Consider the following 72,089-nt stretch of genomic DNA (forward strand, 5'->3'; position numbering starts at 1 on the left):
CGCTATGCGCTCATATATTTCGCAAAAGAAATAACGATGAGTTTATTTGCAGAAACTCAACACATCGCCATATAGATCTGATTCAGCAACTTCAGAACTCCTCTGAGATCACTCAAACATCGGCATGCTTGGAGCACAATAAAATTTCTGTTGGCCCTCCTTAAGGGTTGTTTTATATGAAGGGTGACCAAAAAGACCGTCTCATTTCGTTTCCATTTGAGCGCATATGGAATGTAGTGGGACACCCTATGCACGTCTTAAGCCTAACCTCTGGGTAGTGTTTAGATTTTACGTTTCCTTAGTCGACTTCACCATCACTGTATTATTAATTTTCCTGTTTACAGTTCTTAAAAGTTTTTTCTCTTCAGAAACAAATTTGTGGTTTCCTTTATAAATATCTGTGTCCTTATGAATAATTTTATTCATATTTCTGCTAAGACAATCTACCAAGTGCAAATTATTTCTACTAAGACAGTCGAAGTCTTAGTGTGCATGATGAGGTTTAGTTGGTTACTAATCCTGAATATGGGTCTTAGATTTTGCTTCAGCCATTTTCCAAGTAATACATGTCCTATTTGATTAAAAGATTTCGTTAAACATTATTATTTTAGTAATTTTTCAGAAATATAATAAATTTAGTTCTTTACATGTGTCAAATTATTTTATAATGTTAAAACATAAGAAGAAACTTCATATCCAGTAGTCTTGTGTTTATTACATTTGTGAAATGGGTTGAAGTGTACCAACAAGAGAGCGCCTTGAGCAATGTGATGTGAAGTTGCGACATGAATTAATCAAAATATTTGACACTGAAGTATTTAGAACGTTCTCGCGGGTCGTTTTGCAAGTCTTTCACTGTTTTCATCCATTTTGCGTTGTTCGATCCACAAATTTCGGAGTTTAACACTTAACATCCTCACAACAGGAACATACACTTGGCGAACTTCGCTCAAGGGCCACCGCAAATAATATGTTAAGTGATGTCCACCAACATAACGGACTATCAGGAGCCTAAATTTATCTTGTGACTTAATAAAATACGATATTTTCTGTGAATCAATTGCTCATTCTTTGAGACGTATTTGTACATCGGTGAATCGTATGAAATAAATGACAAATCGTTATATAATTACGTATATAAAAGTATTAAATTTGAATAATATGAAGGGCTTCAGTAACGACTGGAAAAGAATAATTTTTAGGATTATTGAGATACCACTGAACATAAAGAAAAAGCAGAAAGTATAGTAGATGAAATATTTCGTTAAGTTATAGTAGAGTATTTAAAACTGATTGTAATTTACTTTCTAATAAAGCAATATGTAATGTTGATAACAATGTAACGCGTCATATTTAGAAGAAATGAAAGAAGTCTCTGGATGAGGAATAGATGTGGAAACACAGGAGGGATAGAGTAATGGTAACACATACACTTTAGGAAACCAGATTTAAATCGTGAATCATATCCATGGGCAGATGCCGACCATGACCACAGTTTATTGGTTGTGAACAGCAGTTTAACACTGAACAAGAAACTGAAGAAATATACGATACTAACGATATGGTACCTGAATCAGTTGAAAGAAGCAGAGGTTGCTGAGAAGTTCAAGAAGAGCATCAGGTAACGATTGACTGAAGGAGCGGCCAAGAATGCAACAAAAGACCTGTGAGTAGCCTTAGGACTCGAAGTAATCAATTTATAAAATAAGCAAATACGCTGAAAGACAAACTCAGTATAAAACCGTGTATTAAATCGAATTGGCGAAACGAGAAAATATAAAACTAGAACCAATAAACAAGCAAATGGATGGAGAGATGTGTAACAAAATGCGTTTGGTAGAAAGTGCTAAATGTAGAAGAATGAATGTCGTGAACACTACTGCATGGATATAGGAGCATGTATTTTCTATGGAGAGAAAATTGAGATTAAACATAGGCAGCGCAACGTTATCTATAAGTTGTACAGAAGTAAGCCCACAGTCGAAGGGCATGAAAGGGAAATAGTGACTGAATACGAAACTAGTCGGTTTTGTAGCCTATCCCCACACGCTATTAAGTCTGTAAGCTGATTAGCCAATAAAGGAAAACTAGGAGAAATTGGGAAAAGGAATTTAGATTCAGTGAGAAGAAATAGTTTTGCAGATGATATTTTACTTCTGTCAGAGACAGTTACGAACATAGAAGAGCACTGAATTGAATGAATTGCGTCTTGGAAAGAGGTTCGACAAGAAAAAGTTTTAATAATGTGTGGTCGGCGATAGTTGATTTAAATCATGTGAGTCTGATGCAATAAGAAGGCAAATGAGACACTGAAGGGAACAGATGTGTTTTGCTATTACAGAAGCTAAATAATTGATTGTGACTGCAGTAATGAGCATTTGATGTGTAGACTGGCGATAGCATGATAAGCAGTTCTGAAACTGATAAATCTGTTCACATGTAATCTAGATTTAACAATTAGGAAATCTGTTGTGAATCTATCTGTCTAGGGGAATGAATGGATAAAAATATACAGAAAAAATAATAGGGATACCCATATAAATAAACCAGTATAAGTTCCAATACATCTTTCATGTCCAGGCTCCAGCCAACTGATGAGTTATGATATTACACCTTCTTTCTCACATGTGAACTGAGGCCTAAATATTCTCATTGGCAGCATACCATACGTCCTTGTAGAGATACAAGGGGTACCAAATTTGTTACAAAAGTCAGTAAATTACTCAACGGACAGTATTTCTCAGTACAGGTATTTCGTTCATTCCATGTCAGTATAGATTCGTAACGTCATCATCTAAACACGTGTTGACTAATCTGAATCCGTTTTAGCAAACTAATAGTATCTTTCAGGTGATGAAATTTTATTGGTTATGAAATACAAGTTCTTGAACTTTATTCAGGATGGGAAATGTTTATTGGTACTTGCAGGCCATTATTTATCTGTTTAATATAAAGGTGTTTTGAATTTGGTGTGCACGAAAAAGAATGAGTTTATGTGTGGCTTTTACTCTGAGACGAGTTATCACTTCGAGTGCTAGAAGTGTGCGTTTACAATTCGCTGACCTGTGCGGTGAATTTTATTTTCTGTGATTTTGACCCGAATGGAGACAAATGCAGTTTCATTTAGACTTCACGTGAGATAGACGCATCACATTATTACAAAAGAGTCCTTTAGCCCATTAGGGAAAACTGAAACCTGCGCGCTTGATTTGAAATACGTTACACGCTAGTGGGTGATCACGGTGTCCAGTGAATCTCGTTTAACAGTTGAAAACGCGCTTGGACTTAAAGCACGAATTGGAAATTAATTTTGAGACAATTGCTGATTTTGACAAAAATGAACCGAAAGTTCATTCAAAATATCGAGGTTCTGTTTTAATTGAGACACACATCACATTATTGATGACGTTGCTTAGCAACACTGTAATGCAGATTAATTAATTCATTAGAACGATTTGCGACGTAATAAGCCCCATTACACATACAAACTGTTACACGAAATTTGCTGACCGCATGATAGTATGAGTGTGACGGTTTTTCGTCATTTCTGGAAATAAAAGCAGTTTCAAAAGTTAAATTACTAACTGTTGTGTAACTTCATTGATTGTCCCACGCCACTACTGAACGTGTTGTATCACGTCTCTTCACAAGAGGTCTCAAGAAGCCGGGATAAACAATAAGAAGAATCAAGAAGAAGAGTTTGAAAGTGAGGGGGTGACGGGAGTGAAAGTGGATATAATCCTCATGAGGAAGTAACTCAGCAACCAATTATGGACCAGCAATCGCATAATTTGAGTGAAGGAAATCTTGGTGAAAGTGTCCAAAATGTAATAAATGTAGGACAGCAATCACATAATTGAACTTATAGTAATATCGTTGAAGTGGAGGTGACAGTAGAAGCACACCCGAGTACAAGTAGAAATAGTAGTAGTAATATACAGGAGTCTATAAATACCAAAGTTACACAGGGAAGTGCGAATCTTACATAAAATGTTACAGAGCTTAAAGATGATACTATTATTAAATTCATGGCGAGTATGCAACGTCAGTTAACTGAGAATATATGACGTTTAGTTGAGAAGTTTGATACTAAATTTGATTCCCAACCTGAAAAAGTCAACACTCAAATGGAAAATATGTGTTCACTAAATGAAAAATTTGACAAGTTCGAGTCACTCGCAAATCAAATCATGTCACTTAAAGATGATAATAGACTATTAAATGAGAAATTCAATAACTTAAAAGTAGAGTGAACACAACGATTAAATACTACATTTAGTGAATCAGAAATAACAGTTTCCATCGATATGACTAACCTACACACCGAATTTTAAGGGTGAAAGTAATGAGATGGAGAATAAATATGAAACTACTTCAAAGGGACATATTGATTTGTCAGATAAAATCTGTAACTGTGAAAGAGGTTACTTGAAGACTAATGTGCAAATTGAGGATCTGTCTCAAAAGATGTCAGAATTTGAAATAAATACTTGCAAGTATATAGATAAATATTTAAAGGACCAAACTAAGAAATTAGATAATGATCTTTCTGAGTGGATAGAAGTTAAAAAAAGAAAATTGAAGGGAAAGTCAATACCACTCTCGAATTGAAACAAGCTGAGGTGGTTATGGAAAACCGATGGGAAATGATGAACTTATCAAGTTATTTACTAGTGAGTTTCAGGCAATTAAAGATAAAGTACTTGAAGAATTACCTAAGTGGAAAAGTGATACATATTGTAAATTGTCAGTATTAGAACAAAAATCTTCACGAAATGTACTCACTATAGGCAGCTATTCCGAAGACAGGCTTAGGAATAATAAACCATGTAGTGAAGTAAAATGTAGCTGTTGTGGGAATACATCCGATAAATTTAGTGATTGTTATGGAAATGAAAATGATACTTTTGTCCAAAGAGGGTGCTTGTCGTCTTTAAAGTTTGAGACAAGCATATTCAAAACCAGACATTTTTCCACCTTTTCGACTAAAAAGGATAACATACACCCAAAAATTTTCATCTACAATTTTAAGTGTAATTTTCCTCACAGTTGGTTTGAACATGATAGGCTTCAATATATTGTGTCCAGGATCACACGTGAAGCAGCACTGTAGGCTGCAGAAGCGAGTGAGAATTGTAAACATGCGCGGAGTTTGAACAACTTTTCTTAGCAAAATACTGGTCGAGTAGCAAACAAGAGAGGCTACGGAAGGCAGTGTATCAACCGGATATAATACTAGTAAACGACGTTCATTAAGACATTATTTCCAGAAATACATTAATAAAACGAGGTACTGGAGTAATCACATTTCGCATAGAAAAGTGATAACGTATTTTGAAAGGAAGATTACTTATTCATATACGTGAGAAACTTATAAATGTCCCTGACTATGACGTGGAACCGTTTCCTGTCTGTAGTCGATTCGATCGATATGATACTAGAGGATGCCCGAATATGAAATAATAATACATCACAACATAATAATAATAGTAATAATAATAACAATAATGACAACCGAGATAGAATTACTAAACCTATAATAACGAAGGAGGACATGCGACATCTTATGGCTATAGTAAAGGCAATAATAATAATAATAATCAATATAAACGTAACACCTATTATACTAAAGAAACCTATGGAAATAATTAATCATGTGAATCAGATTTGCACAGGAAAGCCAAATCGAACAATCAGTGTAGTAATTCACGCAGACGTGATATATACACAGAAGACAATTCTGATAGTACACAATCTTGGAAACACCCCTCGACACCTGAAGTTCGATGGGTAGGTACAAATGTAACTCAACAAGCACAATAACCACAAGGACCGATACCACTCGGTAACAGAGCAATAAAATCGCAAAGAGAACAACTACCAAATTCCGACCATTCTTTACATATCGTTGAAGTACATGGACCACCAAATATGACATCTACCAAGAGATTAAACTAGAACCGGTCACTGAAAGCCTTCCTAGGATGACTGGAGAGAATGGATGAGGAGGGCAGGCATCATTGTAACTAAGTGTACTGAGGTATTATGATGATTTGGAACTAAGGGGAGGGACTGATTGAAGAAACACCTTACATTTCGAATAAGTGTGGACGAATCTTGCAGGCAGCCTTTCAAGCAGTAATAAATAATATTGATGTTGAAACTTTGATTGATACTGGAGAAACCATTAGCGTAATGACGCAGATTTGTTTTAAACAATGCTTAAATTTCCTGTAACTGGATGTACTGCATCTGGAGCATTTAGTACAAAATTACAAAAGGTGTCAAAGCAGGCACGAATCGACATTATGATGCCGGGCGGATGGGGGGGGGGGGGGGGCGCTTAAATTGAAAGTACCTTCTTATTTGTTTCAAGAATGACTGTACCGTGTGTTTGGGGTCTAGATTTTTTTGTGTGATGCTGGAGCAGTCATCAATTTAAAAGAAGTAACATGTGCCTTGAACTCTGAAGGCGACGTTTTGACAGTCTCTATGATAAAAGGCAAAATAATCCCGGATCAGTATTGCATGAATTTAATGGTTAGCTATACTGGTATTGATTATAATTTAGTTGATGATATTTTCTATATTGAATATACTGGAGAACAAATATGTCACGCAGTGGCTAACACACTGGACTCGCATTCGGGAGGACGACGGTTCAATCCCGCGTCCGGCCATCCTGATTTAGGTTTTCCGTGATTTCCCTAAATCGCTCCAGGCAAATGCCGGGATGGTTCCTTTGAAAGGGCACGGCCGATTTCCTTCCTCGTCCTACCCTAATCCAATGAGACCAATGACCTCGCTATCTGGTCTCCTCCCCCAAAACAACCCAACCCCAACCCAAATAAGTTAAGTTACACTTCACGAGAAAATCTCCGAACCCGAATACCTATCTGCAAGTCAATGAGAAGATCTGTGTTGCTTGTTAAGTAATTATCTGTTCGTATTTAGCAAAGATCCCGGAATAATCAAAAGTTTTGAATACGGCATTAGGGCGTATCCACACGAATCTTTTTGTCACTCTTCCTACTCTGTCCCTTGGTCAAAGAGAGAGGCAGTCAAGAAAGAAATTATAATTCCCCACTCTAACATTTTGTTAGAGCCCTCTCGTTCTGAATACTGTAGCCCTCTTTTGGCGGCCCTCAAAGCGAATGGTGACGTCAGATTCGTAGACGCCAGAGAGATAAACAAGATAATCATACCTGTACAGACATGACCTGAGAATTTGATGAGTTTATTCAGAAATTTTGTGGTGCCCGCTTCCTGACATCCCCTGATAAGTTCATACTGGGAAACGAAAATCTCTGTTGAATGTCGAAAGTATACTGCTTTTATTTTTCTGGGCAGAAGTTATCAATTAACTGTTATGCAATTTGGACTAAATATCAGTGGAGATGTATTTATATCGGCCCTAGACACTGTACTTGGACGAGATTTGCTCGACAGAGTTACCTTGTATGTGGACGACCAATTGATCGCTATTGAAACACGAGAGGAGCATCTAGATCTGCCTGAAAAAGTATTTGCGAAATTCTTAGTGTATGGAGTAACAGTAAATTGAATGAAATCTAGATTCGCCAGAATTCAACATTAGTTCCCAGGACATATAATTACGCCGGACGGAATTATGCCGAATCCTAAGACAATGAGTGCTATCAAAGAGTGTCTCTGTCTTAAAAATAGAAAGTAATTAACATCTTTCATAGGATTAGCCTCAATTTTTCCGCTGACTTTTGCTTCATCAATTAATCAGCCAAGAACGTTTATTACAGTTTTTACGGAAGAACATCATGTGAAATACACCCCTGAGTGTAGTCAAGCGTTTGACAAAATCCGAGACGCTTTAGTTAACGGCCAGTTGTTACATCATCCGAAACGTGAACAGTATTTTCACACTGCCACTGATGCTTCCAAAAGAGGCCTAGGCACTACGTTTTCCAAATGGATGATCCGCGAGATATGAAAACCATTAAGATTATAGGATTTGCAAGCAGAACGCTCTCTGAATGTGAAAGGGCATACTGTACCACAGAGTTAGAGGTATTAGCTGTGGCGTTGGCGCTTAAAACGTTTAGATATTTTGTCTATGGAAAAATAATAACCATATTTTGCGACTATAAAGCTTTGTCTTATGCTTTAACGGGGAGAATGTTTCACTCAAGGTTAACCAGACAAGCCTTGTTACTTCAAGAATATAACATTTCAGTGCAATATTTTAAAAGGAAAGACAACATAGTATCTGATGCTCTATCTCGTTTCCTAGAAGACAGGATAATGAAGAATTTGAAGAACAGATTTTAGATTTCAAAGTAATGAATGTGTCTATTGTATTTTCTAAGAAACAAATTTCATAGTCGCAAGAACAAGATCCTGATTGGTAACCTATTCGAGATGTAATCGGCCAAGGAGCTACGAGTTATTTGGGTAGTCTATATACTTTACAATCGAATATATTATTTCGAAGAAAAACTCAGGCCGAACCATGGAAAGTATGTGTTCCAAACGAACTTCTGGAATTTTTACTGTGATATGCACATCTGAAGTGGGGACACTTTGGATCTTTAAAATGCAAAGCCAATTTAGCCCAATTACCATCCGAATTTAGAACGCTTGGCTAGTAACATTCTAAGGAAATGTAAGATTTGCCAGGAAACTAAACCTATCAACAAATGCCGAAACATTGAATTACATCCAATCATACCACACCAACCTTTAACACTGATATCTTGTGATGTGTGTGCACCATGTGCCTTACTACTCTTGGAAGATTTAAGTATATTCTGGCATCCTTCGACATTTTCTCGAAGTATGTGAAATTGTATCCTTTGAGGAATCTACATGTGCATCTTACGTTAAAGAAATTCGTCAATGATATCATGCCGGCCGCTATGGTTGAGTGGCGCTTCAGTCCAGAACCACATTGCTGCTATGGTCGCAGGTTCGAATCCTGCCTCGATCATGGATGTGTGTGATGTCCTTAGGTTAGTAGGTTTAAGTAATTCTAAGTCTAAGGAACTGGTGACTTCAGATGTTAAGTCCCATAGTGCTTGGAGCCTTTTGAATTTGAATGATTTCATAACAGAGTTTGGAAAACTGAAGATGATATTGACAGACATTGCTGCCTACTACACCATCAGAGTTTGGAGAGTGACCATGAAGGAATACAATATGAAACATTTTATATATACACACACACACACATTTTTATATCTGTGGGAATTCAATCGCAAAATTGTTCCACGACTTAAATCGGTACCACACATCAACATTACAAATGGATCGAGTGGTTATCAGAATTTGAAAGGATTTATAACGACTTGCCTCATACTTCTACAGGATATTCGCCCAACCAAGTGATGTATGGCAAGGATGATTCTCAAGACTGGCTAAAGGGATGGCCACAAATTGAAAAAGACAATCTCACTAAGAAGGACATCTCGACGAAAATTTACTTAGATCTACAACATGAAGCTCATTTACGAAAGGAAAAATTCAATAAAAGTGTGAAGAAGGTAATAATCTATGCTGTTGGAGAAGAAATATTGTTGAGAAACCATCCACAGGCCTCGAGAAAGAAAAAGTTAAATAAGAAATGGCAGTATTTATATACTGGACCATACAGAATAATACAAATTCCCCATGAAGGTAGTTATATACTTGCAGATTGTGATTCTTATATGATATAGGGTTTATATTATAAATGAGAAGATATGTACCATTTATGAAGAGAAAATAAAGGAAGAGAGAACGAGAAGAGTATTCACATACAGGACACCGATATTAGACCTGAGCCACAGGATGAGCTACAAGAGATATTATTTTGTTCATTATATATATATATATATATATATATATATATATATATATATATATATATATATGATTATACTATTCAATTATTATTAAATATAATGTATGTGTTATGGCAAACACACCACGATAATATAATTTAAGAGAAGTAAAATGAAAAAATTCTCAGAAAAGACAATTTCTGCAAAGAGAAAGCAGCAGTTAATAGATTGAAGAACACAAGAAAGCAAGATTAACTGACTTCAAGACGGTTAGTTAAGTTTAAAAGAATGCTACCCTAGAGGCATAAATATTTTATGTTTATGAATTGCTGAAGGAATTTTGTATGTATTAGTGGCAGAAAGTATACTTCATGTATGTGTAATGGGCACGATCATAGCTAAAGGAAATATGAGAAAGGAATGAAAAGGAAGCTGATGTAACTGTCTAATCGACGTTATAATCTGGAAAACATAGTAGGAAGAAAACCTTGTGTTGAAGACAATGAAAGCATGATACAAGTTATACGAAAATAATTATTTGAATTTCATAAGCCGATAACCATTATGGTAATGGAAATGAATACAAATCTCATGAAGATGCAGTGGTAAGTGTGGTGTCACCGCCAGACACCACACTTGCTGGGTGGTAGCCTTTAAATAGGCCGCGGTCCGGTAGTATACGTCGGACCCGCGTGTCGCCGCTGTCAGTGATTGCAGACCGAGCGCCGCCACGCGGCAGGTCTAGAGAGACTTCCTACCACTCGCCCCAGTTGTACAGCCGACTTCGCTAGCGATGGTTCACTGACAAATTACGCTCTCATTTGCCGAGACGATAGTTAGCATAGCCTTCAGCTACGTCATTTGCTACGACCTAGCAAGGCGCCATTATCAATTGCTATTTATCTTGTGATGCATGTACCGTCAGACCGATGTTCACCAATTATGGATTAAAGTTAAGTATTCCAGAAGCTACGTACTTTTTTTACTAGACTCAACTCCTTTAACTGTTCCAGACCTCACGCCCGCCTGTGTGAGCTTAATTAAACGCGTGCCTTTCGGCTTCCTGTCCTAGTGGCTTGGCTCTCTTGCCAAGTCACAACAGTAAGAAAATGGAAAGGCTATTGTCTAATATAAACCGAGGACAATTATGTAAGGGAAGGGAACAAACTTCAATATTGAATGATGACGTGTACAACTGGAAAAAAATGCACCAAAACAAGCACAAGTGAACAATACTCACAGTATTTATGTTGAAGACGCAAATCTACAAAAGAAGGGGAAAATGTGCTATTGCTACAAGCGCTTATCTTAGTCGCATTTTTATTTACATCTTTTCATTGTTCTTGGCTTTACAAAAAATGTTGAATATTCGAAGGGTATGTGCTGTTTTGTTTAAGCGACAGAAAACGGCGTGGAAAACGGAAAAATACCTGACGTGGAAACTTTGTTTATTTTACAGCTTATCATGATATGTTGTGCCTTGACTGAGTTTATCGCGCATAGTAACCTACTGGTTCCGTGGTAGCAACGTAATCAAGCCAGTTATACAACGATTTTTCATCTGTAAAGAAATTTGCTTAAGGGTTGTTGAAGAAGAATTGAGAAAGCTGAAGGTTAGAAAGCAAACCATTTACGTTGCTTTCTTTAAATCGGTTGAGGTAAAAGCTCGGGTATTTCTTCTGAAACCAAAAAGCCAACTTGATTGCCGATCCATCTCAGTCTGATCAGTAACCAATTACTTTGACATGTTCCGTGGTTCTGCTGGAAAAGATAAGTTCAGGAAATGGAAGTAAGTTTCACTGAAAAGTGAAGGTGAATAATGTGAGAGGTTTTCTTTTTTTTTTTTTTTTACAAAATACGTCTGTAGAAATGTGTTTATTTAAGAATATACGTGAGCAGTTGCATCCATATGCACATGTGAATAATTACTTCACTTTCAGCACCCCAGAAATGCAAATACAAAAAGCACTATCGAATGTATTGAAGTTATGGCCAATGTATGGCTACTGAAAGAACTAATAAAATGTAAATTACTGAGAACAGAGTTAACCTCAACGTAAATTTATCTTAAACACTTTACCCTCGAAAAAACTGCCTTTAAAGGATAGCAGTTCAAAGAGTTGCATACACAAGTTGTTAGATAGCCCTCAATAGAGAAAATCTCGTGAGTGAATGTAATGGAGAGAGATCCCACTGTGATTTCAACAATACTAAGGTATACGTAGTTCGGTGCCAAAGAAAAGGGAATGAAATTTACGCTATTACTGTTTTTACCCATTGTATTAAGTTATTTCTTGCATGGAGTGACATTTTCTTGTTTAATATTGGTATCAGTATTACATGAAAAAAATTATACTACGTGATGCACTAAGTTCCCAAGAGCGCCAACTGCAATATAAATTTCTTATTGTTTGTGACATAAGAAAGGAGTGAACTGCCCCGGTTTCCAGTGTGGAATATAAAGCTACGAGCTCCAGTAAGTTAATTATTGATGAAGGTATTTGTTAGTCAAAAACTGAGACAAGCGTTAGTACTTCGTGTGAATATCATTCCACACGTTTTCTTGCGTAGTACAGGGGGAGTTGACACTTTAAAGTTGGAAATTTAAACGTGAAGGTGTGATACTTGTAGTAAGGTAAAATCAATTTATTTCAGCAAAAGAGTGACTAGTTACACTTTCAGGAAGATGTTGGAAATTTCATGATGATTGTTAAACGGTTTCATGGTAAAAATATGGAAATTATACTTCCCTGTGTAAGGAAGGAAAAGGAGTCTGTAGGATCCCTGACAGAAAATACTGTTTTACGGATATCCGGGAGAATTTTTAAGATGTGTTAGGGAACACCAGCGAGTTCATTTCTGATGATTGTAATCTCCTTCTGGAGTTGCGCATGATGAAACAACTGTACAGGTTACGATAGCAAATGGATAGGGAAGTGGATGGAGGAACTCCAATTGCTGAGTTGGTAAAACTCCCTTTCGCCCCCTCTCTCTTATCACATTCCATCCGAAGGAAGAGAAACATCTGGTGAGCATGTTGCCCTCCAAAATCGTCCATAATTCATCTACCACCGACTTCTTTGATTGCAGAATTGCGGAAAAATTATGCCACCCGACCAAAGAGCTTTCAAAAATTAAGGAACATTTCTAGAAGCTGTATCGCTACAAGAAAAGAATTAACAACTACAAAGGATGCGAATAATACTAAAAAAAATAAAAAGTAAAACGGCCATTTGCTGCGTGTCCCGTGCTAAATTACCTATGTATAACGACAGTTTGTCCACTCAGGGAATAGAGGATATCGATGATTTTCGGCTGTTATCCACGCTTATACCGGCACGATATCGGTTCCAGGGATCCCAAGGTTTTTAAGATTGTTTTAAGTGTGAAGTCAGACATCAAATGAAAAAGATTTGTTTTTTTTAATATAATTTAAATACAAGTTAACAATATTCTGACTTTTTTCCTTTAACTGAACAGAAAAATGTTTCTTCTAGTCAAATTTCACGATTCTACGTGGTAGGGAATTACCCCATAAGTTTTAATGAGTGATTTTGCAAGTATCGAAATGTGTAACATAAATGGCCGTAACTTCTTACTGCATTGACCAAGTAGCTTAAAATGTTTGCACCGCAAAATGACTATAGACCTCAGTACGTGTGACAAATTTAAACCTGATACATCAAACCACTCCACAGAAAAATAGGATTTGACCGACGGACGGACAGTTAACAAATAACTTTTTTTTCGTGTGATGAGTTAGAAATGAACAGTTTCCGCGTTGTTTCTATGGTTATAGCGTGAGACCCCGCTTCTTCGAAAAAAGCGTGATTATTGGTCAACAAGAAGTACCATGAAGGCTGTGATGCGTTAGTTTCCGAGTATCAAAATATATCGCAAAAGCGTCCGTGTTTTTCGATTGCATTGACTTTAGTTGCTTGACGGTTTTACATCCCCAAGGGAACGTAGATCTTAATATGTGACATCTATTTCGACATCATACATGTACACGTTCCAGAGAAAAAGCGTTTTGATCAGTCAGATCAACAGACAGGAAGGCAGCACACGGACAACAGAGTGGTGCTATGAGGTTTCCGTTTTTACCGTCAGAAGTAGGGAACACTAAAATCAACCCTGATTAATCGATGCTCCTGTTCGTCCTTATTACGAGCTTACTTGGAGGTCAGTGATGATTAGACCTACGTTTATGTGACTCTCGTTGACGAAAAGCATTTCTTCAATACATTCAAAATAGTAAAAAGCTTGATTCTTATAGTTGAGGCACAGATACCCATATTTCACGAGATACAACGTTCGGAAGACAATAACTGAATTTCGGAAACAAGACTTTACTGTCTAGTTTTCATTTTAAGGCTTGCAGGATGTTTGCTTAACCAGCAGAACGCTGGTTTTCTTATTGTTGTTTGTTTTACACTAATGGCCTCAGGAAATTATGTGTTTCAGTTCATGATTCAATCATCACAATAGGTATGTCTCTTCAGATAAATGTCGTAGAATATTTTTACGGAACACCGCAAATTTTCAAAAAGAAGTGGTAACCTGACAACCTAAAAGCGTTTCGAAAATGGTAGCAAATTTGTACGGGAGCGAAAATCGATTGTGGAAGAGGAAATCGGGCAGTTAGAACCGGATTTCCAGAATCACATTGATGTATTTACACAGTCAACCAGAAGCGGTATCGGAAATCTGGTGTACGAAATCCGGTTTTGAATGCCTCACGCCAACGTTGTGCCTGCTACACTCAGCTGACTAACACACAAGCAACAGCAGGTGCAGTGTCGGTGACCAGACTCCTGCTGGGACGACCGACAATCCTCACCTTAGCTGAGGACCGCTGACGTGACTAGACCCACCAACTGGCTGCCGCATCGTGAGCGTGTGTAGGAGGAGGGAGGGCAGCAGGTGGCGTGCTGCTCCCCCAGCTGCGCTGGTCCTCCCTTCCACAGACAGGCGGCGACCGTCGTTGGACGCTGCCGCTGCCCTGAAACATTGAGAGAACACCATCACCAGGTGTCCTTCCTCAGCCATGACGACTTGGGATTGTCAGTCCATATAGACAGCCGCTTTGACTACCTTTATTTCAGATGGTGACGAAAAACTTGTCAAAATTAACTAACTGCTGTTATTACTTGTATTGCCACTCATCAGTTGAAACTAAGAGCGATCCACTGGCTGGGAGGTAACTTTCCCAGTGACGCAAGTACACACTTTTCTTAAACTAAACAGACATAGTTACATAAGAGAAAAGTTCAACTACGATATTACACTCTGCAAGGAGATCCATCCTTGTCAGCTGTTAGCCACAACTCCCCAACTAGTAACATTTCCGGCTCTTGGGGCCATAGAGTTCAAAGCCAAGTTTCACTTCGTAAACGAGAAAGACATTGGTAGCTGATATGTGACGTATAAGGCGGAGCGAGGTGGGCACATATTTTCATTTAGTTACAATTATGGAGTATAAAACTCAGACTTGACCCCTTAGTGCTGCAGAAGAATACGAAGATAATTAAAGCAAATACCTGCGATTGTCAAAAACTAGTACTTCTTATTCCATTTCATTATATTTAGATAGTAAATTTGTAGTTTTTGAGTCGTTCGTGCCAGACAGCGACAGACCACGCTACCATACTCTGGGGGTAGTAGAACTACATTCGTAATAGCAGCGGCTGCTGCGTGACGTAATGTGCCTAGTAATTAGACAACATGCCATTTCAGAGTAGCTTGTGAATTATATATGTATTCTGTATGGTGAAACGAGTCTGTCGATATCTGACTCGTTGAGTACTTAATTATTGTCTTCCCTGCGTAATATCCGCTCAGAACAGGCCATGTGTAATACAAAAATATTAACCACTATAGAAGCTCTACGGGTGTTAGGTCCTGGCAATGAAAAGTCAAAGGGCACCCAATGATCCAGCCAGGTGCCAACATATTGGGTGACCAAGTATACTGATAACAAATGGGCCAAATGGCTCTGAGCACTATGGGACTTAACATCTGAGGATGTCAGTCCCCTAGAACTTAGAACTACTTAAACCTAACTAACCTAAGGACATCACACACATCCATGCCCGAAGCAGGATTCGAACATGCGCCCGTAGCGGTCACGCGGTTCCAGACTGAAGCGCCTAGAGCCGCTTGGCCACTGCGGCCGGCATACTGATAACACTATACGCTATCAACATGGTGCATTCAGTACAAATATCGACAATTATAGTAAATTCAGCATTTCCGGGCGAGGGAAAGGGAGAGAGAGGGACGAAAGGGGTAAAGAGAGAGTGGGTAGGGAAACTGATACATCATGAAAAACCAATGGTAGGCCTAAGAAGTAAAGTTTCACCACACAGTCAGAGACACCTCTCCCTCCCTCCACCCATCCCCTAGAAACATACTGTAGATCAGGGAAAAATGGCACTCAATAAGGTGACGAAAAAGAAAGTCTAACAAACCTCGGAAGCAGGGCGATCCGAGCAGTGAGTCAGGGAAGTCAGAGAGACAGAAGCATGGGAGTAGCCAGGCACGGCTAGGCAGAAATAGCTGCAGTAGCATCAGCGCTTTTAATGAAATCATAAGAGAATAGCTGGGAAAGTCCGTGTGCCTTGTACTGAGTGTGGGCTCAGTTAATACGACTGTGTCTTCTCAGTCGGAAAGAATAGTGTTAGCCAGTAACTCTCGTTGTACTAAGACTTGGAAAATTTGTGGGTATAGCTCCTCCAAACAAGTAGAGCAAGAATATAAACTGTTTTCTGGATGAATTTAGAAGTCATAAACACTTGTAATTGACAAACAATCCTGTCGGAGGAACATCCGCAACTGAGCATTATAGCAGCGTTCGAAAATACCTCCTTAGTCGTAAGGTTCTTCTAATTTCAAATAAAAGTAACTTTAAAACTAAAGCTGTATTTTCAACCTGTGCTACTTCTTTTTGAGGTTATTTAAAGTCAGTTTCCAGCGCTTACCTTTTGTAATCAGAGGTTTACCATTTTAGCGAAATCAAGAATTCCTCCCACATCGGCCAGCTCATAGTTGGGACGCGACACCTGTTCTAAAATATATCTTAAAGCAGGCCGAAGTGCCACCAGAAGGAGTGCGGCGTCGGCTGAAGTCTTGCAGTAAAAGGCGGTTAGGTGACTTTTGCAGGTCGCTGTGTCACTGAGCCCGCAGCCCCTTACACCGCCCCAGCTGAACACAAATCAATGTGTTATTAGTTGTGCCTGAAAGTACACTAGCCAACGTTACATAAACTATCCTTTTATGCAGACGATGACGATGAAACTTGCCATTGCTGCAGAGACTGATAACTGTCACACCGCCCTACAAAAATTATACAATATTTTGCAGTTCAACACACCACACCTAACTTCCTCAGTCTTGCAGTCCCCTATGAGGGGCACAACACATATCATTATTTGAAATTTTTTCCCCGAGCTCGTATCATATTGTCACATTGAAAAGTATTTTTAAACGAAGTTCAGACGTGGCAGAACCTCATGCAAGGGAAATCGATCTTTGCTGTGTTGAATGACATTATTGCCAGGCTGAAAATGGCTGTCTGAAGAAATCGTGTTTTCAGAGGTGAGGCTCTTTGTAAGTTTTTTATTAATATTTTATTCTGTTTCAAACAATATAATTTGTATGGGATTATGTAAATGAATAGTCAGAGAATAATTATTTAAAATTGTAATTTTAATAATTGTACGATTGTCTTAGCAAAATGTATTGAAATTGGAGTGTGCCCTGTAGGGAACATCAGGAGTTAGTGCAATGTATAACATGATTTGTCAACAAAATACATTTCGTCTTTTTTTTACAATAATAATATTTTAATTGTTCATTTTATATTTGTGATAAATATCAGATTAATATTAATTACGTTTCAGGAAACTGTAATTTACAGGTGAACGATATTACAATTTTTAGGTCTAATTTCGAATTTTTTTTTCTGATTCAAAGGTATTTGAAGATTTTGTAAATGAATTATTTGATGGAGATGTTAGTGAATTGGAGCTCTCTAATAATGGCGATGATGCTGATGATGAAGATGATATCAGTACAGATCCATATAACCATGTCAGTGATGAACAGGAATTAAATATAGCTAATGGTGATGAAGATGTTACGACAGCAACGATTCCGCTCTACTCAATCTACCATCGACAGGACATTTTGGAAGAAGACCTTGGACTTTTTCCCTTTAGCACCTACACCTGAACATGAGGAACAAGTGGCTGTCGGATTGAAATTACCACCTCATGACTATGTGAGTAAATATCTGTCAGAAAATATTTTTAGCATCCTTTCCAAATATTCAAACTGAAGGTATCATAAAAATACTGAGAGAGAGCTGAAATGTACTGTAGATGAAATGAAAATGCTTATCTCTGCAACAGTGATGATGTCATACATGTGCTATCCTAGGATTAGGTTGTATTTGAACAAAAAGACTAGGGTAATAGGTATTGCTAAAAAAATTTGCTGTGATAGATAGTTTACAATTAGAAGATGATGATGAAGATGATGATGAAGTGCCACTCGAAGTAAAACCAAATAATCAGTTTTGAAAATGCGACCTATTCTATAAAGTGAGCAGAGTGGTAGCAGGTTGAACCCCAGGCCCACAAACGTTTTTGTTGATTAACAGATGATTTCATTTTGCGGTCACAGTCCTACAAGACAAGTCATAAAATCGAAACCTAACCCTTGACTAAAGAATTTTGTACTGGCTGCGACTGATGGCGTTCCTTTCGATTTCTTCTTTTTTCAAGGGAAAGGTGATCCTATAGTGATTGATACTCAATATGAAAATTTGGATGTAGGCGGAAACGCTGTTATAAATCGGACAACCACTTTTCCTCAAGGAGTGACCATACACAAGAACCGTATTTTCATATTGGAATCGCTTTTAGACAAATTACACACTGAAGCTGAGTGTCGATCCACTGGAATACGACAGAACTCTATATTTCAAAGGCTTCCAACTGTCACTGGACAAGGATATGAAAAAAATGGTAGGAGATCCACTGATCAGTCCCTGAGTAATGATGGCCAAGATTGTGTAGTGCATTGGTTTGACAGTCGCCCTGTTATCTCCACGTCCTGTAGAGAAGGAGTAATTCCAGTTGATGAATGTCACCACTGGTGCAGGAAAGAAAAAAGCTACATTCAAGTGGACCATCCCACAATTCTAAGCACCAAAAATTCAAATATGGGAGGTGTTGACTTTCTCGACAGGTTGATCAGGTATTATAGAATAAGTGCCAGAATTAAGAAATATACTCTAAAAGTGATTATGCACTTCATTGATTTCACTATTTGTGCTTCATGGCTAGAATATAGACGTGATCAATCTATCTTGAGTACATTGAAGAATGAAGTTCCAGACTGCCTCCAGTTCAGAGAAAAGTATGAGGAGTATCTGTAGCAGCGCCACCATTTAAGACAGGAAAGTTAGACTTGGTGCAATATTTCTGAGCACACAAGTTACAGTAAGGCGCAGGCCTGTTGACAGTAGGTTACAAAGTTGTGAAGTAGAATGAAGGTGCTGAAAAGAGTAAACAGAGAGGTTTGCATGGCGTAAGTTACTGGTAGAAGGCGCCCACTGGCGCAACCTAGGTGTTATGAGTACCTCACTCGGAGTGGTATGGTAGCAAAACAGAGGTGCACACCTGCGTATAAATAGGTGCCGGTTTCCTGACGAGGGGATTCAAGGGTGACAGCTCTCCTGGACGGCGGGGCGAGTCAAACCACCGGCTACACGCAGCAGCAGATGGATAGCCAGTGTTCCAGTTGACGGCGGGTCACTGGTTCGAACTTCTGAAGCCACTGCAAGGTCTGTAGCCAGCCAGCGATGGGCCACTCCACGGCTCGCTACCACAGGCAGTCTTCTGGGCTCCCAACACACGCCGGTGACATCCCGAGACGAGGGCCGCAAATGTGGATGTCGGATGGCAGGCGCTTGTTGTCGTCGTGATCTTAACCACGACGGCGAAGAAGCACACAGCGGACCGCCCTGCAGCTCCTAGCGAGTGGCGCTGAGGCAAGAGGAATGAAGGCCGCTGAGTCGGCTACTGGCGCATCCTGATGTCATCAAAACACCGCAGCTGTACACGGCCGGCACACCGCAGTATGTTGCACGGGTTGCTGAGGTAGCCCTTCCATGCAAAGCTGTTTTGCAGACAGCGAAGTGGCGTCTGCGGCATCACAGGACCATGGGACATAGACAGAGAGGAACGCGACATTGTAGATGGGAATAATAAAACACATGAGGGTCATGGCCGAGTTTTAATATGGCGCATCCTGACAGTTTCCATCCGTGTCCAACATCCCTTGACCCCATGCCAACATCTTCATTTAGCAGTGACTGTAGGCAGCAGAGGATCAAGTAGGTAAAAAGACGAGGGCTAGTAGAAATCCTTGGGTAACAGAAGAAAAATTGAATTTCATTGGTGAAAAGATAAAATGCAAAAATGCAGTAAATGTAACAGGCAAAAAGGAATACAAACGTCTCAAAAATGAGAACGACAGGAAGTGCAAAATGGCTGAGCAGGAATGGCTAGAGGACAAACGTTAGGACGTAGAGGCTTATCTAACTGGGGGTAAGATAGATACTGCCTACAGGAAAATTAAAGAGACCTTTGGAGAAAGGAGAAACACTTGCATGAATATCAAGAGCTCAGATGGAAACCCAGTTCTAAGCAAAGATGAGAAAGCAGAAAGCTGGAAGGAGTATACCGAGGGTTTATGCAAGGGAGATGTCCTTGAGGACAATATTATGGAAATGGAAGAGGATGCAGATCAAGATGAAATGAGAGATATGACACTGCGTGAAGAGTTTGCCAGAGCACTGAAAGACCTGACTCAAAACAAGGCCCCAGGAGTGGACAACATTCCATTAGAATTACTGACAGCCTTGGGAGAGCCAGCCCTGACGAAACTCTTACCATCTGGTGAGCAAAATGTATGAGACAGACGAAATACCCTCAGACTTCAAGAAGACTAAAATAATTCTAATCCCAAAGAAAGCAGGTGTTGACAGATGTGAAAATTACAGAACTATCACTTTAATAAGTCACAGCTGCAAAATACTAACGCCAATTTTTTACAGACGAATGGAAAAACTGGTAGAAGCCGACCTCGGAGAAGATCAGTTTGGATTCCATTGAAATACTGGAATATTTGAGGGAATACTGACCCTACGACTTATCTTAGAGAATAGATTAAATGAAGGCAAACCTACTTTTCTAGCATTTGTAGACTTAGAGAAAGCTTTTGACAATGTTGACTGGAATACTATCTTTCAAATTGTGAAGGTGGCAGTGGTAAAATATAGGGAGCGAAAGGCTGTTTACAATTTGTACAAAAATCAGATGGCAGTTATAAGAGTCGAGGGGCATGAAAGGGAAGCAGTGGTTGGGAAGGGAGTGAGACAGGATTGTAGCCTCTCCCTGATGTTAATCAATTTGTATATTGAGCAAGCAGTAAGGAAAACAAAAGAAAAATTCGTAGTAGGTATTAAAATCCATGAAGAAGAAATAAAAGCTTTGAGGTTCGCCGATGACCATGTAATTCTGTCAGAGACAGCGAAGGACTTGGAATAGCAGATGAACGGAATGGATAGTGTCTTGAAAGGAGGATATAAGATGAACATCAACAAAAACAAAACGAGGATAATGGTATGAGTCGAATTAAGTCGGGTGATGCTGAGGGAATTAGATTAGGAAATGAGACACTTAAAGTAGTAAAGGAATTTTGCTATTTGTGGAGCAAAATAACTGATGATGGTGGAAGTAGAGAGAATATAAAATGTGGACTGGCAATGTCAAGGAAAGCGTTTCTGAAGAAGAAAAATTTGTTAACAGCGAGTGTAGATTTAAATGTCAGGAAGTCGTTTCTGAAAGTATTTATATGGAGTGTAGCCATGTATGGAAGTGAAACATGGACGATAAATAGTTTGGACAAGAAGAGAATAGAAGTTTTCAAAATGTGGTGCTACAGAAGAATGCTGAAGATTACATGGCTAGATCACATAACTAATGAGGAGGTATTGAATAGGATTCGGGAGAAGAGAAGTTTGTGGCAAAACTTGACTAGCAGAATGGATCGGTTGGTAGGACATGTTCTGAGGCGTCAAGGGATCACCAATTTAGTATTGGAGGGCAGTGTCGAGGGAGACCAAGAGGGAGACCAAGAGATGAATACACTAAACAGATTCAGTAGGATGTCGGTTGCAGTAGATACTGGGAGATGAAGAAGCTTGCACGGGATAGAGCAGCATGGAGAGCTGCATCAAACCAGTCTCAGGACTGAAGACCACAACAACAACAGTTACATTTGGTGTCTGAATAGCAGGCGTCATCTGTACAGTATGACGTTCGAGCCCACCACCTGCATTACAGTCACAAAATGGGGTGAGAGTTGACCAATTTTTTTTTTTTTTTTTTTTTTTTTTTGAATGTTGGGCGTTTTACTTCCTTTCGTTGTCAGAGTAAGTGTTAGTGTGTTTGGGGCAGTAAGATTTTTTTCTTTCGTGAATTTAATTACTTTTTTATTGGGTGAGTATGATGTTTTATTTATCACCTCCTACAACCTCATGGCATACAACGTAAGTTGAGGTATTGAGCTGTAGGAAGACAGTTTGTTTTTGTAGTTAAATGTTTGTTTGTGTGAGAATTTATGGGTTGCTTTGGGACTAACTGGGAACGAATTTTAGAACAGTGGAGTGCTGTGCGTCTCTATCTAGATTCTAAATGCCTAGAAGAGAGTCTGGTTGCGGCAGAAGAAATTCGCCGATCCCTCAATGACAATATTTTAATACTATTTTATTTAGTTTTGGCCTATATTATAACGAAATTCACAGATTTAAAAATGAATTTCCAGAGTGTTAAAGTTATTATTATTGACTTTCATAAAATGATGGTAGAAGGTTCACAAGGATATGTTGTTTTCCTACGTGGACCAATAGTACGTCATAACCAATAAACTTATTGACATTGACCCTGACAACAGCTCAATGTCCCTTTCTGACAGTAAAAAGTATTTACGAGTTGAAGATCTGAACGCAATTCAGAAACCAGATATATATAATGAACTGGATGCCATGAAAGATTTGTACTGCAGATGTAGGGATTTCATGCAGAGGAGATGTTCAGAAATGGAAAAAAGATATAACTTTGATGATAATTTATTCCCGTTGCTTCCAGTTTTAAATTCAGTCAATAAGTACGTGAAATATGAAAATAGAAATTTTTGTCGACCTGGAAGCCATCAGACAGGTCATCTGCAACAAAAACTCCAGGACAGACCATCAAACACGGATTTTATAATACAGACTGTCGATACATACTATCTCTTAACGAAATGAACGATAATTTCGACGCAGTTGTATGATCCAGTAACGCTGAAATGCTGGCAACGCTGGTGGGCAGGATTTCGACTCCTTGGTGGGGACTTCGCAAAATTTCGTCAGGAGTAGCACGATCTCCCCTTCCCCCCACCCCACCTCCCACCCCACCTCGCCTATTATCAGTGGATTAAACTGAGTATAATGGGTTATAATTGGTTATAATCGAATTGTGGCTAGGACTCACACTGACAACCTACCATGACCTACTCACTCTAAACCCCCTTACTTCTGGCTTCCTGCTTTGGTGGGAAGACCCATTCCTTATACTGACTGCGGCATACAAATTTCCGTACATCATATTTTAATGCTATACATTTTTACAGTTGGATGAGAGATGAGTGGTAGACTTATGTGGGGACCTGTCCTGTACTTACCAGCTGCCAAGATGTGTGTGATCTGCATTTTGCAGTTTTGTGAATAGTCCTGACTACGCCTTAAACTCTTAGGTTGGAAGTTTTAGTGTGTTTTAAAGTAAATGACTCGTCCTTTATTAGCGCTGTTATCAGCTAGCCGTAATTTCTGCTGTTTTACATCTTTGATTAGGTCTTCTCTCTCTTAATTGATTGTTTTAGAAATAGTGGTAGGCTTGATATTAGAGTGGGTGCATGTGTGTATGTGTTTATGTGTGTGTGTGTGTGTGTGTGTGCGTGTGTGTGTGTGGTGTGTGTGTGTGTGTGTGTGTGTGTGTGTGTGTGTGTGTGTGTGTGTGTGTGTGTGTGTGGTGTATAAAGGCTGGGGTTTCTTAGTTCTCACTAGGTTGTCTTAATTCATGCTGAAACTTGTATGAGTTTCTTTTAACCCCACTAGTTTCAGAGATTTTCACAAAGTTGCTAAAGGCCATGCCCCTCTGCACCAAACAACATACGAGGGTTATTCCAAAAGTAAGGTCCGATCGGTCGCGAAATGGAAACGGCTATGAAAATCCGATAAAGCTTTGCACAGATGTGTTGGGTAGTGTCTCTAGTATAACCCCAGTTAGCATCACGTCGCTCTTCTCATTTCTGAGCTCGCAGTGAGTGCGTAAAGATGTCTAGAAAATAGTGTCTGCCGCCAAGTACGAGGGCCTGGTGAGAAATTTCGCCTGAAGCTATGCAGCCAACATTACATAACTGTCGTGCTGTTTCGTCTTCACGACAATTCTCAGCCGCATTCTGCAGGGGCAATGAAGATGCTCCTGCATCGTTTTCAAATGGAAATGTTAGATTACCCACAATACAGTCCGCAATTGTCTCCCCCTGAGTTTCATCTCTGGTCACATGAACCACTGTCTCTGACGACAACATTTTGACACAGACAACGAGGTGTAGGCCAGCGTGGAGAATTGGCGGAAAGCACTGGCGGCTGCCTTCTATGATGAGGCTATTGAAAAGTTGGTACAACGATATGACAAAAGTCTAAGTCAGAACGGCGACTACGTAGAGAAGTAGCTGAAAGGTGTAGCTAATTGTTACAAGTAAAACATTTCTGATGTTCACTGTGGTTTCAATTTGGCAATCAATCGGACCTTACTTTTGGAATAACCCTCGTATATCATCACATCATCAACACCACCACAGTCTAATGTGTATCATTTGTGCGGCTCAGTCGTAAAACATGGTAACTGATATTTTAGTGGTTTGGAGATTATAGAATACATAGTTTAATAAAAGTGTAACAATACATTTCACTTTGTTATATCTTTTCTTTAAGTTTTAACTAAGAATTTGCACGTTACGAAATGTACTGGTAAGGTTTCAAAATGGAAATAATATTTTTTATTGGAAAAAAGAAGAAATACGTAACACATTGACACAAATTATATGGTAGATATTATGTTATTCGTGAATGTAAAATGTCGATACCATGTTATTCATTGCATTGGAAATTTCATTTGCCACAGGAAATTTGACATTATGATGTTAGTTGATAACAATTTAAGCCAATATATTAATGACACAATATAATGTAATTAAATTGAACAGCTTTAATAACTGAAAATACTAATAGTGGTATTCAAATTTCACTGTCACTGCTCTCATCCTTTGCCTTGGATTGCTCAGCTGTTTTTAATATCTTGTAATAAGCGTGCTGTACTTCTCGTATGTATAGTAAACAATATAGAACATCAATCAATTTGGTTGCTTTAATGGGCTTTGGACCACTGTGTAGGGTTGGTAGAGGACATTTAAAGCCTTTGAGGAACAGTACTGGGCGACCTCTTCGCCTTAGTGATACAGTACCCATTTCACCATGGTACGAGTTGCATAGTTACATTTTTCTGGATTCGTACTTTCACAACTCCATTTTCACAACATTTTGTTGACTAAAATTGGCTGTCTTTTCTTAGGGCTCAACATTCATTTTCTTTTTACGGGGTTAAGATATAGTGGTTCAAGTTCCTATATCATCATAATGATATCTGCTCTCGTCGATTCCCTTAAAAGGGTTTGAGGTAATTCCTTCCATTAAAAGAGAACAGCCAATTTCCTTCCCGTCCACCCAATTAAACTTTTGGTTCATCTCGGATGACCTTGTAGTTAACGGACATTTGCCACTAATCTTCTATCTCTTCTCTTTTTTCCAACATTGCTCATTGATTGCAAGTATCACACAATCGTTAAATAGTCGCAGTCCGTCCCCTCTGCTACTTATCGTGTACACTGACGAAGATCACAATTGAAAGTCATAAAAACAATACTTCATCAAAGCTCGTTGCTCTTCCCCCATGCGCAGAATAGCTCACATCTCACACGATTAATTTAATGCTACTCACCGCACACACAACACAAGCTTACTCATGCCCCACAACTGCATTCACCCCGCACTAAATCCAAAGAAAGGAAAACGTCTCGAATCACAGACTTTTCCTCTTTTATATTCCGACGTTTAACGCTTAAACAAGGCTCCTCAATATTTTCATATATGTAACATTCAAGAAATCGCCCAAGATATTAAACTAGGACATGAAATAGAAAGTTCCGTTTCATAATTACACTAATAGCAGCCAGGCTGACAATTCACCTTATAAAATCTCTACGAACATATGCGCCAATTTCATTTTTGCCTGCAGTGGTACATACCATACTTCAGTATACCATGAATCGTATGCTGCATGAGGAGTGTCCACAGCGCCTTTATTGCTACACGATGTTCACTCGGCCTATTGAAGATCTTCCGCGCCGCAAACTAATCTGAACCACACTGAGGATACAAAAGTCACGGGATAGCGATAAACACGTGTACAGATGGGGGCAGTATGGCGCACACAAGGTACAAAAGGGCAGGGCACTGGCCGATCTGTCACTTGTATTCAAGTGGTTCATGTCGAACGGGTTGTGACGTGTTTATGGTACACACGACGGGAAATAAGTGATCTTGAACGCGGAATGATAGTTGGAGCAAGACGAATGGGACATTCCATTTCGGAACTCGTTAGGGAATTCAATATTCCCAGATCCGCAGTGTCAAGAGTGTGCCGAGAGTACCTGATATCAGGAATTATCTCTCACAATGGATAACGACAGAGAGCAGCAGTGTATGTGTAGAGTTTTCAGTGCTACGGTATAAACAACGCTGTGTGAAATAACCGCAGCCACAGAAACTAATGCAAGACGTGCGACGAACGTATCCGTTAGGAATGTGCGGTAAATTTGGCGTTAATAGTCTATGGCAGCAGACGGCAGACACGAATACCTCTGCTAACTCGCCTTCAGCGACTGTCTTCAGCTCGTGACTACGTCAGTTCGACTCTACACGACAGGAAAACCGTGGCTTGGTCACATGAGTGCCTATTTCTGTTGGTACGAGTTGATAGGACGATCCAAATGAGGCGTAGACGCCACGAATCCCATATGCAGTGGACAGAGTATTGTACTTCAGCTGAACTGATCATGGACTGGAGATCGTTACTGTCGTCTACTTGGAGACAATTTCCTGCCATTCACAGGCTTCATGTTCTCTAACAACAACGGAATTGTTATGGCTCAAAATGTGCCAAGTCATCGGAGCACAATTGTTCGCGATTCGTTTGAAGAACATTCTATACAATTCAGGCGAATAATTTTACCACCCAGGTCTCCCAACATCAATCCCATGGAATGTTTATGGGACATAATCGAGATGTCAGTTTGTGCACAAGATCATGCACCGACAACAGTTCTGCTATTATCGACTGGTATAGAACCAGCATGGCTCAGTATTTCAACAGGGGTTTGTTGAGTCTGTGGCATGAGTTGCTGCATTACTTTCGTCACCTCACAGCAAATAACACATAAATTAAATGATTAACGAAAGTAGCCCGCATCTTTTGGAAAAGAGGAAGCTGCACTGAAGGAAATAAACAGGATTTAAGAATGCGAAATTACTGGCGCCGAACAAAGTGAGAATGTTAGTTATCGTTTCGAATGGAGACAGCAGTGTCCGTACGAATTCTTGATTCCTGTAAGTTAAATCATATTGTAGTAACTGAAACTGAGTGTCCTGGTCGTGTTACCAAACTAAGCAAAAATTAACACATTGAAATAACTGTCGGAACGTGCATCTCAGAAATCGAGGAAATATATTTTTTCATTATGGTTTCTGTTAGTATCGTTTGGTTTCAAGATATCATTTTTTCCATTTATTAGGGTAACGCAGCCGGGATTTTGATCAGAATAAATGTATCATTTGATTATTGACGCCTAGGACGTAATTCTGAGCATATCCGCTTGAGTTAAACAATACGAACTGATGGAAAATGTCTTAGTGGTTATCAAAACAGTGGTATGAAATGAAAGTCATGTGAGGCATTAAATGTGAGGAGTGAATTATATTTTCGTGACACGTCGTTAGTGCTCAGAGAATAGTTCTGAGGGCTTGAGTTCATGGCTATAAAGGCGTTCCAAGATTCCAAGTATGAAACACAACTATTGACAATGTTCCATTTATTTTGTTTCTATACGAGATACGTGCGAGCACAAACGTCGAAAGGGTATGGACAGGGGAGAGAGAGAATCAAAGGCTAACGGGTCAGTTTGTCCAGATAAATATTCTGTATTATCACGCATTTCACAGCCTCTTTCCATGTATACTGATGTGTGGGGTTATAGGATAGCTCTGGAAATTTTGACAAATAGACATTAAAGATCAGTAAGCAGTAAATTTTGGATTGGGCTTGGTTGTGCATGGAAATAATAATTTAGGAAACTGAAGAAGCCTGCACTAGAAAGAAAAGGAAAGTGGTATGGGAGGGCCTTTCTTAAATAGACTCTAGCCACATATTTATTTAAAAATAACTGTGCCAAGTTGGAAAGGACATCCATATGTGAGTGATTGCTGCACTATCAACTCCCCAGACATACCAATATGGTAAACCACCATTTTATGTACTACAGTTATGGTTAATCCATGGCGGTGAAAGATCAAATGAAAGTTACATAATTTAGAACATCACTCACCTAAACCTAACGGTTTCTGACAGACATTCCACTTGCTATATAAATTTATGGAGGGTAACAGTTCAAACAGTTGCACTCTCGAGCTGCAAGGTGGCCCTTGTAAGTGTAAATCTCGTGATTGAATGTGATGACGTCAGACACCACTGCTGAAGTGTACTATGCTCTGCACCATGGAAAACGAAAGTAAAGTTATTCTATTAGAATTAATAGTACCAGTCCAAAGTCGTTTCCTACAAGAAGTGTCTTTATCTTTTTTAACATTGTTATAAGTGTAAAGTAAGAGAAAAGTATGACAAATGATGGATTAAGCTTCCAAGTCCCTAGTGTAATATTATTTTCTTGTTGTGTGTGACATAAGAAAGGAATAAATTGCCTGCACCGCCAGTGTAGAATATGTTACTAGTTCCAGTAACTTAATTATTGATTAACGTGTATGTTAACCAACAACTGAGCAAGCGTCAGTATACGAACATATGCGTTCATGTGAATGTGATTCTGCAACATTTGTTGTGTTGCCGCAAGTGCTGCAGCACCGTAAAGTTGGATGCAGTAAACCTGAAAGTATGATACTCTCAGGAATGTCGATTAAGTTTATTTCAGCAAAACAGCAAATACTTAAAGACTTAAAATTTGATGACAATTCATCAACGCTCATTTGAATGCTACGTAAATTATACTCAACTAAGCAAGAATGTTGTCTTCACTTAATAATAACAGAATAAAGAATTCCGTGTGATAGCTGACATTCAATATTGTTATGTGGATAGTCAGAGAAGTTCTTTGGATATGTTAGGGAACCCCAGCGAGTTCAGTTCTGATGTCTGTAGTCTCTCACTTGAGTTACACTTCAGGAAATGACAGAACGGGTTGCGATCGCAAATGGGTAGGAAAGAGGAAGGAAGAATTTCAATTGCTGATATGGTAAAATTCCCCTTAGCTCGCTCACTCATCTCACATCCCATCCGAAGGAAGAGAAACACCTGGTGAGCATTTTGCCCTTCACAGCCATCCATAATTCATCTGTCACCGTCTTCCGAAATGCTAGAATCCGAGTTACGTTCATCGTCCTACCAAAGAGCTTTAAACATTAAAGATTATATTTTAAAATCTGAGTCGATAAAAGAACAGAACACGCAACCACAAAGAATATAAACATTACACAAGAGTCTATGATAATAAATTTAAATATCATTAGTTCTGGTGCCGTGTCTCATAAGTTTTTTTTATACATTAATTGTTGGAATCATGGTTTTCGTACTCAGGTTGAGTACCAGGAATTGCTCAATATTTTCAAAAGGAAAGAGTTTGATTCTTAACGTTGTAGCTTTGGTTACACATACTGAACACAACTTATGGGAGAAAATGGAGTCTTCTGTTTCCCAGCAAACAGTGGACAGTGATGTACTTGTTACATTTACACGAGATACGACTCGCGCATGATGGGACCTGAATTTCGGAAACCAACTTTCTCTGACGTGTTTTCAAGTTAAGACCTGAATCGGCATTGCTTGACCGAGCCCCATCAGTTTTCTGGGCATTTGCTGTCTACCACAAATGGCCTCTGGGAAACATAAATTTAATTTCAGAATTTAATCATCACAATAGCTCTTTCTCTACAATGGAACAACGTAGGTAGTCAGTTTTGTGCTCAGTCTTATTTTTCTACCTCTCTTTCTTTGTACAAACAGCCATTCCAATTTTTTAAAAAAACAAGACGAAACGAACGACCCAAAGACATTCCAAAACAGTTTCCTTGGAAGTCTGTTATTGAACACAAGTGACGTATATCATAATGTTGACTTACGATTATACCTTAGTTGTTGGTCACACACACTCAACAAATGCAATATAATTGTACAAAACTAGTGGGGTACTTAATTATGGTGTTCCATGTGTAACATAGACGCAAGACAGCCAAGTGTTGTAGAAATAGATTGGGTTGTCTCGAAAGTTCGTTCGCTTTCGTGACAGTGGAATCACACAGAACGCCTGAGAACACACTTCCCTGCACACAGCTATGGCACAGAGTTTGCCAGTTTGTCACCTATTACACTTCACACATAAGGTCGGGTATAACATAACCAAAATACGGATCGATTTTGTAAACGAAACTATTAATTTCATGCAGGGTATATCGCTATTTTCGACGACATATTGCCTTTTCCCCGATAATTTGTAAATGCCTTTTTCCGAAAATGTTGGGGTTTTTGAGATCTGTAGCTCTCGAAGGAGTTGAGGTATTAGCCATTGAGGAAATTCTGCTGGGAACGGAGTAGATGAAATTCGGAATAGGCAATGTCCGGTGATTAAGGTGGTTGGGCAACACATCCCGAAGGAAAGAACTCAGCTTTTGATGGGCCACTATAGAGACATGTGGTCTGTCGATGTTGTGGTGAAACATGACATCTTGTCCAAAATCCGGTCATTCAATGGCTGCCTTGCGACGGTTAAACTGCGAACACTAGATCTCTGAAGTGATAGTCTAATTCGGACGAACTTTGTAATACAAGACGTCTTTACAATCCCACCAGGCGCATAGCTGAATCTTTCCGAGAAGCATCCCTGGCTGAGGACCCGATATTGGTGGCTGCCATGTCTCGCACCACGATTTATTCTTCCGGGCGTTGTTGTACTCGATCCACTTTCCATCTTCAATTACCAGTCATTAACAAAAAGAATCACTGTGACTGCGTCTCAATAAGAAGCCCCAGACGGACACTCTGTGAATCAAAATCGCTTCTCTCAGTTCATGAGGAACTCACGCATCGCGAATACTTACGAACCCAGCTCCAAGTTCCTGGCTGCAACAGCACGACCGTTATGGAGCTCCAATGCCGACACCCGCGTTGTCATTTGTGGATCATTGACTATCATATCATTAAGCCACCCCGCATCTGTAAACGTTGGCTGACCAGATCGGATGTTGGTCTCTTAGGGACAAATTCCAGGTTGCAGTCGACTAAACCACTTCTGACTTGCTCGAGCCATTAGTACATCTATCCATTATACAGCACAATCCTTCACCCTGCACTGTGAGGCGGTTTTACCTATACGATAGTAAAACAGCGTAAGATAGTGCTAACGTCCTTTCCTGCTTTTCGTAGCTTGTAAAGACACATTCATGCTGTTTCATCCAAACTCAGGCAAAAATTCGCACTGACATATCCAATGGTGCGTCATTTTGTTGATCCTTGATGAGTTTCCCTATTTTTTAGAGATGGATGATACACGAGATATTTAGCTGTCTCAACGATACTTAAATGTTATAGTTTGGGATTTGTATTCGGTTACACATGCCGTCGGAAGTCCACTCTCCACACAAATACCATATACTATCTGTGCTAACAGTCACGGATCAACTACATTTATAATGTTTTATTAAGTTTCACACTTAAACATATATTTAAAGTACAGACAATGTAGATGAACACCCGTCAATATTAATATTGGGCAGCATCCGCAGATATGAGTAAAGTACTCACTACCAGTTACCTATAAAAGCAGTGCGAATCTTATGTATGCATGGTATTGTGAGCTGGCAGAGAGGCAGGAGTGTTAAATGGAACTGACATGCCGAATATTTATCAAGTTTCCGGTATCACGGCGTTCACATCGACTGTACAATAGATGTTCATCTGCAATATAAACATTGCTAATTCCAATAAACATACGCTCTGCATTCGAGATTACTGCAACCGTAATGTCCCTGGCGATAGCTTAGTTTTGAAATTGCTCTCCTTCAGTAGGTTTGTGTGATGCCATTTCTCTTACTGCTTCTGTCATTCTGGTTAAAAAAAAAAAATAGAACCAACTTTCGTCTATGAAATTTTTTTTCCAGAACAGCCTCTCCCTCTTAACGAAAGCGTGCATCAGTTGGGATGCAGTTCTTTCCCTTGGCTCTTTATTCTGGTCAGATAAAGTTCTTCGTAATCAAGCTGTGCAAACATATGAGTATCCCAGTTGTTGAGTAATCGTTATCAAGCTGCCTTTACTGAGTGAGGAATTCAACTTCTAACATTGGTGATATCCACTGTTACATCAGCGTACACAGCTGTCAGTCCTTCGTGAATACGAATTTGCATTTTACAGTACACAGTTGTCAGTTTTCATGAATACGAATGGGTGTTTCACCTTCTGCATTCAAAAACTCTGTCACACAACGTGCCTAATACGGACATCTGTGATGGCCATTTTGCAAGCGACTACAATGTAGGCATCTGCTGACGCTGGAAGTTACTATGGCAGTAGTTTGTAAAAAAATTTAGTAATGGCGCAACATTAATTAGTTCACTTCCTTAACTGTATTCAAAAAGGACAAAGCAGGTAGCATTCATTATGGAATGACCTCATAATTTATACCTCATTGCTTAATGATAAAAAATTCTACTTCTCTTTTATAAAAATCGACAATATTCTTGTAATCATATTTTGTGGTTCCGAAAATCACCGTGTTCAGTACACATGAAACATGAATAATAAGGTCTCGCGTTACCGCAAATTTTATGTTTTATTAAGTCACACAACGCATTTCGGATCCAGTGTACCCATTAACGTTTTACCTAACCCTTTTGCTGAGCCCTTCACTCAGTCTAAGCCGTTCTTTTATTGGCATACATGAAATGGTTCCATTGGCATGCAGCCATCTTATCTACAGGCTTCCTCTTATCAAATTTCAATTATGGTGCGAATGTTATATGATTCAGTCCTTTCCTACTGTTGCAGGCCATTAATAATAGATACCCTGTGCTTCACATTAATCATATTACAAGCCAGAGGGCTATTTCACTGGTTGCTGTTATTAAATATCTTTCTTAGGCCATTAATTGTATTTTTGTAAAACAGTGAGATATTTTGTGTAATACATGATAGTCAGGAACACTGATTCCAAAAGTATGTGGACATTTCGATTTTAAATCCCATTACGACTTCACTAGCTTATTTGTAGACTTGTCTAGTTATACTTTTTGAGTCTACAGATACGATGAGCACCGCCTTTCTCTATAATCAGAAAACTACTCATTATTTAACTTTAGGAGATGTTTTTGCTGTGTGCTTACCTACTATTTTTCTTTAGAATATATAGCTACTGATGTTTACCACCATTGCGCTTATGTTAAGTATGTGATTCGGTGAATATCACGTTAATCATATGTGGTAAGATCACATATGCAGCTGTATACAGGGTCATAAATTGTCGTATAGCTTAACACATCAAGACGTTACTTAACTACTTAGAATAGCAGCTTATTCATACAATACAGCGCACTGCTTGAAACGTTTGCTTTTCACCGAGATGATGTGAAATATGCGTTCCTGTTGTGAGAGGGTTGCATGTTAACCTTATAAATTCTCAATTTAAACGATGTCGAAGGAGATGAAAAATAATGGAAAACTTCCAAAAGGGTTCTGTCAGACTATTTTAATATCTTTAATGTCAGCAAACGCAGATTGCTTATGGTAAAACTGCACAGCATTTAATTCTGCGCCCACACATTCTTCTATATCCCGCAGATAGAGCATCATATGAGATGATCAAAATGATATAGTTCCAGATAGTAGCGCTATAAAACAGCATAACACATGAAAAGTGATAATTGAAACGGCTATTTTTTTTAAATTACTGAAATAACCATCAGTAGCGAAAGGTGCCCGTTAATTCAAGCTTTGTGTTTTTATGCAGATGTATTGCTCTATGCTCGAGCAGATGAAGAGACTAACAATTCATCTGATTGTGTAATGTTACCAAACTGGTTTCTGTCTACTCTCTGATGTGTTAAGTTTAGCCCAAATGTTGTGCAATATCTTGCCCACGCACGAAGCGATTTTTGTGAAGAGACAGAACTGCAGGCAAGATTTGCGGAGATTTTTGACGGATCCTACCTGTTGATATCCACTGGGGAACGGTAATACGCAACACTGGAGAAATGACGGCGCGTTATTAACGCGAAATATCCGCAAAAATTGCGTGATTGACTGTTGTAGCTTAATGATGACACACATCTCAATATCACAAATGTCGTAACGCAGAATTATTGGTGTCTTGGGGTTTCCTACCGTAGGGTTTCCTAGAAGCAGTGGCACACTAAACCTGTCAGAGGCGCGGGCCGGCAAAACAAATCGAGGCTCCCCTTGCTGCCCCCTCCCACCCTCCTCACCATACAGGATTTCTCCAAGAGTTTCAAACGCAAACGGAAGGAAGTTCCACATTGCTTATCATCTTCAATTTGTGTCGTGATAATTTACAAGGTATAACGTTATTTTACGTAACACTGAAAGTGACTGCTCTCGTAATCTCGTTGCTCTTATTTAATAGCTATGTTGCCCTTATACGACAGAATTCATTACATGATTTCTGTTGTTAGAATCTTTTATTTATGTTTCGCAGCTAAGTCTGCATAGAGCGAGTGGGGTTTATAAAAATGAATCTCTATTTCCAAAACCAAGAGGATGGTCACTGTCTACATAAAACTTCGTTCAGTGCGTTGTGGAGGGTACTTTCCTTACGAATTTCAACAAAAGCCACAGTGTTGCTCCGATCTTGATGAAATGTTGTACCTCGATCTTCAAAACAACGGGAACTTCACCGTCAATGTGAAATTTCATACGGTGTATTGCGGAGGGTACCTTACAACAGAGTTACACGCCGTTCGACTGATAGCTTGGGAGTTGGCTCATGTATGTATGTGTCCGTGGTGAAGGCATTTATACAAGTCAACGTATTCTGGAAGGCAGAGGGTTGCCCTACCTTTAAATGAATTCAATATCGTTTCGTCAGTCAGCATGAAAGTTGGAAGATCTACGTATTTTTTCATAGACGGGGAAAGAGGAGATGGTGTGACGGAGGCAGAGGAGGAGATATACGGAGAGAGGAGTGTGTGATGGTGGTGGGGAGAGGGGAGGAGGTTGGCTGGTTCAAATGGCTCTGAGCAGTATGGAACTTAACTTCTGAGGTCATCAGTCCCCTAGAACTTAAAACTACTTAAACCTAACTAACCTGAGGACATCACACACATCCATGTCAGAGGCAGGATTCGAACCTGCGACCGTAGCTATCGTGCGGTTCGAGACTGTAGCTCATAGAACCGCTCGGCCACTCGGCCGGCGGAGAGGGGTGCATCCAGAGAAGTGAGAGAAGAAGATTAAGAGAGAGGGAGCAGCAGGTAAACAGAGAAAGGGGAAGGTGGCGGATTACTAATGGAACACTGTAATAAATACATAAATTACGGGTGTCATTGTGAATTTGATGTATTATTAAAAAAAGCGAAGGAGGAGGATGGAGAGGAGGAGGAAGTGTTGTGGGAGAGGAGGGCAGATGGAGGAGATGTAAAAAAGAGAGACGGATGGGCGGAAGGAGGAGGTGGATAGAGAGACGAGATAGGACTAATTGGACAAGAGAGATGAGGGAAGAGGGGATGAACTGATATAAAACTGGGGTGAATAAATATCCGGCCAACGCCGGGTGTACTGTTAGTAATTAGATAAAAATTTACGTGACAATGGACGTGTTCTTCTGAAAGGAATTACAGAGTATTTTCCTAAGGTTAGATGAGGCGTATTAAGTCTCGATATCTAGGTGTTGTTCTTGATGTCTACAGATGATCAAATTCGTTAATATAGATGACTCCACCAAAGTTCATCTAGTTGGAATTTCATCTTTATAAAATGAACTACATAATAATCAGCTGAAAAATGCTCCTGTTGCAGCACACTAAAGGCAGATATGATCGTGTTTAAAAGACTCTGACAGAAAAGTGGGCAATCAGCTGTCTCAGTCCTCATTCCTCCTTCCTCACCAAAAATTCTGGAAGCTTCACAGGACGAGTGCCCATGTTATATAATAAATTTCCCAAATAAATTTCAGTTTTGTTGAGTTAAAAAGTCAGTAAATAGCACATTTTGTATTAGAACTTTAGATATTCCGTTAAAAGCATACTTTTGTGAGTGAGATCAGCCAAATACAAATAATTAGTTTCGTATGACATTTATGACGAAATTCCAGAATCGGAAAGTTAACTTTGCGAAATTATTGATGCTAGTAAAATGTGTGCTGTACTTACACATACCGTTTTGAAACAACAATATTTTTAAGGTCCACAGCAAATCCTACAATTTTTCACACAGAACAACACGGTAAATTTTTTATCACTCAACGTTTCGAATCTGTAGACCCACTACGTGGTGACGCTCGTGTTTCCGACTGCAAATAAATATCGTAGCCCTGAACTTTCCGTCTGACATGAACATAAGAACATTCCTTCACATTTTATCCAGGCTTAGGTCTGGCTATGCACGTAGTACATAGGCATGTTTAAATGTTCTATTTTCATTTTATTTATTTACTTTTTGTTTCTGTTGTTGTTTACTTTTTTGTTGTTTTTGTTGTTATTGTTGTTGTTCAGCATTACAGTAGCAAACTGATAACCTTTTCTTCTTATCAATCGTAAACTCTTATTCAGTTTTTTCCAAAAAGGCTAGAGATTTTTAACAGGTATATTTGGATTTTCCATCCACTGATCAACCATATAGTCTGTAAATGCTGTGATCTTCTCTCCACTGGGCATTTATTCCACTATTAAAATTCACGCTTCATCGACAGTGTTAAGTGGAAGATGTGCCACTGCAGCACACATGCCACAAAACAATCGCGCTACCTCCCTATCCCTGTAGTCTTCCTTTAGTCCTAGATCCTGTATCTTCTTCCATAGACACTGGTTAAAGTGAAAATTACAGCCGGAAAGGTGTGTTTCAAGGAACACTGAATTCATTGCTTTAATTGTAGCCATTTCAAAATCTAGCACTGCAGTTTTTGCTGACCACCCAGACATCTTAGATATCAATGCTGAAAAAAGTTTTACATATGAATTTTTACTTTTTTTCTGGCAGCAAAGCAAATAAAACAGGAAATATCTTTGTTGCCTCTTCTGTACTTCCGATGTCGACATGGATTGTGTACAATTGTTTGAAGTATTTCGAAGAGCTGTCAAATGTCCCATCCATAAGCACAGTTCCATTGTCACAAAGGATTTTCTCTGCTTCTTCGCAAGTAAACACTAGAAGCCTCTTGCCTGGAACAGAGCCATCATCAATCTTCAAAAAACTATTACCTTCCGCTAATTTCAAAATGCCTTTGCTTGGGTGAATTTCCGAACTGGAGCTAGGGTTCTGGGTTGTCCCAGTAGCTCCTCCTCTCGCCATACACAACAGAGTGTTGGAGCTATCATAATTCGGCATATATACGCCACGGATTCTAATATTTCATCTTTCAAATGTTGAAATTTCTGCTTAAAAATTTGGGCTACAGGCACTGTCTTTTCTTCACGAACTATTTTTCTGCAATTACGTAGTCTTTTCATTATCTCCACATCTGTTTCGTCAGGTGGACAAGAAGTTGCTGTTGAGCAACGATTTCACCATTTGCATCTTTTAAGTGGCATTTGCACCTACTTCGTTCATAATTGAAGCACATCCAGTTCGTATATTCTTCATTCCTCCTTTAAATACGGTAGCGATGGCCATCCTTGATAAGACACGGCCTCCATTTCGTTGATGTTGTCACTCCCAACGTATTTACTGCATAGAACAGAAGTCATATGGGAAAACGCTAGGAACGAAAGCTATCGACGACGACACTGTCTGAGAAACGGTGATAACACATGTACTCAGGGTGAGCGACTGGGGTAGGCAAGCAGTGGTGGAGGGTCAGTTCTCAAACACCTCGTTAGGCAACCGGATGCTCGGGTCAGCTTCGCTTACTACTGCACCCTTGTAGGAAACCCCACGATAGGAAACCCCATGTCAACCCAAGTGGGAGACACACGAACACACACACCAAGCGATTATCACGGTTTTGGTCCCTGAAAAAAGACTTTGAAGGATGGACGATTTTTGTTGTACGAAGATGTGCAGCAGGTAGATAAGGCTTCTTCACTCAGCAGTATACGATATTTACCAAACGGGTGTCTTCATAATGGTGCGTCGATGGGGTGATTGCACAGTGCTGAAGGCGAGTTTGACTAATCAGCATACTAATTCTGAATTGTAAGGCTTCGAAAGGAAACATTTTAAGCTTCTTTCTCATATCTTTCATAAACCTGATTTCATATTTTGTAGCTTACTTTTCGATACACTTTGGCCCACTGTTGGAATGCCATCTACAATGTGTCAGTCATCTCTTTGTTCACTCTACTTTTCGCTGTCTTGTCCATCTAACGTTCATAGATTAATTTTCATGGTCGTGTCCACACTAACATATATGTGACCCCGACGGTTTTCCAGAATTGACCTGAAAGTCCATTGTCTGTAGCTAAAATACACTCGTGTGTGGCCAGTTAATTATAGATTTTGCATAGTATTTGGTAAAAAGATAATCTTGTTTGCTTGAAAACAAGATTTGAAACTGCTGCCTGGATAGGCAGAAAACTTGAGCATTATATTTTATAAACCCCACTGTTGAATTTTACGGAGTCAGTCTTTATTGCTGTGGAATAATAGGTATCGTAACTCATTCACAGTAGAGAAAGAACTCGTTATTTTTTTAAAAATAGGTCTGCAGTTATTAATTCCATTTGGCCCAGACGTATGATGCCTTATTTTGCATATGACCTCTTTTTCTGTTTTGGACCCATTCACCACGACGGTATTTTTTTTCATTGTGATATATTTGGTTGTAAGTCTATTTTTTCCAAAGTCAGTGAGTGTGCTTTGTAGAGTGTAGCCCTAAATGCTACTTGTTTTTGGGCGGTGAGTTAGCATGTAGCGTTCTCTATCTTTTTGTGCTGTTGATTTTAACAGTAATGAAATTTATGCTTTTCTCGTCCTCATGCTAGACTACAAATGTCATACCTGTGTGCAAAAGGTTTCATTATGTATGCGACTCTTCAGTATCCTCTCCTGTGCCACTATGTAGTAGCAAGACCGTCTTTCTTCCGGTAAACTTTGCCATTAAAAGTATGCTAATTATGCGACCACATTACTTGCATAATGTCGGTAACTTCGGATATTTCGGAGGCAGGACCCTTTTTATGTTCTACTAAGTTTTGAAGAAAATAGCGAAATTGCTGAGTATTTTCCGTTTTCACCACATACGTATCTCCAAATGTGCCTACTGTTATTGGAGTTAGTCTAGCATTTACATCTCCCGTAAAGAAAATCTGATTGTTATTCGTACTGTTCAATATCACCTGCGATAGTATGAAAAAGACCTTAGAGTAGTCAATATTCCCCTCATGTTGGACGTTAGCTGCTATTATTCTTTGGATTGCTCTTGTATCTTTAATTCGTAACAGAACACTGGGTCCTTTTCCATTTCATAGTCAAGTGTTTTACCTCATTTTTTTGTAGGAATGTGGATGGTAACACCCTTACTTGTTCTTCTTTCTTAATTTACTGCGCTGTAGATCATACTATAGCCATATACCGATCTAGTTCAAGATGTTTTTTCTGTAATACTTGTAAAATCTAGTTCCTTTCCTTTCAAGTGTTTTGCTAATTCGAATGCCTTAACATCAGTTATCTAACGTACAAGGAGAAAGCTTTCCAAGCTTCTTTAAACAACTGTCTCTTGCTCCGATTTCTCACCCATATCGTAGCACGCTAATCCGTCCTTTTCCCGAGGCTAGACGATGTAGCGCTAGTACGTTTATTTTCTCTCTGAATGGATTACTAGCCCATCTCTATCACAGGAATTTTCCCATGTATGGTCCCAACACTCACTACACTGACACATATAAGCTGATTTGTACCTAAAAATATTTTTTTTCTTTTTTCATTGTGGATACCAAACAGTGACATACTAAGATTGTAGCGACCATTGTCTAAACACATAAAAGTTTGTCTGTTTCATAGTGAACCACTGATAACGAGTTGTAAAAAAAATTTATAAGTATACAAAACTTATCAAACGAATTATCTATAAATGTGGGCACGATGTACAACTCAATTCCTGACGACATATTAACATACATTTTGCAGAAGTTCAGAATTACCGGAATTTAAGGATTTAAAGAGCAATTGATCACCTATGGCCAAGAGATGGAGCAGGAGAAATTATCATATCGAGATCAGTCGAGAAGTAGTAGGTGAGGCCAGAATATCATGTTTGGTCATTTAATGATACAAATTTAAGTAATTGTAATTGTGTTGCTGGATATTGGGAAGCTTCGATTATCCTGTAGCCATTTTATAATAATGAGTGAATTTACAGATTATTGTTCAAGAATTTCCACCAAGTTTTACTTGTCTTCTCAATACATCACTGAGGTTGTTGTTTGTCATTGATTTCCGACGTGGTACAGGTTAGGCTGTGAAATTTTTTATTAATTATTAAGTTAGTTTCATGTGTGATGCTGGATATGTTTTTGAATGTAGGTTTCATTACGACGCTATTTAGATTGTTATTTTACTTATGTACAGAGGTGCATGATAAAACTATATTGTGGTGCAGCAGAAGACATTAACAGCAGCACTAGCAAAGCCAAAGGCATCTTACACCGCTCCGCTCCAACTGGAGAGTGGAGGAAGTAACATTGGGGAAAAAATTTCGGATATTTGAAAGTAATGCAAAAACTGAGCTTCTATATGGTTGTTAAACATGTAAAGTGAGAAAGCAGCCAGTCCATAACTGCGAGACATTCAACAACTGATATCTGAGGAACATCCTAGGGATATGGTGGCCAAGTGTCATCTTTAATGAAACACTCTGAGAAAGAACCAGCTAGAAGCCAAATGAGCCGCAAATAAGAAACAGAAAGTGGAGATTGTTAGGAAATTCACTTAGGAGACTCAATGAACATATTGCGAAGCAGTTCTTCATTGAGTGCTACATGGACGTGGAGACGAGGCAGGTCCAAAATGAGGTCCAGATGAAGCAGATGGTCAACAGAAAATACATATATTTAAAATGATGGTGAATTACCGTAATTTAAATGGTGTAATATTCTCAACAAGTTGGTGAGTAAGATATGGTATGTTTTAAACAATTCCTTATATTGTTGCACGCTTAGGGGAATATAGACGCATTATATCCCAGCGAGGACATGACTCTGAGCCATACAGCAGTGTTTCACTTCTCACTGTTCCACGCTACATTATTTGCCCTTTTTTCCATTTAACTGTGTGACCTACCTTTTTCTGTTGCGTTTTCACTCTGAGCTGTACTCCAATTACGTTGTTAGCGATTTACTATTATCCTACATTTGTCACAAAGCCTGAGCAGATTTTAGATTACATACTTAAATTGGACTGTGGCTTTTAAAACTGAACAGGCTTCTTTTTTCATCCATCTTGCTTGAGGCTCAACTAACATATAACTTGATTAATTTTAGTTCTATTTATTATTTCGATGATAGTAACACTGTTATTGACAAGATTGTTCCTGTGTTGAGTGCCAAAACCTAATTAGAAACTTGTTGAACATAAAAAGACAATAATCATTTCTTATTAACTTTTATAATGTTCCACACTATTAGTCGTTATGTTGGAAATATGTATATGTATGGTATAATACTATAAGTAGCATCGTCGCAGAACAATTCCAACTGGTCACTAGAAAAGGAAAAATCAATCTTAACACTGAATCAAACAAAAAAAGCCAAAATCTTGTAACAAATGAGTGATATATACATATTCTTGTGAGGTTCGAGAAATAATTCTGTTGAAAAGTCGCTGTTTATGATGTACAGCTAATTTTGTCTTCAATTAAGTAATTACCTAGAAATGGTGTACTAAGCTACTGATGAACATCATTGAGATGTTGCACTTAGCTGACAAGTGAAAGTGAGCTTATGAAGCAACGATTTTTGTGAGATGTTCGGATTAAAAAGAAATGATTGGAAAAGAAATGAATTTTCTTATGATCATGATGACGATAGCATTCTTTTCAACAAAGTTATGAACTTTTTAATGTTGGATAATTGTTTGAAATGCTATGATATTTATGACTGGATGGTCAACGAATAGTCATGTAACGTAGAATGATATTTATTTTCATTCATGTGACGGACATATACTGGAAGTGCATACAATTTACTTTAGTAAATGAGGGGATGGTTATTGACAAGAAAGATATTAACATGGCAACTATGAATGCTTTTGTACAATGAAGAACGGTTGCCTTTTATAGGTAGAGCAGTGAATTAGTGATAATTAACTGAGGATTATATTATGATAAAATTTTGTTGCTGTCTAAATCTTGTTACCATCTGCTGTAACAGACAAACAAGACGTGATAGCTAATAAAAGATGGAAACATTAACGATAATTTAGTGAGATTTAAGGGAGAACCTGCTTACCCTTCACTATGGACCTTGAGTTCACAGGGTGCCTCATCAGTACAGATATCCATACTGTAGATACAATGACAGTGGACGGATCTCTGTTGAAATATCAGACAAACATATTCCTCCTGAAGAGAAGGTCCAGCCTTTCCGGCAGTTGTAGGGCAACATTCTGTGTCATTGGCTGATCTGTACTTGTAACTACAACGAAATCTAACCTGCTGTCATGGTAAAGTGAAACAGCTCGAAGCAAGTGGAAACTACAGCTGTAATTTTTTCTGAGGGCATGCAAATTTAATGTATGGGTAAATGCTGTCGTTACCCATTCACACCTCTGGGTGGAGATATCATGAGAACGATAACTGTCATTCTATAGATTGTAGAGTGTAATATTAGACTGCTAATCAGGTAGGTTAGAAAATTTAAGAAGATTGAAGTTAGATATAGTTGGAATTGGTGTAATTCAGAAGCGGGAGGAAGGAGCAGCTCTTCTGGTAAGATGATTTCAGGGATATAAATAAAAAATGAAATATGGTAATGGAGAAGTAAGTTTAACAATGAATACCAAAGTAGGAAAGTCCTTTAGCTGCCCTGGACAGCACAGTGAAGAGACTGACACTAAAGCCGCATCTGCCATTGTAGCACCGGTTCATACGATAATTAGTTCTGCAGGTGATGAAGAGATTGTAGAAGTGTGTGACGACACGAAAGAAATTATTCAGATAGTTAAGGGAGACGATAATTTAACTGTAATGGCGGGCTGGAATCCGATAGTTGGAAACGTGGAGGAAGAAGCTTGCAGGTGAATGTGGACTGGGGGGGGGGGGGGGGAGGATTGAAAGAGGAATAGCTTAGTAGAATTCTGCACAGAGAATAGTTTAATCATCGCTGACACTTAGTTACAGACTCATGAAAAAAAGAATGTATGTTTGGAAGAGACTTGAAGACACCTTAAGCTGGCAGGGTAATAATAGAATGGTAAGACAGAGACATTGGAAACAGATTTTAAAACATAAGACAATACAAGGGCCAGATGCAGACTCTGGTCACCATTTAGTGCTTGTCAACTATAGACTGAAAGTGAAGAAACTGCCAAAATGTAGGACATTAAGGAGATAGGACCTGGATAAGGTGAAAGAACAGGAGGTTGCTGAGATATTCATAGGGTGCATTAGGCACCGATTGGCTGTAACAGGGAAGAGGAATACAGCAGAAGACGAATGAGTAGCTTCGAGAGATGAAATTGGAAGGGAGGCCAGAATTGGCCGGAATTTTAGGAACAGCAAAATTGATTTTCGATAACAATATGATCACCTTCAGCGTCTTAGCGTACAAATTAAAGCTCGTAAGCTCTGGTGTCTAGTTATTAGCAGTGATCGTTTCATAACTTCTGTTACTGCTAATAACTAGACACCAGTTACCTACGAGCTGTAATTTGTACGCAAAAGCAGTGAAGATGATCATTATGTGATCAAAAATATGTTTTACTCTTAATAAAGCATAACAATTACTGCTGACCTTCCTCCTAATTTTATTTATTATATGGTAGTTGTGCACACAGCACTCCATGGAGTCACCAATCAATATGAGAGATGAAAGAAGGAAGGCAGCAGATCATCAGATAGGTAGGACAATATTGAATTCAATTTAGTTAAGAAGAAAATATAGAAATGGAGCAAAAGAAGTAGGGGAAACGGAATACAAAAGTCTAAATAATCAGGATGACAGGAGGTGCGAAATGACTAAGCAGGAATGGCCAGAGGACATATGTAAGAAATTAGGCTCCTATACTGCTACGAGAAAGATAGATACCGTCTACAGGGTGCTTTGGAGAAAAGAGAAGTAGCTGTGTAAATATCGAGACTTGAGATGGAAAAACAACCCTAAGCAAACAATGGAAAGCTTGAAGATGAGAATAAATGGATGGTCTATATAAGAGATATTAACGTGAATATAATATTATAGAAATGTATGAGGACGTAGGTGAACACGAGATGGAAGATTTGATACTGCGAGAGGAATTTTATAGAGCACTGAGAGACCTATCTCGAAACAAGGCCAGAGGAGTAGACGACATTCCGTCAGAACTGCTGTATAAATGGGAGAGCCAACAAACACAAAACTCTTCCATTTGGTGTGCAAGTCGTATGAGTTATGCGAATTACCGTCAGACTTCATGGAAAATATAATAATTGCAATTTCAAAGAAATCATCTGCTGACAGGTGTGAATATTACAGTACTGTCAGTTTAATAAGTCATGGTTGCAAAATACTAACACGAGTTTCTTAGAGAAGAATGGAAAAACTCGTAGAAGCTGACTTTGGAGTAGATCAGTTTGGATTTATTTTGAAATGTATTACCACATGTGGCAATAGTGAGCGTGCAACTTTCCTTAGAAGATAGTTTAAGAAAAGGCACCCCTACTTTCACAGCATCTGTACACTTACAGAAATCTTTTGATATTTTTGACTGGAATACGATCTTTTCGAAGGTAAAATACAGGGAGCGAAAGCCTATTTACAACTATTACATTAACCAGACGGCAGATGCAAGTGTCGCAGGGTATGAAAGGGAATCTGTGGTTGATTAGGAACTGAGACAGGCCTGTAGCCTATCCTGGATCTTACTCAGTCCGTACACTGGGCAAGCAGTAATCAAAACCACGGAAAAGTTTTGAGTAGGACTTCAAAGTCATTGGAGTAGACATCTAGTTCGGTCAGAGACAATAAACTCTTACAGGAGAAGCTGAGGGTTGTCTCCATTGATCCATCGTGGATGCGGGACAGCGGCTGGCCATTTATTTATGAAAAACTAATCACTAAACACCCATACGTTTTTAGAAATGGTTATTTTGATTACTAGACCAGTTTCGGCAATCCATTAACTCCACCTCCAGGCGGCTGCGTGTTAAAAACAACTAGTATAAGTATAGTATGCTGAAATTGATATTCTAGAAACTGAAACGTAGTGAGATAAATTCTCAAAAACCTACAAAATGTATTGGGCGGTGTTAAGAAGTGTACCTGTGCACACAACGCACAACAAAGTAGAATAAGTACACGTGCTGGTTAGCAACGAAACTAACTACTTTGACATCACAGAGTTATAATAGAACATGTCAAACATTTCAAAAACATAAATTAGAAAGTGTACAAAATCTGAATCACAAAGGACTAATGGTTGTCTAGCTTTTTTAAAAATATATCCACAACCCTTACAGATGAGAATCACTCTGGTTCTTAGGAATCACTATCCGCACTCAAATTAAAAACTCGCGATACGACATATCAAGTACACAATATTGTGAATACGTATTGATTAAGTAACACTAGTGATATATGAGATGTATTTATGGCAGTATCAAAAATCTCTACCAGAAGCAAAAAACCGGCGGACAAATTACTATGTAAATGATGGTAAGTGAAGAACCTGCACGGGATACTCATAAAATAGTCAGAGGGCATTATATTGTATCCCAAGTAAAAACTGAAACGATATGACTTACTGTGTCTTAAAAATCAATTAATTGGCGGTGGGACAAACAAGGGACCCTAAACACCATACTATTATATTGACGATATATTCTTTGTATAATGGAAATAAGAACGAGGCACTCAGACTACAAGAAATTTTTAACTCTTTATACCACAAGTTTCATTTCACTATGGACTTTCATGTTGAGGGCTCTCTTAACTTATTTTATGTACAGGTAAGTGAGAATGGCCAGTGTTCAGAATACGAAGTTTCTCGTAAGCCGACAGCAAAATTGTCATTATTGCTGCGAATTCCGATCATCATCCATTACTGAAGAAAGCATTCTTTCTTTCAGTGTTTCACAGGTTAAAATTATTAGCACCTGACCAGGTGGCAACTGTATCGAGACAGCCTCCTTTGTAAAGATAGGCATTGTAAATGGATTTAGAGAAAGTGATAGAAAGGAAATGGGTAATAAAACTCTGTCAAAGATGCGCGAAGTGAAAACTTTATATGCAATTAACACACTGGGGAAGCTCCCACGACAAAATATAAGATTGTGACTAGTTTTACATCGCACACACTTGAAAGCAGTTCAGAACTCGACATAGGGAACCGGTTATCCTGGCTGTGATAGTAAACTATGTGATCATTTACGTCAGTTCATCAATCAGCTTCGTGACATCGGAAACAATTTACAGATTCTTCATTATAAGAGTAGAGATGTTAATTTGGATACCTCAGAGGACCTAGAAATTTTCATACATACAAGGCGCTTCCATGACCGATTATTAAATGACAGGATCAGTGGAGCAGGAGATTGGTTTTTAATACTTTTGATAATGGCTTCAATTGCCGTTGGAAATACTACTTGTAAGCTCATTGCGGCCACCGTTTATAACACCAAATGTGCAGTGACGTTTGGCGATACTTTGAGTATATTTTTATATGCATTTATTTTCACATATGTATCATTAGCTGTCATGTCTTACACGTTTTTATGCCTTTTCGCTTCACTTCTGTCACTGTGCCGTGCGCGGTTCATGTTCATGCCTTTTATTGTTTGTCATCTTCTCTTACGGTACTGTCGCCTCGTTTTCTTATTCCATTTACTGCCGTCACTAACTTCCTGCCTTATCTGCCGTGAGTGGAAGAAGCAGCGCTTATCGATAAGCGCACTGCCGTACCATCTCTGTAGCGACCGATAGTATTTCCGGGTCGTCGTCTGTCTGGAGTTCAGTTGCCAGCTCAATGGGGACGCAGCAGAAGTGAAGTCGGGCACAGCCTGGATTTGGCGACCGCTGGTCACACACATGAACTATCCGACGGAAGCACGTTTGAGCGGAGACGACAGTTGGTTGGTCGTTCTGTCGGTCTTGTCATCGGGTGTCGTGTATTTGGTTTTCCGATCGCTTCTGGGCCCTTTCAATTGGTCATCTTGCAGGACGTGGGTCGGTTCCTTCCTTGTGCAGAGACGTCGGGTGGCCAATGGGCCGGTGTTCCCTCTGTATGGTTGGATCTGAGCCATCGTCTCCGGGTCGTCGTGCGTACGAGTTGATTCCGAACGCAGCAGCAGCGAAGTCAGGGACGGACCAGCAGTGAGTCGGTGGATAGAGTCGGTGGAGTGTGCAGTGAGTCGACAGAGTCAGTCAGAAGGCAGACAGTCGCATGATAGTCAGTCGGCTCTGAGTCTCAGTCGCTTTTGGTTTGTGGACTGAGTCGGGTTCGTCGTTACTCGGCTGTCGGGCGAGTTGGCAGTCAGTAGCAGGCAGGTCCGCACGGTGCAAGTACGCCCCAGGACCGTGGCTGACGCAGACGGAAGGCCATTGTTCGGTCGGTCGGCTTGTCGTCGGATGGCGACATGTGGTCTTCTGATCACTGACATCAGTATCAGTCGGGCAATAGTGGGCAGCCTGCAACAGTAGGGTCAGTATGGTGTTAGTATTCGCCGGGACGACTGTGGGCGAAAATGGGCTGCCGTTGACCAATTGCTCCGCCGGTAATCGCAGTAGACGACACCTTGGACCCTCAGGACGAACACCATTTCCAGAGTTGTGATATGGTTGGGCCTCATTGGTTCGTTAGGACTGAGCAGCGACGTAGTCTCCACAGTGTGGAGCCACGCCGTGGAATTTGGAGGCGGGCACGCGCTGTTGCAATTGGAAACAACGCTAGCTGCGTGAGTAGCTTTTCGCTTTCTTCCGAAGCAGGATCCTCGAGTTGAGTAATTAGTTACCTGTTCTTAAAACTGGGTTGTTACGATTTGTTCGTTATTTGTGGATTGTTGTTTCCCCAGCCGTTGACGCGTGTGATTACCAGTCATGTGTTTTGTTGCCTAGAATCTGCAGCCTCCCATAGTTACATGACAGATATGACTTGTGTTTTCGGTATTTTTTTAAACTTGTCTTGAGTGGTGTTTGATGCCTTGATCTTGGTGAGGCCGAGATAGAAGTTATTGGTATCTTGGTTTATACTTCATCGGCCGATATTTTCCATTAATTGTGCAGTTGTATCTGACCATTAGAAATCGGTCAGATTGTAGGTCGGTCGTGAACCGTCCCTAGGTTGTGTTGCCTTCCGATTAAGAGGTTGTCTGTGTGGCTGCCTGTCTCACGTATACGTGCGGTAGTATTACCTTCCCAGGCCGATCCTTGGAACCTTCTGAGCGTCGTTCCTTGTGTTTTACATAGCGATTTCCTTTTTAGTCTTAACTACGCTGTGTGGCCTTCAGCCAAGTTTTAGCCTGTTAAAATTGCAAGGTTTTTCTTCTTAGATCTTAAGCCGTGACCAAAAAATTGTTTCTTTTTTGGTATGTGGCCTTCAGCCGAGTTTCAGCTTTTCAAAATTAAAATTTGAAATTCCTTGTGTCTAGGCACTAAGACATAAATTGGTTTCAGGTTGGTATGTGGCTTTCAGCCGCGTTTTCAGCCTTTTCAAATCAAAAGTTGGAAAGTTGTGTCCAGGCCTTAAGCCGTATGAAGTATTTTCTAGTTTTTATGTGGCCCTCAGCCGAGTTTTCTAGTTTAAATTAAAATTTGGAAATTGCTTTGTCTGGGCTTTAAGCCGTGTGTTTGTTTGGGTTTCGTATGTGGCCTTCAGCCGAGAGTTGCGTGAAGCATTTTAGGATAAATCCTTTAGTCGACTTTAGACGAAATTTTAGAAGCTCTTCCCTTTAGGCCTAAAACCGCAAAATTGTTTTCTGCATGGTGTGTGGCCTTCGGCCGAGTTTTAATCTCTCTTAAATTAAAAATTCAAAATCCTTGTCTTGCCCTTCAGTCACAAGATTGTTATTCTTTAGTAAGAGGCCTTCTGCCCAGTTTACACGAAATATTTTAAAATAAGGCCTCCAGCCTTTTCAAATTGAAAGCTCTTCTTCCTAGGCCTTAAGCCGTTAAATTGTTTTGCTGATATGCGGCCTTCGCCGAGTTTCAGCCTATTTAGATTAAACTTTGAACTTCTTTATCTCGGCCTTAAGCCGTAACGCTGTTCTGGATTAATGTGAGGCCTTCAGCCGAGTTCTACGGGAAAAATTTAAGCTAAGGCCTTCAGACTGTTTATATTGAAGGTAAAAAGAAAATTTCTAAAGAACTGAGACCTCCAGAGGAACTCCAAGACCTCAATTCCTCGCTTAGGTCTTGTGCCTTGGATTTTCGATGTGGCCTTCAGCCGATCTAAATTAAATCAAAGGAGGTCTTTCGTTACAATGTTGAGATGTTTGATTCTTGCTTGTGTGATTGTGGGTTTTAAGAAATAAAGTTCATATGTTGAGTGCAACTGACAGTAACTTATTTTGGCCCCTTACCACAAATATAACCTCATCCGTTCCGCCCTGCTATCCCAGGGATTTCAGTCAGGAATGTGGATATACATCTCATATTAAATTTCCTTATGATACTGGCGGCTCCGCCATATGGCGTTGTATTAACCCAAGCTCAAAATGCAGTAGGGTTTTGGAATATATACTGTATTCGAACATTATGAAGTACCTCGATGAAAACGATTTATTGACACATAGTCAGCACGGTTTCAAAAAATATCGTTCTTCTGAACCACAACTAGCTATTTGTACCCAAGAAGTAATAAGATATGTGCCACAGGGCTTCCCAGAATTCATCGTAAATTCCGAAGCCGTCGCTAAAATACACTCATATGTGGTCAATTATTGGCAGATTTTCCGACGGTTTTCGGTAAGAAGGCAATCTTGTATGCTTCGACATAGGTTTTGAATCTCCTAAATAAGGGGCCACTAAACTGGAGCATGATAACTTTTATACCACACTTTTGTTCAATTTTAGAGAATTTTATTTATTATGTGGACTAGAAGATATCCTAACTTATTCACGGTGGAGGAAGATATCGTTATTTTTTAAAAATTGCTGAGCAATTATTTGTGAAATTCGGCTATATAAGTGATGCTTCATTCATTTGTATTCGTGTGCGTAGAGTGCATTTTTTCCTGTGTAGCAATTGACCATGGCAGTACCTTATTATTGTGCCAAATTCGGCGGTAATTCTATTTTCTTCCAATTTAAGTGAGTGTGCTTTGCGGAGTGCTGCGTAAATGCTCCATGTTTGTGTGGCGCGAATTGGTGTTATATGTCTTCAGTTTTTATAGTATGTTGTAGATTTTAATAGCAATGAAATTTATGCTATTGTCGTCCTCATGCTACAGAATTAATTTCATACCATCGTGGAAAATATTGTATTGTGTAAGCAGCGCTCGAGTCCCCTCCCAGGTGTAATCATGTACAAGCAATTCATCATCAAAATACCTCAACTAGTATACTGTTTTTTATGAAGCCTATTTACTACCTTGAAAACATTAATTTCCAAATGAATCAGAGATACATCTGTCAGGAAGCTTGATCCGGACCCTCTTTCTGCTGATAAACTTTCCCATTAAAAATAAGCTGATTATGAGACTGTATCATTTGCAAATGCCAGTAACTTCTAATTTTTCTGAGACAGATACACTTTTGTGTTTTACTACATTTTTAAATAACGTAGGACCCTCTTACTGCTGATAAACTTTCCTATTAAAAGTAAGCTAACTGTGAGACTATATCATTTGCAAATGCCAGTAACTTCTCATTTTTCTGAGACAGATTCCCTTTCATGTCTTACTAAATTTTTAAATAGAATAGCAGAGTCGCTGAGTATTTTTACGTTTTTTATTACATACGTTTATCCATATGTGCCTGCTAGTATTGGGGTTGGTATATTTCCAATGCTAAAATTTAAATCTCCCATAAAGAACATGAGGTTTTTATTCAAGAACTTAAACATTAGTTGTGAAAGTCAATATTTCCTTCTTGTGGAGCATTTGTTTCTATTGTTCTTTAGATTACACTTGTACCTGTAAGTACTATTAATACAATGCGTTCATTTTCGTTCCCTAGTCAGGTATTTTATTATATTATATTTTCGCCCTGGAGATGGCAACATTTGTACTTCCTTTTTGTTCATTTTTCCCCTACTGTAGATCAAAGTATAGTTTTTTATATATTCATTTCCAAATGTTTTCTTCTTTGTTTCTGTAACTGATGGAAAATATGTTTTGCATTCTGTGAATTGTTTCAACCATCCCTTCGTACACTCTATTGTTTACTATCTTGTCCGTGTAACGTTCATAGATTAATTTTCACAAAGAAGGCCTTTAACTTGTAATTGTTTATGTTTTGCGACGAAGTCATTGGTTCATTCCTTCGTAATACTCGAAACAACTAACTTCCTGTCACTGGAAAACCATGAGAGACCACTCGGAATTTCTTAATGTAACCACTCACAAAAATCCACTCTTGGTGGGAACGCCTCATTTGCGAATTGCGCATAATACCTTGAAGGTCGTGTCCACACTAACATGTATGTGAGCCCAGGGAGGTTTTCAGAATTGATTGGAAATTCCGTGGCCCATAGCTAAAATAGGCTCTTCTGTGGCCAGTTAATGGTAGATTCTCCATAGTTCTGGGTAAGAAGGCAATCTCGTGTGCTTGGAACCAGGCTTGGAAACTGCTGCCTGAGTGGGCGGTAAAGTGGAGCGTGATAGTTTATTAACTCCAATGTTGAATCTTACGGAACCAGTCTTTAGGCTCTAGACTCATTGATACCCTAACTCACTCGCAGTGGAGAAATAAATCGTTGTTTTTAAAAACTGTGGGCAATTACTAGTGATGTTTAGCCCAGATATCTGTTGGCTGATTTTGTATACGACATTTGTTCATTTTTAATTTCCTTGTATATAATATGAAACTATGTAAGCAACTCTTCATTCTCATCTCTCGCGTCAGTATGTTGTAGCAAGACCTTCTGTCTTCTGGTAAACTTTCCCATCGCCAGTAATCGAATTATGCTATCATATTCCCTGCATAATGTCAGTAATTTCCGATACTTCGAAGGCAAACATCGTATATACTCTACTAAGATTTGACGATAAACAGCGAAATTGCTGGGTGTTTTTCCGTTTTCATCATAATCTTTTCACCAAATGTGCCTACTGCTATTGAAATTCGTATGTTTTCACTTCTATCGTCTTGGTCTCCCGTGAAGAAAATCTTATTTCTACGGAAGGTGCTCAATATCATCTGTAATAGGTTGTAAAAGAGTTTCTAGTAGACAATATTTCCTTCATCTGGAGCATTAGGTACTATTGTTCTTGGGATTGATCTTGTACCTTCAATCTCTACTAATACAGTGCGTCATTTTGCATTTCATAATCAAGTGTTTTAGCTTACTGTTTTCTTACGATGTAGAGGCAACACTTTTACCTTCTCTTTCTAACTGCTTTACACCGCTGTAGACCGTAGTATATCCATCTGCAGTTGACTTCCTGATGTTTTCTTACGTTTTTCTGTAATTTCTGAAAAGTTTGTTTCGTTTTGTTTCAAATATTTAGCTGATTCGAGCCCCCTAAGATCAATTCCCAAATGTACTAGAAGGAAGCTTTCCCAGGTTCACTAACCCAATGTCTCGTGCTCCTGTTTCTCACCCATGTCGTATCCTAATTATCCGTTCTGTTCCCGAGACTAGTCTGGGTACTCCAAGTACGCTTATTCCGTCTCTGAGTGGGGTACTGGCCCATCGCTGCTACAGGAATTTTCCCATGAGTGATCCTACCACGCACTACACTCTCATCTATCAGCTGATTTAGCAGCTATGAACTTTTTTTCTGTATTGTGGTTAGCAAACCAAGTCATTCTAATGTTGTAGTGATAATTGATTGAACACATAAAATTTTTGTGCTTCATGGTGGACCAGTGACGATGAGTTGTCAAACAAATTTATGAACACATCAGAATTATCAAGCGAATTATCTAGAAATGTGGAACACTCAAGATCAGACCAAATATTTACGTCAAATTTCAGGAAGTTCATCATCATTAAAATATCATGATTTAAAGCGGAATTGATCATCAATGGACCAGAGGTAGAGCAGTAGAAATTTTCATATTGAAATCGGTAGAGAACAGTGTGGAGAGGCCAGAGTATCATGTTTGCTCGTTACATGATACTAATTTAAGTAATTGTACATGTGGATTTTCTCTGTGTTACTGAACATTGTGACACTTAGATTATTCTTGTGTTATTCGGCAAAAATTAGCTAATTAAGACACTGTACTAAGTTTTGAAATCAGACAGCGAAATTGCTAAGTATTTTTCCGTTTTCATCATACTCGTTTCACCAGATGTACCTATTGTTATTGATATTCGTATGTTTGCATTTCTAGAATTTTGGTCTCTTGTGAAGCAAATCCAATTTTTAATGAAGGTGCACAAGATCATCTGTAATAAATCTTCCTGGCAGGTTAAAACTGTGTGCCGGACCCAGACTCGAACTCAGGACCTTTGCCTTTCGCGGGCAAGTGCTCTACCAACTGAGCTACCCAAGCACGACTCACTCCCCCTCCTCACAGCTACACTTCTGCCAGCACCTCGTGTCCTACCTTCCAAACGTTACAGAAGCTCTCCTGCAAAACTTGCAGAATTAGCACTCCTGAAAGAAAGGATATTGCAGAGAGATGGCTTAGCCATAGCCTGGACGATGTTTCCAGAATGAGATCTTCCCTCTGCAGTGGAGTGTGCGCTGATAAGAAACTTCCTGGCAGATAAAAACTGTGTGCCGGACCGACACACGAACTCGGGACCTTTGCCAGGAAGTTTCATATCAGCGCACACTCCGCTGCGGAGTGAAAATCTCATTCTGGAAACATCCCGTAGGCTGTGACTAAGCCATCTCTCCGCAATATCCCTTCTTTCAGGAGTGCTTGTTCTGCAAGGTTCGCAGGAGAGCTTCTGTAAAGTTTGGAAGGTAGGAGACGAGGGGCTGGCAGAAGCAAAGCTATGAAGAGTGGGCGTGAGTCGTGCTTGGGTACCTCAGTTGGTAGAGCACCTGCCCACGAAAAGCAAAGATCCCGATTTCGAGTCTCGGTCCGGCACACAGTTCTAATCTGCCAGGAAGTTTCTTATCAGCGCACACTCCGCTGCAGATTGAAAATCTCATTCTGCAATAATATGTAATAGGTTGCAACAGGGTTTCCAGTAGTCAATATTTCTTTCATCTTGAGCATTAGCTGCAATTATTCTTGGTATTGATCTTGTACCTTCAGTCTTTAATAATACAATGCGTAATTTTGCATTTCATAGTCTAGGGTTTTAGCTTACAATTTTCTTGCGATGCAGAAGCAACACCTTTACCTTCTCTATGTTCCTGCTTTACACAGCTGTAGATAATAGTACAGCCGTATACAGATGTTTTCTTATTTGTTTCTGTAATTTCTGAAAAATGTATTTCCTTTTGTTTCAAATATTTAGCTGATTCGACTTCCATAAAATCAATTCCCTAACGTCCTAGGTTGAAGCTTTCCCAGGTTCATAAAACCGTTGTCTCTTGCTCCTGTTTCTCACCCATGTCGTACCCCAGTTACACGTTCTGTTCCCGAGACTAGTCTGGGTACACCAAGTACGTTTATTCCTTCTCTAAATGGGGTACTGGCCCATCGCTGCTACAGCAATTCTCCCATGAGTGATCCTACCACCCACTACACTGTCATCTATCAGCTGATTTAGCATCTATGAACTTTTTTTCCTTTGTGAATTGCGGGGGTCAAACAAAGTCGTTCTGAAGTTGTAGCGATCATTGTTTGAACTCAAAAAATTTTTTGTGCGTCACGGTGAACCGGTGACGACGAGTTGTCAAACAAATTTGGGAGCATATCAGATATATCAAACGAATTATCTGGAAATGTGGATAAGCTGTGGAACTCAATACCAGACCCAATATTTACGTGAAATTTTCAGACGTTCGTCATTATTGAAGTATCAGAATTTAAAGTGGAACTGAGCACAAAAGGTGCTGCAGGAGAAATTTTTATATCAATATCTTTGAGAAGAGTGTGGAGAGGCAAAAGTACCATGTTTGGTCATTTCATGATAATAGTTTAAGTAATTGTACATATGGATTTTCTCTGTGTTACTGGATATTGTGAAGCTTAGATTATGCCTGTGTCATTTCCTAAAAGTTAGTGAATTGATAGACTGTTGTGGAAGAATTTTTTCCAGATGTTAATTGTCTTCTCAACATTTGAGAGGTTGATTTTTTCCATTGGTTTCCAGCAAGGTACACGGCTGGTTGTTAAATTTGTTATTATTTAGTTAGTTTCATGTGTGATACTGGATAAGTTTGAGAATGTAGGTTTCATTATGACCCTACTTTGACTGATAATTTACTTATGTACAGATGTGCATGATAAAACTATATTGTGGTGCAACTGAGGACAGTAACAGCCTCACCAACAAAGCCAAAGGCACCTTATACCTCTCCGCTCCATCTGTAGGACGAAGGAAATAACACTGACGACCAAAATGCGGATACTTGAAACTAATGTAAAATCTGTTCTTCTGTATGAATGTGAAACATGGAAAGTGACAAAGCAGCTAATCCCTATGCTGTAGACACCAAACAACAGATTTCTGTGGAACATCCTGGAGATAAGGTGACCAAATGTTACCTCTAACGAAACACTCTGGGAAAGAAGCAGCAAGAAGATAGCTGAGCTGCTGATAAGAAGCAGGAAGTTGACATGGTTAGGACCCACATTTAATAGACCAAATAAACACATTGCGTAGGAAGCACTATATCCTATGCTGCATGGACAATGAGGACGAGGCAGGCTCAAGATGGGGTGGAGATTATCAGGTAAAGCACAAGGTCAATACCAAGGAAGAGGATGGGAGAAACTGAAAAAAATATCAGAAGACAGAGCAAGATTGCAATCCTTTATTGCAGGCCTATGCTGTATTATTATCCCATTTTTTTCATTTACCTACCTAGCTTATCCTTTTCTGCTGCTTCAGCACTCTGAGAACTACTCCAATTAAATTTTTATCATTTCAATATTATCTCACATTTACCAAAATCCTAAGTACATTTTCGATTACATACTTCTACCATTCTGTAGCTTTTAAAACTGAACAGGCTTCTTTCTTCATCCAACTTGCTTCAGGCTCAGCTGACACGTAACTCGATTAATCTTAATTCTGCAAACTATTTCGATGACATAAATGTTAAGGTGTTATGGACAAAATTGTTGCTGTGTTGAAGAATAAATCCTAACAAAAAACATTTCGAATGTAAGAAGACGGTAATTATTTATCATTCACTTTTCTAAAGTGAGGTACTAGCATCATTATGTAAAAAAACAGGTATGTGTAAGGTACAATACCGGATATACATGGGTGGTCTATGTAAGGGAGATGAACTTGAAAACAATATGAACTGCTGTAGAAATGGGAGAGCCAACAAAGACCAAACTCTTCCATTTGGTGTGCAAGATGTATGAGACTTGCGAAGTATCCTCAAACTTCAAGAAAAATATAATAACTGCAATTTCAAAGATAGAAGATGCTGACAGATGTGAATATTAACGCACTATGAGTTTAATAAGTCATGGATTCAGATAACAAACACGAATTCCTTACACAAGAATGAGAAAACTGGCAGAAAGAGACTTTGGGAATAGATCAGTTTGGATCGAGAAGAAATGTATTAACACATGTGGCAATACTGAACCTGCGGCTTACCTTAGAAGATAGTTTATGGAAAGGCAACACTCTTTTTGTAGCGTCTGTAGACTTACAGAAATTTTTTGACATTGTTGACTGGAATACTCAAATCTACAATGTAACAGAGGTAAAACACAGTGAGTGAGAGCCTATTTAGAACTTTTACATAAACCAGACAGCTGCTGAAACTGTCAAAGCGCGTGAAAGGGAATTAGTGATTGATAAGGAACTGAGACGGGGTTGTAGCATATCCTTGATCCTATTAAGTGTATACAAAGAACAAGCAGTAATCAAATCCACAGCAAAATTTTGTGTAGGACTTATAGTTTAGGGAGAAGAAATAAAATCTATAGGGTTAGCCGATGGCAATGTAGTTCTGTCAGAAACAACAAAGGGCATAAAGAAGAAGTTGAAACGAACGGACTGCCTCTGTCGATCCATCGTGGATACGGGACAGCGGCTGGTCAAATATTTGTGGAAAACAAAATTCAAACAGCCGTACGTTTTATAAATTATTATTTTATTAACACGACCAGTTTCGGCATCCCAATAATGCCATCTCCAAGTGGCTGCATGTTAAAAACGAGTATACGTTTTGTAGGTGACAAGGTATACAGCAGTTGAGTTGACGTAACAGAAAGTAAATTGCAGTGGTAAAAATCCTCAAAAGCTTACAAAATGCAGTGTGCAGCGGTAAGAAGAGTATCTGTGCACACAACTCATAACAAAGCATCGAAACTAACTACTTTCACATCACAGAGCTATAATCGAACGTGTCAAACATTTTAAAAACAAGTTTAGTAAATCAGCAGCACAAAGGAATAATGCTTGTCTGGCTTTATTATAAAAAATATCCACAACACTTACAGACGAGAATCACTCTAGTTCTTGGGAAAAATTATTCCCATTGAAGATAAAAACTCGCGATATGACATATGGAGTACAAAGTAGTGTGCTTACCTATAGCCTAAGTAACACTAGTAATATTGTATTGCAGACGTAGTTATCACAATATCAAAAAACGCTGCCAGAGGCAAAACGTAGCGGCCTACAAATTATTAAGTGAACGTCAGTAAGCAAACAACTTGCAGGGGATACTCATAGCACATGTAGAAGGCATCATATTATATGCGGAGTGAAGAATGAAACGTCATGACTTGGTGTCCCTTAAATGTCACTTAATTGGGGGGAAAATAGCACAGTGGAACAAACAAAGAACGCCAAACACCAAATTTTTATGTTGACGATATATTAGTCGTTTTTAATAAGTGTATGGATGAGTCGATCAAGCCACAATAAAATTTCAACTCTTTACAATAAAATTTTAACTTCATTACGGAGTTTTAGTTGAGGGCTACCTTAACATTTTTCGTTTACAGGTAATCAGGATGGCCAATATTCAGAATACGAGATTTTTAGAAAGCAAACAACAATACATATCATTATTGCTGCGAATTTTAATCCTCCCCGATTACACAAGGAGTGTTTCCTTTGTTCAGTGCCTCACAGGTTAAGACAATTTGCAATTCACCAAGTGGAAACCGACAGACTGATAGCCACCACTGTACATATAGGGACTGCTAATGGATTTTGAGAAAATAATATTATGGAAAGTTTGCTTAATGAGCACATAACTGGAAAAAGAGATTGTTTTTTCATACTTTTGATAATGTTTTCAGTAGCGATTGGAAGTAAAAATCGAACACCCTTTGCGGCCACTCTTTATAACAACAAATGTATAGTGGCGTTTGCTGCAATTTTGAGTATATTTGCATATGTTGTAATTTTCACATCCGTATTTTTGGTGTCATCTTACATGTTTTTATGCCTTTTCAATTTACTTTTGTCATTGTAAGTAATCTGGATATACAACTGTTTAAACATCCTTATGATACTGACGGCGAAGCCACCTGGCGTTGTGTTAGCCCAGGTGTCCTCTATCGGCCGCAGCGCGCGTTAACTACAACTCTGGCTCTGGCAAATTTGGTTTCTGTATATGCGAGTGGGAAGCTATTGTACCTGAAATACCGCATGCATTTCTTGATGTACGGTATTTACAATTGCCTGTTGAGCTCGTAAAATTGCGTATGGTATGTACATTTTCGCCTACTGAGACCTTCGACTTTTTTTAAATTTTTGTACTTATGTTAGCCATGCAATTGTGTATACTTGCATTCGTATTATGGGAAGGGTTTGTAATCTCAAACTTTAATTGCTGACAGGTCACCAGTAAGAAAACCCCAAAACAGCTACACGATTTTTTCAGCAACCACCAAGCACTTTTAGAGTCAATTTTATTATATTTGTCATGATTACCTTCTGGTGCCAGATATTTCAGTGTTAGATAGAACAAACGATCCTCCTTTTTGCGCCAGTATGAACGTTACCTAGTATCCTTTTGCTTTGTAGTTCGGTTGGTTATCGTACACTCACTCTGCTTTTAACCTGACCCTTTCCATCAGTACCTTCTGTGCTACAGCTTTGTATGTGTTAGTTACTATCTGGCTGGGTTTCATCATTCATTACACAGGTTGGTATCTTGTATTCACGCGTGAACAATAATGACATAGTCAAGTGAGACCCCTTATGGTTGACATGTTTGTAGCGGCTCTCTACTTGTTCCTACCTAATATTTTCCGGACAGTTAGGAACAACATATCACATTTTTTCATCTTCATTTTGGTGTATAGTGTTACGCCCTCAAGGTTTTTTATCGCCCGCATATTTTTTTGTTACCGTCATTTACTTAGAAATTTTGTCGCCCTTTGGGATTTTCCTCTGTTAACGCTTTTTGGTATTGTGTTGACTACATCTGATATATCACTCCTGTTGATGATATTTAGACATTATGTATGCAGAATATAGTGTACTCCATATGACATATCGAGAGATTTTAACTTTAGTGAGAGTAGCTTCTCGTAAGAACTAGGGGGATTCTCATCTATAAGAATTATGGATATTTGTTACAAAAATGTAGACAAGATACATTCGATTGACCTTCTGATTTTGAAAATTTTCTATGTTTGGTATGATCTATTGCAAGTCTATGATCAAAAAGGAACTAGTTTCGATGCTAACCAATGAGTGTTACGTACCGTGCTTTGTTGTGCTGTTTGTGCATGGGTAGCCTTCTTAAGGCTTCATACTGCATTATGTAGGTTTTAAGCGCTTTTATTTCTACGCCTCATTTTCTCTAATGTCAACGGTTGTATATCTTGACATATCGTACACGTATACTCGTTGTTTTTAACATGCAGTGGCGTAGAATTGGCGTTAATGAGATTCCCAAAGTGGTTGTGTAAATACAATAAAAACTTCTGAAAATATACGGCTGTTTGGTGATTTTTATTTCCCAAAATGAATGGAAAGTACCTTGAAAGGAGGATGTGAGATGTACATCAACAAAAGCAAAACAAGGGGATTCGAGTGTAGTCGAGATAAGATCAGTACCATTAGAAGGCCGTAAAACTGACTGTTCTGATTTCTTCTGAACAGTGAGTTCTTACACTGGTTATGAAATGCTGTTAAATGGCGTGAGTTCGTATCAAGTGTGTAGGTTGCTGTTAACGTGGAGAGAAATAAAAGGTCGGATTTCTAATATTATTGAAATTACGGTAAAGAATGGTATTTTTGTGCTTTCTTATTAAGTACTGATGCATAATATAAGAAAAATTCGTTACGTCTCAACCATGCTTGCATGTTATAGAATAACATTTGTATTCGGTTACACATGTGATAGGAAGTCCACTCTCAAGACAAGTACCATATCTTACCTGTGATGGGAAGTCCACTCTGAACACAAATACAAGATTCTACCTGTTGTAAAAGTGAAGGTCAACTGAAGTAATAATCTTTTGTTAACTATCTCGCTTCATCATATAGTTAATGTAGAAAACATGTAAATTAACATTCGTGCTGCTTAAGAGTGGCCTAAATCCACACTATTCTCTCACTGGCAAAGCAGTACTCACAAATGCATATGCGACCTATTAATTTTAAAAGCTGTCTTAATCATATGCATGTATGGACGGAGTAGTTGCTGAGGTGGGGAGTGTGTGGAGGGGAACTGGTATGCCAGATACTCATGAAGTGTCAGGTACGAATTTATTCGAATACAGTGTACAAGAGATCTTCATGTGCTATGTAAACACTCCTTCTTCTAACTTTTTGAGTGATGGAAGCAAATAGGACCGTAACAAAAAAGAATAATACCGGAGTACTAACAAACTTTATTCCGATTCGAGATATGAATCTGTGAAATACCATTTATCGTATTATACGAGGGAAGTCTAAAAGTAATAAACTCTTCTTTTTTTAAGATGTTAAGAATGCAACTACTTGGGTTGAAAACACAACATTGACGATTAATTTAAGTATTTTCAATATAGCTGCAGTCTATTCTCACTGTCTGGACCGTCTTTTAACAACGGCATTTATTACAATACAGATAAAAGCTAGATCCTGCTTCCGACGAATTTGATGCAAGAACGTTTCACAGTGTCCTCATCTTCAAGGTGAATCCCACGATGAGCTCCTTTTAGGGCCGAAACAATTGGAAGTTTGATCGTCATGCAAAAGTAGAACATCCGCCATAACTCTAGTTGGGCAAATTCTCTGAAGATGTGCTTTAAAGTGCTAGGAGGTAGCGAAGTTTCGGTCTGTATTGATTGACGATCCCTGCTCCAAAAATCGACCATAATCACACACTTTGAATTCCACAATACGGTAATGTGTTTTGAACTTTTCCTCCTCCAATGAGTTTTGGTTAAAAGTTTCTTCTTTGTGTAGTTTCTTTCAAGAAACCCCTCTCTGTCCAAACGGAAGCGCTGCATGAGTTGAGAGGCCATTCTTATTCTGGCCTCTTTATCGTGATCGGTTAACGTTCTTGGTACTCAAGTTGCACAAACAGTCGAGTATCCTAGTTGTTAAATAATCGTAATCACCCTGAATTTACTGAGGGAGGTAATGCGAAACAAATCATATGCAGTCAGCCGGTGACCACCACTGACGAAGTCGACTCGCTGAATGTTATGTGGAAGCCTTAAAAGCACCAGTCTGCCGCTCAGCGATTCATCAGCCAACGGTGTTTGCCCTTCACTTTTGTTACAGTGATAAATTCATTTTCTAAAGTTCCTGATATCCACTGTTGAATCACCGCACACATTTTCTGTCTTCCAGTATTACACATGCGAGTTTCACCTTCTGCATTCAAAAATTCTATCACAGATCGCTGCCTAATTTGAACATCGATGAAGATCGTTTTAGAAAGTGACTACATCTGGTGACGGGAGAAGTTACTGCGGCACTGGTTTAGAAGAGAAGCGATGAGGAATAGCGAAAGATTAAATTTTTCATTTACCATACTGTATTTATGAAGGTGAAAGTAGGTGGAATTAGATCTTGACTAACCTTCGTACAAACATATGATGCCATAGCAATAACCTGTATCTCATTACTTAATGATAGTAAATACTTCTCCTTTTACATAAAAAATTTAAATATTCAGGGAAGGACTCTTCTTGGAACTATATTTCGCGGTGGAGATTGCGACAGTACTCAGTACACAGGAAGTATGCACAATTACGTCTTGAGTCACCGATTATTTAGTGTTTTATTAATTTACACATCGCTTTCGGGCCCTGTGCATCCATTATTGTTATTGGTAACTTTTCTCTGAGTCCCTTCACTCAGCTTAAGCCATTCTTTTGTTGTCGTACGTCGTATTTTATTGTCGTTGCCGTGCAACCATCTTCTTCCCACCTGTTTCCGTACGCTACTAGTCATTGTACGAATATGTAAATGATTCAGTCCTATGCTACTGCTGCAGGCCGTTAACAACAGATATCGGACTCGTTCCATGCATCATATTACTGGTGCAGAAAAGTACATTAATGACAGACGTAAAATAGTAATTTAAAACAAGTTTTTAAAATTTCTTAAATAACCATGAGTTGCAGAAGCTGCCAATTGATTCAACCTTCGTGATTTTATGCAAGTGAATTGCTATTTGCTCGAGCAGATGATTGTGTAATGTTACCAAATTGGTTTTTGTCTTTTTTATGGTGTGATAAGTTTGGTCCGTATGCCGTGCAATACCTAACCCACACGCGAGGAAATATCAGTGAAGAGCCACAACGCTAGGCAAGCTTTGCGTAGATTGTTGACGGATCCAACCCTCTATCTTAGACTAGTACTTTTCTACTAAAGTGCAGGCCACGTCGTTCTGATCTGACCAGAGACCTCTAACAGCGAATGTATGTTAAATCGGCGGATTTTCGTTGTTTATCCGCGGTAACAGCACTCCGCGCGGTACTCGAAAGGCCAGAGATCATAGGCGACGCATTTCTGTAGTCGTCGGCAATTTATACGCTATGCGCTCATATATTTCTAAAAAGAAAATAACGGTCAGTTGATTGCAGAAACTCAACACCTCACCATATAGATGTGAATCAGAATCTTGAGAACTCCTCTGAGAAAGCTCAAACATCGACATGCTTGGAAAACTCCAGTAACTCTAAACACTGGTAAACAATGGTTGTAACACAGTTGGGGGATAATATTATAATCAACATGGAACAAGAAAATTTCTATTGACACTCCCAAAGGGTTGTTTCATTTAAAGGGTGATCAGAAAGACCGTCTGATATCTTTTCTATTTGAGCGCATATGGAGTGTAGCGGGGCACCCATGCAGGTATATAACCACTAACATATAGGCAAGAGATTTGAAAGGCAGTCGGTCTTTCCGAGGTATATTCGGTAAATGCAAAGACGTTTTTCGGTATGAAGGCAGTCTTGTGTGCTTTGTCACAGGTTTTGAATCTCCTGCCTGAGAGGCTAGTAAACTGGTGTTTGCTAATTTATATACCACACTGTTGCTGAATTTTAGGGAATTTCGTTTATTCTGTGTACTAGAAGGTATCGTAACTCATTCACAGTGGAGAAAGGAAACGTTAGATTTAAAAAATAGTTGAGCAATTAATTACGAAATTGGGCCTAGGTAAGTGATGCTTTATTTTCGTGCTTTTGTGTGTATAATCTTTCTGCTTTCTGTGTAGCCAATGACCATGGCAATATTTTATAATTGTGCAAAATTCGGTGGTATGTCTGTTTTTTTTTTTTTCAAATTAACCTAGTGTGCTTTGTGGAGTGTGGCCTAATTGTTGTGTGTTTGTGTGGCATGTGTTGAAGTTATGTGTCTTCAACTTTTGTTGTATGTTGTAAAGCTTAATAGCAATGAAAATTAAGATATTGTAATCCTCATGCCTCACAATGAATATCATACCATCGTGGAAACTATTTTATTGGCTAAGCAGTGCTTGAGTTCCTTGTCTTCTGTCATGGTGTAGATCCAATTTTTCATCAAAATAGTTCAGTTAATATACTGTTATTATTGGAGACTATTTACTCCCTAAAATCATTATTTTCTAAATGAACCAGAGATACATCTGCCAGGAAGCTTGATATACTAATGCACATGGCTGGACCCCTTTCTGCTGATAATCTCTCCCATAAAAATTAAGCAGATTATGAGATCATATGTCCTTTTCCATTAAAAGATGTCGTTAAACATTAATATTTAAATAATTTTTAAGAACTATAAAAAGTTTCGTTCTTTACATGTGTGAAACTATTTTATAACGCTAAAGTATAAGAAGACGCTTCATATTCGTTCGTCTTGCATTATATTATATTTGTGAAGTGGGTTAAAGTGTACAAACAAGAGAGCGATTTGAGCAATGTGTTGTGCTGTTGCGACATCATTTAATGGAAATTCCTGACATTGAAGAATTTAAAACGTTATCCTGGATCATTTTGCAAGTGTTTCACTGTTTATTATTCCATTTTCAGTTGTTCGATCCACAACTTTTGGTGTTTAACAGCTACTATTCTCACAAGAGAAACATACAATTTGCGTGACTTCGCTCAAGGGCCACCGTAAATAATGTGGTAAGTGACGTCCACACAGATAATGGAATAACAGGAGCCAAAATGTATCTTGTGACTAAATGAAATAAGAAATTCTATTTGACTTAATTGCATATTATTAATACTTTCTTTGAGAGATATTTGTACATTGGTGAATCGTATGAAATAAATGACAAATATTTATATAAATATGTATATAAAAATCTTGATTTTGGGTAATACAAAGGGCTTCCTAACTGCTGGAAACGAATAATTTTTAGGAATATGGAGGTACCACTCAGTGTAAAGAAAAAGAAGAAAGTATAGTAGATGAATATTTTGTTAAGTTACTGTCGCGTATTCGAAACTGATTCTAATTTACTTTCTAATAAAGCAATATGCAATGTTGGTAAGAATGTAACGTATCATGTTTGAAGTACCTGAATCAGTTCAAAAAAGCGGAGGTTGTTAACGGGTTCAAGAAGAGCATCAGATAGCGATTGAATGAAAAAGGTGCAAAGAATGCAACAAAAGACGAGTGAGTAGCCTTAGGACTCGAAGTAATCAATTGACAATATAATTAAACAGGCTGAAAGACAAACTGAGTACAAAACCGTACATGATGCACAAAATATAAAATGTAACTGGCCAAACGAGAAAATATGAAACTAGAACCAATAAACAAATTGTACAGAAACTAGCCTGGAGTCGAAGGGCATGAAAGCGAAGTAGTGACTGAATACGAAATCAGGCAGTTTTGTAGCATATCCCCATACAATAATAATTCTCTATGCTGAGTAGCCAATAAAGGATATCTAGGAGAAAATTGGAAAAGAAATTTTCGTTCAGTGAGAAGAAGTAGTTTTGCAGATGGTATTTTAATTCTGTCAGACAGAGTTACCGACATATAAGAGCACTCTATGGAATGAATTGCGTGTTGGAAAGAGGTTTGACAAGAATAAGTTTTCAATAGGGATGGTGGGCCGTTGTTGCTTCACATCATGTGAGACTGATGCAATAAGAAGAGCCAATGAGACACTGAAGGGAAAAAGATGTGATTTGCTATTTGGGAAGCTAAATAACTGATTATGGCTGGAGTACTGAGACTACCGATAGCACGAAACGCAGTTCCGAAATAGAAAAAAATGTTCACATGTAATCTAGATTTAACTATTAGAAAATCTGCTGTGAATCTGTTTGCCTGGAGTTTAGATTTATACAGAAGTGAAACATGCACGAAAAGTAGTTCAAACAAGATGAGAATAGAAAGTTTTTATATGTGGTGCTACAGTAAAACTCCAGCAAAGAAGCATGCGGACACATTTTAAGACAGGAAGTGATCAACACGTTAGTAATAGAGATAGAGAGATGTGTGGGGGGTAAAATTGTAGAGAGAGACCAATATCTGAATACAGCAAGGATGTTCAAATGGAACTAGGTGACAGTAATATTTCGGGGATGGGGAGGCTTGCATATAATAGAACAATATGGAGAGCTGCATTACACCACTTTTCAGACTAAACACGACAACAACAACAACAACAGCAAATGCTGTATAATAATGCACATTTCATGCTACTTGGGTTCGATCTGACTCTCTGTCTTTTAAACTGATGGCTTATACGTGTATTAAACGAACTGATTCCGAAATTATGCTTGTCGTTGTGATTTGTCTGATTATCTTAAAATTCAATTCTATGCAGCACGGTAGTGAAACGTTAAAATCAGTAACCATTTCTTTTACTACTATGTTTTCCTTCATTTAGATCATCACTCTAATGATAAACCAAACCGAATCAATTAAATAACTGAAATACATGCATTGTAATTATCAAAAGAGGAGCCGCAAATACTGTGTGGGGTAAGCTTTCTCATGGTATCACCGACTATAAGGTGCATGTTTGACAGAATAAATATGCTACGAGTTTTTCCTGTTATCCATTCACTGTTAGCTAAGGGGTGAACATTGTTATATTATCTTTGTCAGTGCTAATGACATTAATTTGTCTGCAGGATTCCCTTCTTGCAGTCATTACTCAATTTGAGTGTACACTGTGTACCCAATCTGTCTGTGTCTAGTGTAGATATGTTGAAGTGCGAAGACATTTTCAGAATGTTTGCGTAGCATCTAAATGAGGCGGGACGTGGGTACCAGCCCGGTATTCACCTAGCTGGATGTGGAAAACCGCCTAAAAACCACATCCAGGCTGGCCAGCTCACCAGCTCTCACCATTAAGCCAAGATTTAATGAGAGGCTGGCTCGCCTCCCCGTGTCCCGGAAGCTGATGCTTTAGCATTCTCGGCTATCCGGGCGGGTAAACACTAATTACTAACGTTAATTTTCACTAAATGCTTTTAATCACATTTCACTTATCAACAATGGGAGTAAGATGTTATCCTCTGGCTGTCTTTACTTTTATGCAACAGGAAAGCTACTTAGGCTTCATTTAAACTGACAATGGTGCACACAGATAATTTAACACAAGGCTTGCATTACATTATCCCTAGGATGGCACTAAACTGTGCGAAAGGTGCTGGAGCACCTCTATGAGAGTCGAACACAAAAGAATTTCAGCAGCCAGCGAACGACACCTGAACCACATGTTATGTCATCAATTTCTTCTTCAGTGTCGTATTCGTTAATTGCCAGGTTTTCCAGTGCTTGCCACCGCACAAGACCTGAACCATGTCTTACCTCGTCCGACTCCTTACCTTTCTCTGCATCTTCTTCTTGCTCCTCCTCCTCTGGCAGCACCTCCAGCAGCCGGCGTTCTCTGGGCACAATGTCCTCTGCTCCCTCCTGTGGCGGCGGCTGCTCGAAACCCCCACCTGAGGAAGAATAAACGTGACAGATGAAGAATTGGCCATTATACTGTTTTTAAATCACATGTGATTTATCGCTGTTATCTGGGCTTCCAACATTCTGAGTTTCAGGGATCGACTTTCGTACGCAACCTAATGGTCTGGTATCATGACTACATACGAATTACATACATGAGACACCTTTCTTTTAAACGGATAAACTCTCCCCTGTCTCGCTTTGTCCTCTACAATGCTACTTCGCAGAGTCATTTGCACAATATATTAAACGATTCTCTTTTCTTCCTGGTTATATATCATTCTTACTTACGCTTTCGCCAAGAGCGCATCACATTTACTATTTCTTCCTCAAGACACAAGAACAAAATTTACACCGATATAAGGCAATTTCGTTTCTCTTTGTAGAGATATATGCGATATAGCTTACCAGATTAATGCTGTCAGAGTGTTCAAATAATTTTTCATCTCAGTAGTCTCACAGAATTGCATTATCACGTAAGAATGAGATTGTTTCGTAGTTGTCTGATATCACTATGCAAATCAATGGCCTGATGACCATGTATCAACTGCTACCATTTCTGTTCTAAGCATTTAAGTCACATTAAACAATGTACGTACTACATAACCCAAGAAATGAGGGAATAGTTGTCTTAGTACTACGATGAGAATGGAGACAGAGAAATAAAGTGTTGAGGAACACCAAAATTAGAAACAACATCTTCTCGGTGCGTATTCCCAAAACTGATTATTCTCCCTCCTTCACTATTCTCAAGCTAGTGTGTAGTTAATATCCTTCCGCAAATATTCCTCAATTGCATAAAGGAATCAGTCGCTTCCACGCCTCAAATATGTCTATGAATACATCACAATTTAAGTATACTGCTTACAACGAAACAAAAAAATTCTAGAATCTTCATGCTGCACAAAATCTCAGATAATGTACTACCGTCTTGAATCATTTAGTACCAATAGAATTGACCTCTAGACGAGGTGAGATTCATTGAAATATGTAATCTATAAGAAAATTTTAGCAACGTGTGTAAATCCGTAAAACGAACTACAGGTATAGTGATCAAAATTATAATTTTATCAAACACGTTTACCGGAACGCTAGAAAATGAAAAAAAACACATTAATTGAAACAAATATAGTCGGAAACGTAAGAAATAGAGATGCGAACGTGGATACACAGGTAACAGGTAGACCTAAAAGTGGGAGGCATACAATATGGGTGCGCAGTTCGTGTGTCTACGTGAATACATTTATGTTCACTTGTATTTATCTACACGCCTCTACATTCATAAAGATACAATTACTCACATAAGACTTCCCTACATGTGTTGCCAATTCATATCGAATGCAACGATTCTAACACTAAAGGTCTTTACGAGGGCTTACATCTATCTAAAAACAAAGTAACGTCAACGTATCAGAAATAATAGAAAATTCGTAATTCTCATTAACTTGCTATCAGCGTTTTTACTTCGCTTCATAAGATGCAATATCAAATTCTGTTTATACGCCACAAGCTCCCGTAAATGCAGTACAACAAGAATCACATGCAACTAATGGCGAAGGAATAAAAAGATAAATAAAGGTGACGAATCGCTTTGTGTCGCTGGAAAAAGTGTAATATCGCTGGACGGTAACCAAAAAACGTTCGCCGCATCGTATCTCGATCTGCTACATGCTGGGCAACTGCTTAAGTTGTAATGTCATTCGTTACAATCAAATGTCGTACTCGCATAACACGATGTACAGGACATATGTAGCTTTTACACTCGTAAGTCTGAGCCGAAATGGAAATTAGGCTTACCATCGTTCGCACAAGAGCACTCGGCTCGCAAGGCATCGCATCGGCAATCTTGAGCCAACTGACAGGGATCGTTTCCCCGGAAATGAATTTACCGATCGTCAACTGTCTTCATTTGTTGCGTGCGCAATGACGTAACGTGGGTGCTATGTGCATCCGATTCAGCGAGTAGGCACGTCATATGGGAACTGGTTTCGCATCTGCTAGAACAATGTTCTGATGTGGAACGTTAGCACGAGATAGTTATTTCACTGAATGCCTTGTTTTATCAGTTTTTGTATATATTTTTGTGTTTCTACTTTTGATTCAATATATGAATGAGCAACATTACTTTGATATTGTATTACAAGAAATGTGTCTAGCGAATATAGTGATTCAGGATACTAATGCACCAGCATTGTCCGCCGAATGGTGTGGTACCGAAATGTAACTTATTGATTTCATTAGTCGTAATAAGTAAACCACCTAAATTCTCAAATCGCATTGACAAAACTTGCCTCTTAGATATGGAGGAACCGAAACCAATCATTGGAAATCATTCGCTTGCTAAACATTTAACAGTTGGAAATATTAGTGGAGGGAAATACAATCTATGGGTGTTGTGCTTGCTAGTAAAACGTGCATATTATCAAAATATTTGGAAAATGTAAGAAAATAAAATCACTCAGACGACATTGTTCCACTCCATATGCTTACTATGGAGACAAGGTTTTACTTTATCGTAATACGGACAGTATTATGCAAGTTATACTTACACAGTTAGGTAGCGTTGCTCACGTCCGTAGGTTTAACCTTAAAATACCCTACACGTGCCTCCTGGCTGGTGCTAATTGAGCAACAGTGATTACAGGCAGCCAGACTATCCATAGGATCTCCTGGCAATGACATATCAACTAAATAGCAGAAACAGTTCTTTTCAGAGCTCATTAACAAGAAACATTGGACCAACTATCAGACTCCTTCAACCGAATATCGAAAGCATTAGCAGGGCAAAGTGTGACTACCTGTCAAAATTTTTGCCGGACAACAATATCGATGTCGTCGCCATTCAAGACACTCGTGTTTCCAGCGAAGAAATATTCCGAACCCGAGGTCGAATTCCTGGATATTCTGCACTTGGTGTAACTTACCACGAGGTGTATGGAATTGCTACGTATGTCCGTAACAACATAAACGAAGCTTCGCTGATTTCTGTAAGTGTGGAGGCAGATATACATACAGTTGTCATACAATTGCACGGCATTACTATTACAAATGTTTACAAACCACCCAAAACAACATGGCCCGATTTTGTCCTACACACAGCAGAACATCCTGCAATTTACATAGGAGACTTCAGTAGTCACCATGAACTTTGGAAGTACTCTCAAAATGATGAAAATGGGAGCATGCTTGCAGAATGGATCGAAGAGAATAATCTTCATCTAGTGTTTGATGCCAAAGATGAAGGCACTTTCAGGTCAGCTGCTTGGGACAAGGATTCAAATCCTGACTTATGCTTTGTTAGCTGCAACGAAACTGGCTTTCCCATCAACACCACAAGGAAAGTGATAGATGCCTTTCCTCACAGCCAACACAGACCTGTAATAATACAAATTGGCTGCACTGTTCCTGTCATACGATCAACTCCGCATGCTCGATGCAATTTCCAGAAAGCCGACTGGATGAAGTTTTCAACGGAACTGAATAAGACCATTCGATGGATACCTCCATCACATAATAACTATCAACGCTTCATTGGTGCAGTAACAGCAACAGCTAAAAAGTGTATGCCAAGAGGATACCGAAAAGAATATGTTCCAGGATGGAATGAGGAAAGTGAAACACTGTACCAATACTTCCAGCAAAGTGGTGACCCAGAGATAGCTACGGAACTATTGTCCAGCTTGGACATGTCTCGGAGGCAGAAATGGGCAGAAACAGTAAAAACTATAGACTTTACCCACTCGAGCAGGAAAGCATGGAGTCTTCTGAGAAAACTGGGAGGAAGTGCACCAGCATGCAGAAAAATTTCCGAAGTAACACCAGACCAAATTGCTTCCCACATCATTACCACCTCAAGAGTACCTCCTGACAAGGAACATACAAGACATATCAGACGACAGCTTCGTG

The sequence above is a fragment of the Schistocerca serialis genome, chromosome 9 (genome assembly GCF_023864345.2).
Source record: "Schistocerca serialis cubense isolate TAMUIC-IGC-003099 chromosome 9, iqSchSeri2.2, whole genome shotgun sequence".
Lineage (NCBI taxonomy): Eukaryota > Metazoa > Arthropoda > Insecta > Orthoptera > Acrididae > Schistocerca > Schistocerca serialis.